At 35.3% G+C, this 63,690-nt stretch overlaps 3 protein-coding genes across 5 annotated transcripts; all 3 read right to left on the reverse strand.

The window, feature by feature from the left end:
- Positions 1-26,700: 26,700 nt before the first annotated feature.
- LOC142644540 (uncharacterized) lies at positions 26,701-29,051 on the reverse strand. The gene is made up of 2 exons (XM_075819128.1): positions 27,794-29,051; positions 26,701-27,379 (listed from the first exon to the last, which is right to left on the reverse strand). The coding sequence occupies exon 2, from the start codon at positions 27,376-27,378 to the stop codon at positions 26,701-26,703; it is 678 nt and encodes a 225-aa protein (XP_075675243.1). The 5' UTR covers position 27,379; positions 27,794-29,051.
- A 2,227-nt stretch (positions 29,052-31,278) lies between these two features.
- On the reverse strand, positions 31,279-42,458 carry LOC142642974 (serine/threonine-protein kinase STY46-like). 3 transcript variants are annotated; one of them, XR_012845781.1, is made up of 16 exons: positions 42,013-42,458; positions 41,531-41,645; positions 40,535-40,635; positions 40,234-40,353; positions 39,632-39,686; positions 38,790-38,900; positions 38,381-38,431; positions 38,027-38,202; positions 37,828-37,935; positions 35,032-35,105; positions 34,719-34,894; positions 33,926-34,021; positions 32,621-32,721; positions 32,454-32,507; positions 31,739-31,873; positions 31,279-31,651 (listed from the first exon to the last, which is right to left on the reverse strand). XR_012845781.1 is itself a non-coding variant. In XM_075817447.1 (16 exons), exons 1-16 carry the CDS (start codon positions 42,258-42,260, stop codon positions 31,571-31,573), a joined length of 1,782 nt encoding a protein of 593 aa, XP_075673562.1. In that variant the 5' UTR covers positions 42,261-42,458; the 3' UTR covers positions 31,279-31,570. The 3 variants fall into 3 exon arrangements, 2 of the variants coding, with proteins under 2 accessions (XP_075673562.1, XP_075673563.1); XM_075817447.1 differs by having other exon boundaries at positions 32,621-32,701; XM_075817448.1 differs by lacking the exon at positions 32,454-32,507 and having other exon boundaries at positions 32,621-32,701.
- A 13,713-nt stretch (positions 42,459-56,171) lies between these two features.
- Positions 56,172-60,229, reverse strand: LOC142643566 (F-box/LRR-repeat protein 10). Its single transcript, XM_075818250.1, has 4 exons — positions 59,983-60,229; positions 59,650-59,858; positions 58,457-58,550; positions 56,172-57,910 (listed from the first exon to the last, which is right to left on the reverse strand). The coding sequence occupies exons 1-4, from the start codon at positions 60,145-60,147 to the stop codon at positions 56,441-56,443; spliced, it is 1,938 nt and encodes a 645-aa protein (XP_075674365.1). The 5' UTR covers positions 60,148-60,229; the 3' UTR covers positions 56,172-56,440.
- Between the last annotated feature and the right edge of the window lie 3,461 nt (positions 60,230-63,690).

A 63,690-nucleotide genomic window follows, 5' to 3' on the forward strand; every position in this document is an offset into this window, starting at 1 on the left:
TCGTGATATTCAGGCCTTTAACTTGGCAATGCTGGCCAAACAGGCATGGAGGCTTCTCAACCATCAAAGCTCTCTGTTCTTCAAGGTTTATAAAGCTAGGTATTTTCCAAACGTTTCTTTTTTGGAAGCAGAGTTGGGGAATAGCCCATCATTTGTTTGGAGAAATCTTCTGAAAGCTAGGGAGGTTCTTCTGACAAGAGCTAGATGGAAGGTGGGTAGTGGAACTTCTATAAAGGTATCAGAACATCAATGGTTGCCACAGCCACTGTGTTTTTGCAGAGATGGAGTTGTGATGAAAGTAAGGGAGCTAGTTGACGAAGACACTGGACAGTGGGACATGTCTAAGTTGGCTTGCTGGTTTGAGCCACATACACGTGCTGACATCTTAAGTATTCCCTTGCCCAACTTGCAGTCAAAGGACGTGTTAGTTTGGAAGGAGAACAAATCCAATATTTTCACAGTTAAATCAGCGTATTATGGGGCACTGAGAATGCTGCACCCCTCGACTGGGGACTAGTCTGATGCAGTTGCTGTTAGAACACTGTGGAAGACGGTATGGTCCCTCAACACACCACCAAAAGTTCGTCCATTTTTGTGGCGATTGCTCTAATTTACTACCCACTCGAGACAACCTCCACTCGAAGAAAGTGCAGTTAGAACTGGCTTGTGCAGTAGGTAAACAGCAACACGAAACAGTTGGACACATCCTTTTGGAATGCCCGTTTGCACGCAACGTATGGGTGTTGATTAGAGGAAGGATCCAGAAGAGCCCAGCCATGATTCCCGATTTTTTTCCTATTAGCTCAGACTCTGTTGCAACGCCTGACGCGGACTGAACTGGAACAGTGGGCTATAGTATCGTGGGCCATTTGAAATGCCAGAAATAAGTACTGTTTCGAAGACACCCAGGCTTACCCTGAAAGCATTCTACATAGTGCACTATCTCTTCTGCATGAATACCAATCTTTAGTGGCCAACCAACGGATGGTTTAGTGTTTTCATGACAGCTTTTTGCCTTTTCTTTATTGTATTCTTTTGCTTTTGGCAGTTTTTAGCTTGTCTTGTCCTTATGCCCAGGCTATGATGTAGGCCTACGTGGCTCAGGCCCTTTCTTACACTTTTATACTATTTTGTTAATTTTTTAATATACAAATTCTACCTCTTTCAGTTAAAAAAAGAAGAAGAAGATATATTTGGAAGGTTATTATTAGCATTGTTTACAAATTAGGGGTTATGCTGTATATAAATTATTTTATAATATTTTTATAAATTGTTGACGTAAAAAATTTATTTTATTATGAGTTTACTACTAACGTCGTATTTATATTTATTAATAATTATTTAAAAAATATCAAAGTTATATTAGCAGTTTGTAAAAATATTGTAAAATAGTTTGTATCTGTAGCATTACTTTATAAATTAGACCATATTTTAAGAGGAATTTCAAAATATAATTTTGGAGTATAATGCAAAGTATGTAATATAATTTTTTTACTAGATGATTTGCTTTTGTATATTGATTATGGAACAACTATTGTTGGCATTTATTACTATTTAGTACTTATCTTTTTTTTTTTCTCAAAGAAAAAAAGTACTTCTTTTTCAAAATTTTATTGAAACTGTACAACTCTTTACTCCAATGTATATAGGAAGGCTTATGATTTTCTTTAGGTCACACATGGTTTTTTTTTTTTTTTTTCTTCTTCAAATGTAGGGTATTCATCACCTTTTATACCATAAAAAGTGGACTCCTCAAAACCAATTTCAAATGGATTTAATAAATGTATTTTATAATTTAGATTAATGTTGATGCTCATTTTGGAAAAGCTCAACAATATGGGCAGAAAAAAGTTAGTAAATTAAGAAAGACGACGAAAATGGGTAATTAACCATAATTCCTCAACTATATAGACTCTCTATGGATGGTCAAGTATTTATAACCTTAGCCCACCCACATGCTTTTCAACTAATCATTACAAACATACTTTTTATGCTACATTTAGAGTATGTTTTCCAATAAGATAGTTACTCTAGTAAACTGAAGCTTGGTTAACTAAGCAGCTTTTATATACTTATAACATGATAAAAAACTAAAAATTAAGAATAAGTAGCATATATATTAACCTAATCATATAATTTAGGAAATTTGACACAAAATTAGAGTATATTAACCTAATGGTATATATTGAACCTCTGTTTAAAATTGTTTAATATTGACTTAAATAATTTCTAGAAGGTTTTAAAATAAATAAATAAATTGAAGTAACATGACGTGTATGAGGTAGAGACTTACTTTAGGGACAATGGACCGCACACTGGAGGACCATAAGCACCCACTGGCGGGCCATGTTCAACTGTCAGGCACAAATTTGGGAACCTGACCCATGCCCAATACTAGACTAACAACAAGCACCCACCAATCTAATTAGGTTTCTTATCGCTTGCCCTGCATAACTCTCAGTACAACCATGCAAGGCAAGCACTTCCCCAACTGTACCTTCATGGGTTGCGAAGGTCTTCCAACTGCTGCACTCACATTAGATGCACCCTATCGTCGAATTTGTCTATGAAGATTGTGTCCCCTAGTAGCGCTAGGATGTAGCATCGTGCGTACTTATGTAGCTAATCCTCTATGGCATTAGGCGGTAATAGATTGGTAACAGCTTCCAAAAGCCGTTGGATGAGAATCCTCTGGCCATGAAGTTGCTTTCTCTGATCATTTACAGGTCGGAAGCCAAGGAATTCCTCGCACACATTATCCCAATCTTTATGTGTGCTCCCTGTAATGGCCTTGCCATCAACAGGAAGCCCGAGAAGAACCTCCACATCTTGCAATGTGATGGTGACCTCACCATGTGGCATGTGGAAGGTGTGAGTCTCCTGCCGCCATCACTCCACTAAGGCCATTGTCAATCTCTCTACCCGAGGTCCTGAGGAGTCCTTCCAAACCAAGTGCCTTAATGATGTCAATGACTCGGTCGTCCACCATTGGCTCTCGATTGAAGAACTCTTCACTACGGGTACGGCATTTAAGAGACCCTGGATCCTACACAGAACAAAACCATGGATTAATATATGATAGCAAGTGCGTGTACATTGTATGAATTAGATGCATGCACATTCGTTAAATCTTTAATGTTGTGTTTTACCTGCCCATTCCAAATAGCTTCTGACCGATGGTTGGGTTGCAACGTCAACACCGATGGGTCAATGGGGCCAGGCTGCGCATGGTCAATCTGTCCAGCATTTGCAGTAGCCATACTGCACAAGAATGATAAGCAATTACCACGTAATAGACATTATTGAAAACAAAAACAAAAACAATCTAAGAAAGATTCTCAACAAAACAAAAACAAAAACAATCTGGCAATCCCACAGTATACAACAAATTGAAACTACCAAAACTCCTCCTTATTGGACAATTGACTCATTTGGCTCTTACAGACACCTTTTTTTTGGGGGGGTGTGTGTTTCTTATTTTTAACGATATGGTGCATAACCTGCATTAGTGCTTCAAGTTAAATATAAACACTAAATGGTGAGAGAGCCCACGGAAATGCATAAACATGTCTTCCTTTAAATTTCTCTATTTCCTTAGCCACCTCCATTAGCTCTACCAAAAAGAATCTATCTCTATCTTCAATAGCAAATGCCCCAATTTAGCTAAAAGTAGACCTTTAATAAAATGTTTTCAACCCTTGCTCTTGAAAAATCTTATTTAACAGATCAACTTGCTCAATTAAGAGAGAATTTTACTAAAGAAAAACAGTGGCATCACAAGTTTGTAATGAGGCAGTGTTCAAGTTCAGGATGCAAAATAAATTATTCATGTCAAACAAAAGTGGGAAACACAAAATCGTTAACCACAAAATTAAAAAAGATGAAGAAAAAAAAAACTATCCAGAAGCACAAGAAAAGACATTAACAAAAATTTAACACACACAATTATGTTAAATCAAAAGGATAAAGTCACAACTATATCTGCCTGAAATGGTGCAAATGGAATTAGAGATTGTACTGGACATCATCTCTATCAACCATAATGGCATAACATAAATGAAAGATTGATCTAATGTTTAAATTGACATTGAACATAAGAACTAAGTACTACAAATAGGTCCAACTCAAGGATTCACACCTTTTGACAGCAAGTTGAGATCCAACTAATTTGTTAATTTTGTTTTTTGATAAGTAATTTTATTAAAAGTTCAACTAATTTATTATGTAGTTTCTTTTTTGATAAGTAATTTTATTAAAAAGTTCAACTAATTTATTATGTAGTTTCTTTTATAGGTAAGTTCTACACATGCTTCTAAAGGCCGATTGGGACACCGAAAAGAGACATGCCAATACACGATCAAGCCTCTGGCACCGTCGCCAAAAGATTCCCATGCGACTGGTGATGCAGGTAAAATTGACCAAACGGCAGCTGCTCCAAGTGTTCTGACTTAGGCTCGAGGCGCTTTGGAGAATAGGGACTCTAATGTAGCCTTCGGCCCTTGGATGGTGGTTTCACGAAAAAAGAATGATAGCAAAGGAGCTAAGTGAAATAACATAAGCCCCTTGCCTAAAAATAGAATTGGTTTTCCAAGTCACTAAGCACAGAGAGCCGTTGCAATATTTGAAGGTTGATAAGGAGCAGGCTGGGCCGAGCATTGCTAAAGTTTTGGAGGGGAAAAGGAAAGCCCACACTAATGAGTCCTCAAGCCCAACAGATGCCTCTCTTATGAAGATGACTAGCAAGCCTTTTTCATGTGGGTCAGGCTTAGGACAGAATTCACCTAAGGGAGTGGGCCGAAGAAGCATGGAGGTGACCAATCTGAAGCCCAAAGCCAATTTAGTTAAGGGTAAAAAAGACTTTGCCGAAATAGGGCAATCCTTTCTTCTTCATCTGTAGCCGTGTCACCCAAAGTTAAGCTTCCTTTGTCTTCTAATTGGTCTCATAGTATTGCAAAGCTACATTCTAATTTAAAGGGCGAGTTCAAATTTGGTGCCAACCCCAGTCGACGGGATGATGATTCCAAGAGTGACTATAGAGGAAATTCGGGCTCATCACACTTGCCTTATGGGCTGGTTCAACATCAATCGCCGACAAGCATAGAAGCTTCTCTTTCCGCTAAAGTCAACGAGAGCAGTCATGGGATTTTCTCCTCTGACAGACTTGGCATGGGGATTGATGGTAGAGCTGTGGTGGAAGCTCCACGTCAACTTACACTCGATTGCAGCTAAGAAATCGATGAGGGTTTTGGAGCATTGTATGACACTAATGCCGGGCAGAGGTCTGACGACAGAAGTTGTGTGGATGACAAGATGGAATTTGATGGGGGAGGCGAAGCTTCTGCCTCCAATTGATAAGTGTCTGAATCCTAACCACTGTTTAGTCATGAATATTATAGCGTGGAATTGTAGAGGGGCGTTAAAACCCTCCTTTCAAAATCATGTGAGAGAGCTGGTACATGAGCATGATCTAGCCATTTTGAAAGTTATGGAAACTCGCATTGGTGGTGAGCGAGCCAGAGAGATCACTGACAGACTTCCATTTGATGAGGCCATCCATACAGACACGATTGGGTTTGCTGGTGGTCTGTGGAATTCAGACAGAGTTTAGATTACTCAGCTAGCCATGTCGGAGCAGGAAATTCATATTTTGGTTAAGGTACTCTCAAATTTTGAATTCATATGTACTGCTGTATATGCTAGTCCTAGATTTCATGTAAGATGTATTTTATGGAATAATTTAAAAAATGTTGCGAACCTGCATGATAAACCTTGGATTATTGCGGGGGATTTTAACGAGGTGTTGGCAGAAGGGGATAAGTTTGGGGGAAGATGCATTAGCTCTAATAGGCCCCTCTTGTTCAAAGAATGCCTTGACCATTGTAATATGATTGATATGGGGTTTGTTGGTCCTCGGTTTACCTAGACTAATAGGAGGAATGTTAATGATCTCATCCAAGAAAGGATTGACCGGTTTTTCACCAACCCTAGGTGGTATGCGTCTCACCCAGATGCAAGAGTTACCCACCTCACTAGGTGTGTCTCCGACCATTGCCCAATTCTACTTGAGACCAATCCTACTAATGGCTTGTTTCTTCCCCGCCCCTTTAAATTCCAAAGTTTTTGGTTATTGGATTTATCCTTTCCTGGTATTGTTGTGGAAGCTTAGGGGCAAGCTAGGTCTCTCAGAGAGTCCATTGAGAATTTCTTTAGGAAAGCTTCGGATTGGAATAAGCATCATTTTGGAAATATCTTTGGTCTAAAAAAGAGAGTAATGGCCTGAATCAATGGCATCCAAAAATTCATAGCCACACACCCTTCGCACTCCCTTCTTGAATTGGAAAAAGTGCTACATAATGAGCTAAATACCCTCTTAGACCAAGAGGAGGAGTTGTGGGTGCAAAAATCCCGAATTAGTAGACTTGTTGAGGGTGACCGAAATATGGCCTTCCATCATATGTCTACTATTGTGAGGAGAAGGTGTAATAAAATTTCTTGCATTAAGAATGACATGGGGGAGTGGATTCAAAGTGAAGTTGGGGTTATGAACTACATTAGGGGGCTTTGAGAAGTTATTCACGACTAGTCTGGAGTGTGCCCCCCTATACCCCATTTGGCCTTCTAGGTGGTTAGCAACCCTATCTGAGGAAGAACCAATATGAGCACTATGGTCACAAATGCTGAAATTAAAGATGGCCTATAGGCTTTGAAAGCTTTCAAATCTCTGGGACCCGATGGGATCTATGCAGGTTTCTTTCAAAGATTTTGGCTCATTGTGGGAGATTCAGTTAAGGCAGAAGTGAAGAAAGCCTTCAGGGAATGCAAAATTCAGGAATATCTCAATCGTACTAATGTTGTGCTGATTCCAAAAATTGATGGGCCTAAGAGCTTGGGAAACTACTGCCTTATTAGCCTTTGTAATACAGTGTACAAAATTGTCACTAAAATCCTTGTGGCTAGTATTAGACCTTATCTTGACAAGCTAGTTTCCCCCCCTTCAATCAGCCTTTGTGTCGGGTAGGAGAAGTGTTGATAATGCAATTGTGGTTCAAGAGATTATCCATACATTAAGCAAGAAGAAAGGTAGAGTGGGGTACATGGCAATTAAAGTGGATCTTGAGAAAGCTTATGACAAAATTGAGTGGAGCTTTATTAGAGAAGTGCTAATTAATGCCAATTTCCCCTAAAACTTTATTAGCCTTATTATGAGTTGTGTGTCGTCGGTTTCCACTTCCATCCTTTTTAACGGAGGGAACATGGAGCCTATTCTTCCTTCAAGGGGAATTAGGCAAGGTGATCCGCTCTCACCTTACTTATTTATTCTTTACATGGAAGCCCTCGGCCATCTTATCGAAGAGAAATGCGAAGAAAAAAAGTGGAATCCTATTAAAAGCTCTAAGAATGGGGTTGCCTTCTCGCATCTTTTTTTTGCGGATGACTTTGTTCTCTTTGCAAATGCTGACCACATTAATTGTTCAACAATTTAGGATGGGCTTGATAGTTTTTATGCTAAATCTGGGCAGTCCATTAGTGAAAGTAAATCAAGGGTGTATTTTTTTCTGAATGTTGAGGTGGACACTAGGGAATCCTTGTGTGATAATCTTGGCTTTCATTCAACCCCCAACCTTGGTAAATATCTTGGATTTCCAATAAAGCATCGTGGAGCAAGCAACGAGGACCTTAGCTTCATTTTAGAGAGGGTTAAGCAAAAATTGGTTGGTTGGAAAGCGAACCTCTTGTCCTTGGCTGGTAGGGTTGTTCTCATCCAAGCATCCACCACTACTATTCCGGCATATGTTATGCAAAGCACGACGCTCCCGAAGAAGTTACTTGCCAACCTGGATAAGGTGAATAAGAGTTTCTTGTGGGGGTCAACGGATGATGCCAAGAAAGTGCATTGGGTGGGTTGGCACAAAGTCACAAAACCAAAAGCAGAAGGGGGTCTTGGTTTCCAATCTGCCAATTGTGGGAATCAAGCTTTATTGGCTAAATTAAACTGGAGGTTTCGAATGGAAAAAGATGCATTGTGGGTTAAAGTCCTAAATAGCAAATACTGCTCAAGTCGAAGGCTAAATGCTCGAAATTGTGATAGGCTGCCTTGCTCTAGAACTTGGAAGGCTATGAAGGTGGGGAGAGAAGTTTTTCAAAATGGGATTTGTTGGATTCCGGGGAGAAGCAGTAATTTGAGTCTGCGGCATGACAATTGGCTGCCCCATGGAACTTTAAGGTCACTCATTCAAGGCCCTCTCAATACCGAGGATGAATCCTTACAAGTCAAGGATGTATTTGGTATCGATGGGTGGGATTGGTCAAGTATATCTTTTCACGTTCCTAACCGTGTTCTTGTAGAGATAAATTCTATCCCTCTATCTGTGAGAACTAATCAAGGTGAGGATAGGCTGATTTGGGCAAGGGCCAACTGAGGAGATTTTGATCTTAAGCATGCTTATGCTTTAGCAATGGGAGGTGAGTTGACTGAAGAAGCCTTCAATGGGAATTGGGTTTGGAAACTAGAAACTATTCCTTGGATTAAGACTTTTATTTGGCAATGCTTACACAACAACATTGGTGTGGGAGAACGCCTCGTCAAGAGGTGCATTAGTGAGTCCGATTCCTGCCCTTTGTGTCAAAGAGAGTCCGAGTCAATCCTGCACAGACTAAGGGGCTGTGTGAAGTCAAGACAGACCTGGGAGAGGCTGGGAATTAGTCCAACAAGCTCCTTTTATGAGGGAAACCTGATACAGTGGCTGGAAAAAATTGCAAGGATAATACTTGTAGATTTCAAGAGCAGCCCCTTTAGAAAATTCTGTTCTCTTTCACCATTTGGCTACTGTGGAAGCATAGAAATGATTATGTTTTTAGGAATCAGCATATCCAATCTAATATACATAGAGATGCTCTGTTCTGTGCATTAGAGTTTATGTATTGTGGTTTAAATGGTAAGATTTCAGGTTGCAAGAAGATTGTGCAAATAAGGTGGGAGAAACCTTAAGAGGGGTGGGCTCGTTTGAACACTGATGGTGCAGCCTTAGGCAACCAAGGCCGAGCTAGGTCTGGCGGTCTCATAAGGAATTACTAGGGAGAGTGGATGGGTGGCTTCTCTAGGAGGCTCGGGTGCACTAACAACTTTATAGCAGAGATTTGGGCTCTTAGGCATGGTCTAATCCTCTGCCATGAGCTGAATTTGAATGTCGTTGAGATACACCTGGATGCTAGTGCTATTGTTCAGCTCCTATCCAACCCATCTAATGCTAATTTATGTGCTTTGCCTCTTATTGATGACTGCAAGCTGCTGATTTCACAGATAGCACAAGTCCGGATCAGTCATTGCTACCGTGAAGCAAATATGTGCTCTGACTTCTTAGGCCAATTAGGAACTAAGCAAGATAGGTCTTTTGTATTGTATAATGATCCGCCTATGGATCTTTGGGAGTTGCTAATCTCGGATAGAGATGGGCTATATTATAGCAAAACCATCATTCATCACTCCCCTCCCCCTTGATTCTTTGTTAATGTAGTTTCCAGTTTACAAAAAAAAAAAAAAAATTAGCATATTTTAACTAAAAGGCTACCAAAATTGTTTATAAAAAAAAATTTGTGATCCACAGTGGCGTTTCACCAGAAAAGTTAACAATAAGTTCTTCCTATTTTATGCTTCTAGTTTGTTATCTACAGTTCAAGACCCATAAAACTTCATCACTAGCTCTACTACCAACTGTCAAAGCTCCTCCTTATTGATTCAAGTAATTTCTGTTAATGTTAAAGTTGTCCTATAAGAAATATTGTAAATAAGATCCTATGCCCTTGTAAAATGGCTATCTATGATTCACCAATATGATATCAAAGTTTTGCCCACATCAAGTCTTGGCTAAAATGTCCTAGAAGTTTTATTTTCGAAGCAACTACTATATAAAAGTACAAACTGGTTTGGAATTTGGGAGTCTATTTCAACCAAATAGACAACAACGTGCTTCACAAAATTTTCTCATCCATTATCACCAAATAGAGTAACACACGAAAAAATTACAAACCACAAACCCACATGAAAAAGTCAATCATAATTTCGGAAAAAACCCACAAACCCACGTGAAAAATTCACACAATAAGAAAACTACCTGAGAGAACTGAGTGAGAGTGGAGAAGGTGAGTGAGAGAGAGAGAGAGAGAGAGAGAGAGAGAGAGAGAGAGAGGCGCGAGCGTAAGAGGGTGTCTGTGTGAGGGTGGAGAGGCATGAGAGTGAGAGAGGCGCGAGTGTGATAGGGTGTCTGTGTGAGGGTGAAGAGGGTAAGTGAGAGAGGCGTGAGAGTGGGTCGGTGAGTGAGAGAGGCGTGAGAGTGGGTCAGTGAGTGAGAGAGGCGTGAGATCGCTCTGGTCTATGTGAGAGTGAGAGGGTGAGCGAGAGTGGAGAGGCGTTAGAGATAGTATGTTTAATTTTGAAAAAGCCCTATTAGAAATCGAGTCTTAGAGACTCAGTTTCCAAGTGGCTTCCACGTGGATTAACCACGTTACACACAAATCAATGCTTAAAGAGTTGGCTTATAAATCGAGTCTATAAGACTTGATTTTCAGGTGGATGCCACATGAATAAAACATCAACTCAGACGCGATCAGAACATGGAAACCGAGTCTTTGAGACTCGATTTATAAGGCCAAAATCGAGTCTTTTAGACTCGAGATGTTAGTAATATATATACTTTCGTAACAGTAACTACTAACTATATAATTGGGGAATTATGGTTAATTTATCATTTTCGCCAAGAAAGACCATTAAACCCGAATGGTAGGAATGATGGATCATAGGCCCATAAAATGATAAATGGGTCTCGAAGGAAGCAATAGGGCTTAAAGGAGCCCAGAGAAGAAGTAGTAAACCCATGGGCAGTATGAAAGCAAGAATGGGCTGAGGCAGGCCCAAAGTGATGAAGTAAGTGAGTAAGGGGTTGATGGAAAGCCCAAAAACCCTAAAGGTAAAGGATATGGTAATTGGGCTGAGGAAGCCCAAAAAAGTTAGCAAATGGCCATGGTAATGCGGAGTTGAAATGGGCTAAGGATGCCCAAGGAAAGAAAGTGGGCTGAGGATGCCCAAAGAGGAAGGAATGGGCCAAGGAAGCCCATAAGTAAGGAAAATGGTCAAAAGGGCCCAGAGAAGCATAAATGTAAGTCCAATGACAATACTGGGTCACTGTAATTAATTGAAAGAAAAGTGTATAGTAGGCTCAAAAGGGGCCCAACAAGCACAAGTCGAATAACACCACAACAAGAATAACAGAGTAGCATGGCAGGAATGCTAGCAAGTTTACAGAAGGAGCAAAGGGTGGGCTAAAGGGAGAAAAGCCCACAATCAAGTAAGGCCCAGTCCTTGAAAAAAGCAAGCCACAAAAAATGAAAAATCAGAAAACAGTTTACGCCACAAAAAGTCAAGGGTGAGCGATAGAATGCACATATGAGCCTCCAGACCATGGCAAACACATGAGCAGCAGACAAGCTTTGGATGTACACGGAAGTGGAGCACGCACAAGGGTGAGCGGCAGAATGCACATATGAGCCTTCAGACCATGGCAAACACATGAGCAGCAGACAAGCTTTGGACGTACACGAAAGTGGAACACACACAAGGCTCAGGCACCACCAACTTGTACCCAGCCAATACAAGAGTGGTAGGTCATAGGTCAAAAGTAAGAGAGGGTATGGTCTAGCGGTAGGGAGAATGGGGAGCCTATTCTGGGGTTTCGCTCAAACTCTTTTGGGGGAAATGTCCTGTTAGGATGACATACCACCCAAGAAGGGGAATGATGAGTTGGAACTACTAGGTGCATGTCATGAGAGATAGTAGGAGAGAATACCCACAATGTTGCGGATAAAAATGTCACGGTGAACAAGCAAACAAAATAGTTTTCTTTGTCTGGTAATGAGAGTGGCACGACCAGCACAGGTAAGTGGTGGTGACTGGGCAGCTGATAAACCAGTGGGTGGTTTGGAAGGACACCCATACCCAGACAAAAGTGGTTAAGGGGTGAAATGGTAAAAAACTAGTCACGACAGGCAGTATATAAGGAGCCTCTGCCATGTACAAGAAGGAATCAACACAGCACCCATCATAAAGAGAGATTCACAACATTACAACAACAACAACAACAATCACCACTATAACACATGAGTAAGAACTAGAAAGAAAAGAGTGGAAAAGTAGAGCAACAAAACAAAGAAAAAGGAAAGAGAAAGTTAGGAGGAAAAAACAGAGAGAGAGAGAAGAATGGTAGGTATGCACCAATAGGCTAACCCCTTCTCTCCCTCTAAAAGCCTACCCTCTATTAGGGATTAAGAGTTTTATGGGCATAAGTTATTTAGGCCCGTTCCTTCAAAGTGGTAATTTCTACAGCAGGATCTTCCTGTGAGATTATTTACATTGAAGGAATGGCTCCCTCCTTGGTCTTAGTCCCGTAATGCAACTGAGCATGGCATGCTAACCATTCCTTCTTTACTTTTATTGATTAAGTACCTGCATTATTTCTTTATTGCCTTTGCCATTTCATTTCATGCATTTCTTGTTGTTGTGCCATGCTTTTTCTTTATTTTAATTAAGAAACCTTTACTCTTTTTTTCTAACAGCAATTATATTTATTTTATTATTGTTATGTTGTATTTGACTGTTACAACTCTTTTGTAGCCCAGCCCACAATCTCAGAAAGGCTCACCACGATTAAATATAACAAATTTAAAATTCTATTTATTTAAAATATAGATAACCTTATTTTATGTTATGTTAAAAGTATTTCTAACTTTCATTCTATGAAGTGGCTCTCTCACAACATACAAATTTTTTATGGGCTTGTGGAATTCACATGTGGCAGGAGACTAGGAAATAATTGCTGCTGTTATACATGTTTGTTGGCCAATATCATTTGTTTTCGAGTAATCTTAAAGGGAGTAGAACAAATGAAGTTTTGTAGATGTAAAATCTCATAATTTAAACTAAAATCAATCTTTTTATTGAGCCGCTAAAATTTTTAGCTTGAATTTGATATGAACATAACAGACAAGAGTCACAAGACAATGACCTGAAATTTGCGGCTAACAAAGTTGGCTAAGGGTTTTTAAAATGAGCATTGCACAAAGTTTAAATTCATACGTTGTCATTATACTTTTTTTTTTTTTTTAAATTCCCAATACTTTGTCATTATGCTACGAAATACTGAATTAAGAAAGAAAATTTGTCACTTGCAACGAAATACTAAATTAAGAAAGAAAATTTGTTACTTGCAATACTATCATTAGTTGTCATTATGCTTTTTTTTTTTCTCCCAATACTTTGTCATTATGCTACGAAATACTCAATTAGGAAATTTTGTCACTTGCAAGACAATCATTTTCCTACTTAGTTACTACTACTACCACTTTTTACTAAACCCAATTTATACGAAATATCTAATTTTAATAAATTTTAACTTGCAATTTACGAGTACTTGAGTAACTTAACTATTATGAAGACAATTATAATTTTTGTTAAATCAAGTTAACAAGCATCAAATGTTTTACTGTATTTTGTTGTTAACTAAGCGTGTGTTTGGATAACCTGCGTTTGCGTTTTGTTGAGAAATTTCAGCGTTTTTTTTTTTTTTTTTTCCTTCTGCTGCACGCTTTTCACAGGGGACAAGGCTACTGTTCATGTTACTGTGCATGAACAGTAGCCGATTTTTTTGACTTTCAGCACATTTGTGGGTCCCGTGTACTATTCACGGGACTCACAAACTTCACTTTTCAGATTTTTTAAAATTAAAAATGGGACCCACGGCACTATTTACACATTTAAAAATTATTTTGGTACGGTGTTTTCAGTTTTCAGTTTTCAGTTTTCAGTTTTCAGCAATAAGCTGTATCCAAACGGACCCTAAGTATCCTGACTAATGTCAGTTGAAACAAATCTTAAAGTGTTGTATTGCCAAACTGTTACATACATAATATAACACACATTTCACATGTTTGTGAGGCTTCACACAAAAGATGTTACATGCAAGAATCAGCAAGATGCAATCATTAAATGCATAAAAGAATATAGGCAATATTTTTTTTTTATAGAAAATTTCAACCTATAGCATCTGATGATAACTCTTTATCATCAGACCAAGACACCAATCAGTTTTTGGTGTAAGTGGAGATTGAACTCCAAATCTTTTATACAATCATCAGAAATTTTACCAGTTAAGTTAACCATATAGTTAATATTTCTTGTAAATTGTTTTTTTTTCTTTTTAAATTTTTTTGCAAGGAAAAAAATAAGTAGACAAGGGTGATATAAGTTGATGTCTTTCATCTAGACGTGATCATATTAGCACCTACTTATTGAGCTTGGACCTACAAGCAAAAATCCTAATAATGCAAAAAAAAAAAATCCTAATAATGGACATAGCTATGATGGTTTTACACGACACTACAACCTATAAACTTTTGTCTTTTGTACTCTCTTCGCGCGCAAACTCCTCTTAAAGGGAGACTCACGTGTCCCAATACGACATTAATGTCTATAAAAAGCAACGAGATCACTTTTGGATATGTTAGTCAATAGTCATACGTTCACACTTCACACAATTAACATGCATTTGTAATGCCACGTGTCAAAAGAAAGCGACCCTTATTTCTTTCCAGAACCAACCAGTAACCGCTATGTCACAATACAATAAGTGAATAATAGTATAACTACAAATCCCACGTCGGTTGGCGAACTTGGTTCTGTGCTACAGCATTTTCTGTGATTGCACACTTAGTCTCAAAGTGTTTATCTTAAAGATTTGAGGATAGACAATGGGAAACGAAGAGAAAAGTATAACTACAATCTTGGTGCTATTTGTGCTCAATGTTATTGCAAGTGTCTAGTGATGCTGAATCTATTGAAATTGTGACATGTGTCTATTTTTAGACACATGTCACCATCTCAACAGGTCCAGTACACTGAATTACTGAACCCAAACTGACCTCTTTTCTCCTTAGGTAGACTTTTTAATTAAAATATTGGTAATTTAAGTCATTTGACCACATAGAATTTTTCATAATCTTAATTTTTTATGAGTTTGACTTACTTTTAGTACTTTTTTAATTAAAATTTTATTTTATTTTAATGAGAAACTGTCACATTACCCACTAACTAAATAAAATGTAGAGATACTTATTACCACTTACTATTGTATATTTAAAATAAAAGGAGATCTCCAGTTAAAAAAATATTAAAAGTAAACCAAACTTGTTTTTTATAATAATTGTTCAAATAATATCTGTGATGACGAGAACTATGATACAAATCTACAAGTACAAGTGAAAGCTAACACTGCACAAAGTATTGGGTGCTTAAACTCCATGCAGTTTAGTATTATTGTGATTGACATGGATAGTGGAGCATACGATGCGCATTGTTTTGTTTTAATGAGAAATTGCTACATTACCCGCTAGCTAAATAAAAGATAGAGATACTCACTACCACTTGCTATTATGTATTTAAAATAAAAGAAAACCTCCAGTTAAAAAAGTAATGAAAGCGAACTAAACTTGCTTTTTTATAATAATTGTTCAAATAATATCTGTTATGATGAGAACTATGATACAAATCTATAATTACAAGTGAAAGCTAACACTGCACAAATTATTGGGTGCTTAAAGTCTATGCAATTTAATATTATTGTGATTGACATGGATAGTGGAGCATCTTAGGCATATTGTTATGAAGCCAAGTCAATCCATTTTTTCATAATAATTGTTCAAATAATATCTGTTATGACAAGTGCTATGATGCAAATCTATAAGTACAAGTTCAAGCTAACACCGCACAGATTATTGGGTGCCTAAAGCCTTAAACTCCATACAATTTAGTATTATTGTGATTGACATGTATGGTGGAGCATACCACGTGCATTGTTTTGAAGTCGAGCCAATGCAGATTTTATCACTGTCTTAGTACAAGACAAGAAAGAAAAGAAAGCATATTTGATTGCGATCTATATTACACATCAATCCCAATATAATAGCATCAACCGTTATGAAAAAGAAAAATACTACTACAAAATATTTTGTGATAAGATTAATTGATTCAAGTCAAGTTGGTAAATTTCTCCCAAAAAAAAAAAAAAAAGTCAAGTTGGTAAAGATTATCCAAAAAAAAAAAAAAAGAGGTGCTACGTCCACAACATTTTTACAACAAATCATAGGTGGTTAGTTGTTATTGGTTCAAATTTGAACCTAACACTAAGATTACTTTTTTGCCTCAATAATAACAACCAGTAACATCTTGCCACTTAGAATTTGTTGTAAAAATGTTGTGAAAATATTATGGACATATCATTTCAAAAAAAAAAAAAAAAAAGTCAACTTGGTAAAGCTAGACAACTAAGCTTGACTGAAATTGTGGGCTCAGACTCATGTTAAGTGCTTACTTATTTTATTGAGGGAAAATAAGGACAAATCCTTAGAGTTGATTCAGTCAAAGATTAATGTTTATTGGGCTTGAATATAGAGTCGAACATCTGGGCCGGACCAATCCAAGATTTGCATAATTTTAATATTTACTTAAAGCCGAGCCAAGAGGGGCGAGAGCCCACTAGACCTGACACCAGCTGATCTAACATCGAGACATGAAGCTACTAGTTCCCAGGTACCCATGCAATATTTATCGATGGTTGAGATTCAGAGTTGAATAAGAAATTTTTAATGTCTGTTTGATTGGAAGAATGAAAAAGTTCGAGAATAAAAAATGGTGAGAGGGTGAAAAAGTGACAGGATAGAAAATATTTTAATTTCTTTATTTTTTGTTTGGTTAGAAGTGAAAAAGTGGAGGGATAAAAAAAATGTGTTTATATAAATTTACTTATATACTTTTGTTAAAAAATGATGCCCTGTTAAAAAAAAAAAATGAAAAAAAAAAAAGCAATCACCCAAATCTATTAGAAAATAAAAATCATATCTAGAAAAAGAAAAAATTACGTGTAAAACAAAAACAAAAAATCACAAAAGAAAGTAAAAGAGGGAAAAAAGAAGAAGAAGAAGGAGAGCAACTGGATGAAGCCTGCTTAGGGAATCAAAAGAAAAAAAGAAAAAAAGAATAAATTAAGAGCCATCGCCCAAACCAGAAAAAGAGAGAGGGGGGGGGGGGGGAGAGGCAACGTAAAGACCAGACCAGAACAAAAAAGAGAAAAAAAGGGCAACGGATTGGATAAGCCCATGTGCAAGTGAACATGCAAATTTTCGTCATTTACTTATTAAATTTCTCCCACTTAGTTTTCTTTCCATTTTGGGTGGATAGAAAAGATTTTAATTTTCCTCATTTTTAGTTGGTTGGGAGTGGAAAAATAGAAGGATGGAAACAGTGAATTTATATAAATTTATTCATATACCCTTGTTGAAATAATGATGTTCAACTAAAACAAAAAAGTGACAAAAAAAATTGTCCAAATTTATTAAAAAATAAAAATCATATCTAAAAAAAATCACTTCAAGTTAAACAAAAAAATAGTAATAATAATAATGTAAAACACCGTTACATCATGCCCCAGGAAATAATAATAAAAAAAGACAACGTGAAGAGGAGGAGGAAGAAAAGAAAAGAAAAAGGCCAACATATTGCGTACTAGAGAAAAGCCCATGTGCAAGTGCACATGGGCATTTTGGTCAATAAATAACTCAAACTCTTCCAATAGTTTTCTCTCCATTTTGGGGAGAAAAGTTTCTGGTGGGCTCGGAGAGAAAACACCTGAGACCTACCCCCTTTTTTTTCCCCTCTTCCCTTCCAACTAAACACACTCAAAAAAGTTTTCCCTCCTCATTTTCTCTCCTTTTTTTTTTTTTTTTTTTTTTTCCATTCTCCCTAAAATCCACTCTACCAAACACACCCTTAATCTCAACCATTTAAAAAAAAAAAAGGAAAAAACACTATTTTGGTCCCTACATTTTGGGGTTATAGTCAATTTAGTCCTTTCATTTTAGTAGCAATCAATTTGGTCTCTTATATTTTCAACTTATAACCACTTTGATCCTTACCGTTAACTCACTAACGGAAATTACGTGCGTGGTAAACAGTTTACATAGTTGACATGTCTAATATTAAAATATAAAATGATACGCTGATGTGTCTAAATTTTATTAGTCACATTAGTTCTTACATAGCAAAAAAAGCCACATCAACTTTTATTTACCATTTAAAAAAAATAAAATTATAATCTTTTTAACCAAACGGAATTTCTTTTTATTTTCTCAACTCTCTCACAATCTCTGCAACTTTATTCTTATTTTCTCTCTCCCTCTCTTTTGCCTTCATTCTTCTCAGTACTCAATTCTCAACGATTGGCAAAGTCAGTCCATACACTATTGACTCTGTCCCCAAGCCTTCTTTGCAACCACTATTTGAGTTGCCTATGGCCTTCCATTTGCTGCCTCCTGTGCAACCTTCGTCGCAACAACTGGATAAGTCTCTTCAATCCACAACTTTCAATGCCTACATCATAGGCTTCATTAAGAACAAAATCCAGAATAGACGATTTTGGAGAAGAGTGACAAGAGATGAGGAATCTTTGAGTTGGGAGCGAAATCAACAACTCTAGGTTTGGTGGATTTAGTCGAAGAAAAGGATTTAAGATCAGAGATGATTCATAAGCTCGGGCTAACGCTAGTAACTAAGTCGTGGCTTTGGCTTGGAATAAGCTGGATCTGGGATTGTGGTGGTGCTGCTGCTGTAGCACTATTGGGGTTGTGGTGAATTTGAGTTTGTTGGATCGTTGTATGGAGGCGCTGGGTTTGGGGATTTGTTTGAATTTGGATTATAGTTTAAACTTAACGGCATAAGATTTGCGGTGATTGAAAGCCAAATAAAGTTAGAATCAATGTTATTTGTGTTGATACTTGATATGCCATAGTTAAAAAACTGTAACAAAAAAGCGCGTACCTAGAGGCTCTTTTATTTTTTTGATAAGGTTAATTTAAAATGTTTATTATAATTTAGAATTGCTACATTTTTCAATCACAAAAAAAAAAAAAAAAAATTAGGGGTGTGATGAAAAATTATTTCACCTGCAAACGCATAATACTCATCACACTCCTAGGTTTTTTTGTACTTGAAAAATGTAGCAATCCCAAATTATAATAAATACTCAAAATTAACCTTTACAAAAAAATAAAAATAAATAGAAGAGCCACTGTGCACATGCGTGCTCAGAGGCTAGTTTGGCAAACATTTTTTTTATGAGAGATAAAAGTTGGCTCTTAAAGTCAAATAAGTAGTTTATATGACTTGTAGATGCAAATATGCAATAGTTAATGGCATCCAATGAACATGATTGGTTGCAGTTTATCTATTATTGCTTTATGTCTATAGGAATTTGGATTGACTTAATCATATATATTTTGTATTGAAATTTAACATTGTACAGAAGCTTTATTTTATGGATTGTTGATAATTTAAAATTTAGCAACTACCAATTTTATTTACGGTAAAAGACTCAATTTTTTTATATAGTTTTTTTTTTTTTTTTTCATTTTAGTGGTGTTGTTTTTTTAACCCTATTTTTTTAGTAGTTTCTAGTATCGCCATCCACTATGAGTGGGTACTGGGTAGTCATCATATTTGATGTTTTAACTTATAACTGCTTTACTTTTTTTAGAAGTCGTTATCCGATATTCCTTGATATGAACGTGGTCTTTTTTTTTTTTGATAGGATCTGAATGTGGATTTGAGGAAATTTTTTTTCAATGGTGGGAATGTTACAATACGTGGAGGAGAGGGAGGAGATGGAAGAATTCTTTTTTGTTGTTGTTGTTGTTGTTGTTGTTGCTGCTGCTGGGAAGATGGAAGAAACTGCAGGATGCTGCATCCACGCTGTTTTCTTTGGGTGTTGCTGTTGTTGTTCTTTTTTGGTAGTTATTATTTTTTGTTTAATCCTAAAATGTAGTTTTTTAATCCTATAAATTAGCCACTTATTACACATCTATAAAAGAAGTAAATAAAAGCTTAAATTTAAAATTTTGCAACTACCTTTTTCTTTACAGTAAAAGGCTAATAGTTTAATCCAAAATTTTAGTTTTTTAATCCTAAAAGTTAGCCACTTACTATACATCCATAACAATAGTTATTAAGAGGTTAAATTTAAAATTGAATTTCACATAGAATTATACAAATGATAACTATAGTTTTTGTTACAAAAGAAACTGTTTTACAATAATTTCTTAGAAAACAATCACTTCATGTGAGGTTTAAATCATACAATAATTCTTGTAACATCTCTCACCCGAACTTATCTAATATTTCATTCCAATACCTCTTCAATGCAATCCAATAAATTTGTGCATACGACAACCTAAGAGAGATAAAAGAGTTAGGGTTAAATTTAAGGATATGGATGGAGAAGTTATAGTAGTGGTTTTATAGTAAGAGTCTCTTTTTTTTTTGCCCCCTAAAATCAAGAAGAGATTTGAAAAAAAAGAAGAAGGAAAACGTGAGATTTTTTTTTAAGAGAAGAACATGTTTTTTTTTTGGTGGTGGTGGTGTTGTTGTTGTTGTTCTTTTTTAGCAGTTATCATTTTTTGTTTAATTCTAAAATGTAGTTTTTTAAGCCTACAAATTAGCCACTTACTACACATCCATAAAAGAAGTAAATAAAAGCTTAAATTTAAAATTTTGCAACTAGTTTTTTTTAACGGTAAAAGGCTAACAATTTAATCCAAGATTTAAGGATATGGATCGATGGAGAAGTTATAGTAGTGGTTTTATAGTAGGAATCTCTCTTTTTTTCCCCCAAAATAAAAAAGAGATTTGAAAGGAAAAAAAATGTGGGAATTTTTTTTAGAGAAGAAAACGTGAGTAAGGATTGTGAATTTTTTTTTTTAAAAAAAAAAGGGATTAAAAAAAACCAAATAAAGAGAAACCAATTACATTTTTAATTTTATGAAACAAAATGAAATGTAACGTAAATTTTATGAAACAAAGAAAATGTAATGTAAATAAAATGTAACGTAAACAAAAGAAATTAATTAAGTAGCATAATTTCCTCAAAAATAAAATGTAATGTAAATTTCTATAAAAAAAAAAAAAACACCAAACCAAGTAATGTAATCCCCTTAGAAAAAGAAAAAGAAAAAAAGTAACGTATATTCGGAATAAAAAAAACCAAAAAAAAGTTTCTTTTTTTTTATTTTAATTTCCAACCAAAACAAAAAGAAATAGCCCTTACCAATATCCTTTCTCAAGTAGCCAGTTTAAGCTCAAACTCTTCTTTTTGAAATTTCGAAGTTAGCCACAGGTAATAAGCAAATGTCAAACACCGATGAATACTTGGAAGCTATGGTAGGTAAGAATTCAAAGAAAGTCAATGATAAACAAAAGAAAAAAGAAGAAAAAAAGAAGAAGAAAGAGGAACTTGCAAAAGATAAAACCTGAAAAGCCGTTGGAACCTTTGACAAAGTTCGTTTTGAAACCAAATTTGAAAGTAGAAGAAGAAGTAAGAAGAGGATGTAGAGCTAAATTGAATTTCTTCAATTTGAAGAAGAATGAGAGAAACTGGCAGTGTATGTGAGTATGTGGATCTTAAAGTGTATCGGTTTTAATTTACATATATATCCCCTTTAATTAAAAACTTGAGGACGTTTTAAAAAAAAAATTGATTTGAAGATGTGGTGGGCCTTTTTGAGGTATTAGGCTGAGTTGCCTCCAGTTGTACAGGGCCCAAATGTTTTGGATAAGAGAGTTGAGACCGATCCAATTGTAACCCACTTTAGTCCGGCTTGTGCACAAACTATGCCCCATTTACCAAAATTTTGGTCACATGCCCATGGCAAGCTTAACTGTTACAACAGAGTTATAACAAGTAGATGTAATGATGATAATAAAAGAAGCACGTCTGCTGTTGGACAGAGTAAATCAATGATCCTTGATTAAAATGGAGACCAAAACAACAAGAAACGCCTTGTGAATGGAATGGTAGAAATAAGAAGGGAAGAAATAAATTAATAAATTATTAAATGGCGAAAATGCACTTTTGGTCCCAACATTTTGGGTCAATTCCCATTTTGGTCCCAAAATTGATTTCTTTGCTAATGTCATCCCTAAAAAACGAAAATCGTTTTTAAATGGTCATTTCCGTCAGGCTAGAAACGGAATAATCCTACGTGTTTAACGGACCTCCACCTGTCAAGCCCACTCATTAAAATAATAATATGATAATCCTACGTGGACACCTCAGTCAGCCAAAACTCACATGCCACTCACGTGCGTGCCACCTCAGCTGTCCACCTCGTCTTCCCTCGTCCCAGACCCCTCATGTGACCCCACGTGACCCTACTCCTAACTGCCTCAGTCATCTACACGAAGATCCCAAAAATCCCCAAATTGCAGAGAAAACCCTAAAATTCTTACGTTGTATTCCTCATCCCGATCCCTAAAATCTCTAAATCAAACCCAGTTTTGAGTTGAACGAAACCCCTAAACAATGAAATCCCTAAAAAAATCCCCAAATCGTACACTGAAAATTGAAAAAAACAAGGGAGTTAGTCGTGGGTTGAAGCTTCAATCCAAATCTGCAGCAATTTCAAGATTTTAGCAGCGGGTTGAAGCTCGAAAAGGTAACTTTAGCTCGAAAATGTCCACTTTATCTCTTTCTCTGTGTAAGTATCTTTGTCACTCTCTCTCTCTCTCTAACTTTTTTCACACTCCAGTCCGAGGAAGGAGAATGGAAGCTAGCTGTGCATTTGCCTCTGCATCATCGGAGGGAAGCTTAAGGAGGAGAGCACCACGCATGTGCTATTGCCCCTCCCCTTAGAAGCCCGTGCTAGTGGTGTCTTGGACAGAGAACAATCCAGGGAGAAGGTTCTATGGATGTCCCAATTACTGGGTAAGTTGGTTTGTTAATTTTGTTGTCTGTTCATTTTGTTAATTTGGGTTTGTTAATTTGGTTTTGTTGTTTGGAATTTTGTTTGGAATTTGGGTTTAATTTCAGGTTGGTAAGAAATGCAAGTTCTTCCAATGGATTGATGATGAGATTTGTGAGCGTGGGAAGGTGCTAATCCCAGAAATGAGGCAGAAAATTCTCAGGCTCCAAGTGGAGGTTTCAACCTGCAAGAAGAGGGAGAAGTTTTTGACAGTCTGTTTGATATTGTCACTGATACTGTGTGGGATATGCCTTTGTGTGATTCTAGCTTTGGTGAATTAGATGGGTGGGGTATGGGGGTAGAATGTTTTGGACAATGTTTTGGCAGGGTTAGGACAATGTGGTGTTATCCTTTGTATCCAAATGATGTCAGAATGAAATATGCAATGCAATGACATAGTTCAGTGTTATCCTTTGTTAATTACCTTAATTGATTGCAATTAGATTGTTAATTTCCCAAATCTGCAATATTGGTAATCTAAATTTTGTTTTGCTGCAATGTACAACAATTTCACCAAATTTGCAATACACAACAGGTTACCAAATTTGCATTAACCTGCAGTAAATATGCAATACAAGTCATCAACAGGTTAATTACAAGTCACCAAATTTGCAGCACCAAATTGCAATACAAGTCATCAACAGGTTAATTACAAGTCACCAAATTGCAATTCCAACACAAAACAAAAGAAGCAAATCTGCACTACCAAATCTGCAGTACCAAATCTGCAGTTTGAAAGCTGCACTACCAACACAAAGACTAACTACCATACCAAATTGCCTTAATTGATACACAAAACAACCCAATTAAGTGCAATTCAAAATCTGCACTCCAAAACAACCCAATTAAGTGCAATTCAAAATCTGCACTACCAAATTGCAATTCCAACACAAAACAAAAGAAGCTCCAAAACAATACATCAAAGTTCAGGTCTGCATCAATAAGGTCATTCATAAATATCCAAAAATGCAGTACATGAGTGGTCTAAGTTCAGCCACATCAAAGACTAACTACCAACACTAGTTACAGTAACTACTAACACTGCCTATACCCAATTACAAATGTCTTCCATAATCCAGGTACTTAATTTAAACCAAAAAATAGGCCATGTCTTGCCAATTACAAAAGCTCAAAAATGTAAACCCACTGCACTCTACCAGCCTACCCCCTTGGACCATGCACAGATGCCTGGCTCTCAGCAAACCTCAGTGCCTCCCTATACCTTGATGCATTTCTTGATGCAGTTAGAGTTTCACTTGTGACAGACCCCCTCCTTCTCTTCCTTGGATTGGTACTTGCAGGGTTGCTGCTTGGTGGATGCCGCCGGCTTCTGGTTCGCTTGGTGGATGCGCTCTTGGCTTCCTGGTTGCTAATTGGTGGCTGCTGGTTGCTTCTTTGTTGCTGGTTTGATGGCATATTTGTGGCATTTGGTTCACCAGCTTGGCCATTGTAATTTGTCTACAAGCAGCAGCAAATACAACTAAGTTAGAACATTACTTGACATTTCAAAACATGCAGAATTTCAAAACATTACTTTTACCTGGTTTGGTATATTTCTCCTCTGGTTTTTGGGCACTTGAAGAATTTCCTCCAACCTCACCTTTGCAGCTTCTTTTGTTGTGGCCTATCTTTCCACAGGACTTGCACCTCTTGGCAATACCCTTGCACTTGCTGTGACCCCTCCTTAGTTCATTGGGTTCTAAGGCTCTCTTCTTCTTGGGCCTACCTGGTGGCCTTCTCTTTATGGGAGGTTGCATAGCAGGGAGACCAGTTGGGGTCCACATATTGGCACCATTGAGTGGATCAATGGAGTGCTCATAACATGCTTTGTATGTGCTGACTTGGTAGCAGTTATTAGTGTACTTCTCAGCTTGCTCTCTGTTGAAGAATATGCATGAAACTGCATGGCAACATGGGATACCAGTGATATCCCATCTCCTACAACTGCATACCCCCTTAGCCAGGTCCACAATGAAGCTCTGCAGTCCATTCTTCACCTCAAATTTGGTGTCAAAAGCCCAACAAGCTAACCACCTACCACTACCCACCTTCTCCCTATGTAGTCTTTTACATACTTTAGGGCAAAGCTCAGATTCCACCTTCAGAATACTGTGCCTGTTTTGCTGGAATCTACTCATTAGGTATAACCTTATGTCCTCAAGCTGCAAATAGGAAAAACCCACAATTCAGTGCATGCAACAGTGTATACAGGTAACCAAAATCCAAATAATAATCCAAATAATAAGCATACCATGCTAATGATGGGTTTCCCCCTGAATTTGAGTATCCTACTATTGAAACTCTCACACATGTTGTTGATTGTGTCAGTCAATGCATCAGTTCTGAACATGTGTCTAGCCCATACTGTTGTGGTATGTCCCTTCAACCAATTATATGCACCCTCTTCAACCTCCTTCATCTCATTCCTTACCCTTTCAAAGTCATGTGCATATGTGGCGTTAGCTTTCCAAAACAGCTCCTAATCGGTATGCCAGGATGCTTCTTCCTCGGATTGTTGTACAAATGTCTACAACAAATTCTATGCTCATATTGTGGCCAATTATACGCAAATGCACACTTTTGACCCTTGCTAAGAAAATCAACAGTGGTTAGCATGTATACATATTTCACTACTTGTTGAATGTACTTAAGTTAAAAAAATGAGCATGTTTTGGAGATACCTTTTGCTGGTCAGATATGAATGTCCACCTCTTCTCATCACCAATGTTTGCTAGCAGCAAATTTATAAACCAAATCCATGAGTCCTTGGTTTCAGCTTCCGCCACTGCAACTGCTAGAGGGAAATATTCTTCATTAGGGTCTCTGGCAATTGCAACCATTAGCTGGCCCCCTATCTTGGTTTTTAGGTGACAAGCATCCAACCCAATTATTGGCCTACAACCTACCCTGAACCCTTGCTTACACCCGGACAGAGATGTACGGTCTCTAAAATAAGGTAGACCACCTGTAAGTCCATCTCGGCGGCCAAGTCACCTTCATTGAATGTGTGTGTCTTCATTACAAGCATTTGTCTTGCCGGGGCTGGATCTCCTTAGTTCTGCACAATAATCCCACAGTTTATTGTACTAATCTATAAAAGACCCATCAACAAACTCCTGAGCCTTTTCCCTAGCCCTACTAGCTTTTCTTGCACTGATATTCACAACATACTTCTCATGCACAACCTCTTGAATGTCCCTTAGCTTAATATCAGGTTGCCTCTTCACCTTCTTCATCAACTTCTTTGCAAGGAACTTGGCGGAACACCTTGGGTTTTGTAGCTCCTAGTGCATGTGTGCTCCAAGTTCGAGTCCTTAGCTACCCATTTCATCTCCCTTGGTAGCTTTGCAAGGTAAGCTGAAAACTTACAGGGAGGTTGGCATTTAACTCTAACCCTAACAGCATCATTCTTCACAAACTTCACCCCCCATCCACCTTTCACAGCATACTCAGTCATAGCATCCTTGAACTGCTTAGATGAGGTAAATAACATGTACTTCTCAAATACCAAGTGTTCAGGATTGGAAACTCGATCTAAACACAAGTGGAACTTCTTCCTCCTTCGACATTCTTCACAACTCTTTCATTGACGGTAGCACCACCCTCACATCATGCCATCATCACCATCACCATGAAACTCACCATCGGATGATGACTCACTTAGGCTCAGCAACTCCTCGGTTTAACCGTGTAGTCGAGTTCATCTCCCATCCCCCATCGATCGGACATGTGCATCATTGTATCACTATCCTTGCTTGCACTATCTTCACCCACATATCTTTGGTTGGGGGTCCATTGATCTTACCCCTTCTACATCAACCGTCCCAGACTGTCATTGCTATCAGTGGTGACAGCCCCATCCTGTTGTGGTTCCTCAACAATTGGTTCCTTCCCTGGTCTCTTGCACCCAAGTGTTTCCACTTCACCATCACTGCCACCATCCCTACCATCAGCACTGCAACCAGCCCTACCATCAGCACTGCCACCATCCCTACCACTAGCACTGCCACCATCATCCCAGTCATCATCATTCTCAGAATTAGAACCATCGTAATAACCATCAAAAGGATGATCAGGTTCACTAGAGCTGAAATTCTCAGAATCACTAACAAACAAAGGGTCATTATAATCAGCCTGTACAACAACATCCAGAGGCAAACCATTACCACCATTAATAAGTATAGGGTCATGTACTGGATGCTCTACATATACATGAATCTCTCCATGACCCCTCACTAACTCAGTCATTAACATTGCATCATTATCATTCTTAATCAGCTCGAACACCCCATTATCCCCAGGCCTTGTGTACCACAGCCTACTCACATGTGTATACCCAAAATCTCTACAGATGGCCTCAATTTCTACCTTAGACCACTTATCAGGATCACAGTTATCTACTACTCCTACCTCACCCCCCACATACTTCAGAGGATTTTCATCAAAATGGCCACCATGGTGCACATGCAAAGTAAAGAACTCGTTCATTCTGCATGCATGAGATATATAGTCAACATTATTTAATCCATTACTTAGAAAACCAAACCAAACAGTCAAACATGCACTGACACTATAACAATCCTAAACAAACAACACTATTTCTCAAACACAAAGCAATATAAAACTATATCTAAATGCTAACAGGGAACACATGGACCAACTTGCTCCCTTAAAGGCCAAACACAAATCACCCACCAAATAGACAACACCCACCAAACAGACAACACTATCGAAATAAAGGCATAAACTGAAATAGTGGTCCCTACGCATATTGACAGTGTGTGAAAAAAGTTAGAGAGAGACATATACGGTGTGTGCAAAAGATAGAGAGAGAGAGAGAGAGAGAGAGAGAGAGACATACACAGAGAAAGAGATAAAGTGGACATTTTCGAGCTAAAGTTACCTTTTCGAGCTTCAACCCACTGCTAAAATCTTGAAACTGCTGCAGATTTGGATTGAAGCTTCAACCCACGACTTACTCCCTTGTTTTTTTCAATTTTCAGTGTGCGATTTGGGGATTTTTTTAGGGATTTCGTTGTTTAGGGGTTTCGTTCAACTCAAAACTGGGTTTGATTTAGAGATTTTAGGGATCGGGATGAGGAATACAACGTAAGAATTTTAGGGTTTTCTCTGCAATTTGGGATTTTTGGGATCTTCGTGTAGATGATTGAGGCAGTTGAGGAGTAGGGTCACGTGGGGTCACATGAGGGGTCTGGGACGAGGGAAGACGAGGTGGACAGCTGAGGTGGCACGCACGTGAGGGGCATGTGAGTTTTGGTTGACTGGGGTGTCCACGTAGGATTATCATATTATTATTTTAATGAGTGGGCTTGACAGGTGGAGGTCCGTTAAACACGTAGGATTATTCCGTTTCTAGCCTGACGGAAAAGACCATTTTAAAAACGATTTTCGTTTTTTAGGGATGACATTAGCAAAGAAATCAATTTTGGGACCAAAATGGGAATTGACCCAAAATGTTGGGACCAAAAGTGCATTTTCGCCTTATTAAATCAAAGAAGGAAAAGATCAGTCTGTCATGCTAGGTTATGTCACGGGATTAAGGCCAAGGAGGGATCTATTTCCTTAATGCGAATAATCTCTCAGGAAGATCCTGCCGTAGAAATTAATCATTTTGAGGGAACGGGCTTGAATGGCTTATGCCCAAGCAAATTCTTTATACTCAATAGAGAGTAGGCTTTTAGAGGGAGAGAAGGGATTAGCCTATTGGTGCATGTCTACCATTCCACCCCCTCTGTTTTTTCTTCCCGATTTTTCCATCTTTCTTCTTTGTTTTTTTCACTTTGATTCTTTCCCCTCCCACTCTTTTTTTTTCTCCCTTTCTCAGTGCCTACCCCTGTAGTATATAGTGATGTCGTGATTCTCTCCTAGTGATTCCTATTGCCATTATGATGATACTGTGTACGGCAAGGGTCATTTATATACTGCCTGCAGTGACTAGTTTTTACCATTTTAGCTTTTAACTACTTTTGTCTGGTCTGGGTATCCTTGCCGACCACCACTGGTTTGTTAGCTGTCCAGCTACCACCAATTACTTGTGTTGGCTATGCCACTCTCCATCACCAAACAAAGAAGATTATTTTGTTTGCTTGCTCACCGTGGCATTCTTATCCACCACCATGTGAGTGTTCTCTCTTGCTATCCCTCATAGCATGCACCTAGTAATTCTAGCTCATTCTCGCTTCTTTTGGGTGGTATGTCATCCCAGCAGGACATTTCTCCCAAAAAAACCTGAGCAGAAACCCCATAATAGGCTTTCCCTTCTCCCTACCGCCAGACCATACCCTCTCTTACTTCTGACCTATGACCCACCACTCATGTATTGGCTGGGTACAAGCTGGTGGTGTCTGGGCTTTGTGCATGTTCCACTTCTGTCCAAAATTTGTCTGTTGTTCATGCGTTTGCCATGGTCTGGAGACTTGTCCGTGCATTCTGCTCTCATCCTTGACCTCTTATAGCGTGACCTATTTTCCGATTTCCCATTCTTTATGGCTCGCTCCCTTTAAGGACTGGGCCTTGCTTGATAGTGGGCTTTTCTTCTCTCAGCCTACTCTTTTGCTCCTTCCATAGTCTTGCCACCATTCCTGCCATGCCACTCTGTCATTCCTGTTGCGGTGTCATTTGACCCAAGCTTGCTGGGCCTATTTTAGGTCTGCTGCGTGTTCCTCTCTCAATTGACTATAATGACCCGATATGGTCATTGGACTTACACTCATGCAACATTGGGCTTTCTTGACCCATTACATTGCTTGTGGGCTCCTTTGTCCCATTTATTTCTTCTTGGGCATCCTTGGTTTGTTTGCTTTCATTGGACATCCTCGGCTTATTTTCTAATTCTGCATTCCCATAGGCTTTTACTAACTCTTTTGGGCTTTCCCTAGCTTAATTACCTTACCCTTCATCTTTAGGACTCATGAGTTTTTCATCAACCCCTTACTTTCTTACTTTCTTACTTTATTATTTCGGGTTTGTTGTGGCCCATTATCACTTTTCTACATCACATAATGCCCATGAGTTTACTATTTTTTTCTCCCGGCTCCTTTAGGCTCATTTGCTTTCCTCAAGGCCCATTTATTTACTCTATTGGCCTATGATCCATTATTCCTGTCATTCGGGCTTAATAGTTTTTTTCTATCAGTCCACTAACTCTTCCCTGCCCATATTGTTGGGCTTCTTTCTGCTACTAGACTTCCAAAATGAGCATCAACAGAAGATAACGTGAGGATGATTTTTTATAAAAGGAAAAATAAATAAAAATAACAACAAACATATAATTGCTTTGAAGAAGTGGGTTAGTAGAAGAGTGATTCTATTTTGTAAGAAATGTTTTATGTGAGAGTTAGAGATATATTTTTATTGTGTTATCCTTAAGTTTTGTCCCAACTTAAACGTAAGTTGTGTGGATATTTTGAAAAAAAAAAAAAAATCTGGTCCAAACAAGAATAACTCCTTAAATAGTAGTATAAAAAAACAAAAAAATGGTAAAAAAAAGACTAGTATTTTGAAAAGCTAATGTGGCCTTCTTTTGCTATGTAAGAACTAATGTGGCCAATAAAATTTATACACATCAGCATGTCATTTTATATTTTATTATTAGACATGCTAACTATGTAAACCATTGACTGTAAGGAATCAAGTTGAAAATATAAGGAATCAAATGGATTGTAACCTCAAAAATGTAGAGACCAATATAGTGTTTCCGCCTAAAAAAAAAATAGAAAGAAAAGTAAAAGGGTAAAGGTTAAAAAGTAAAAATGTGAGAATATTTTGCGAGGGAAATGAGATATTGCATCAGGTTGCAATACCCTGATCTCAGTCCCAGGTTCTCAACCCACAAACCACAAGTGTTTACATGAACTAGTAGACCCACCAGTAAAGCAGAAAAGAATGGGACAAGTTTGTTGTATTGTCTGTTAAAGTAGCTACCAAAAAATTGGACCTCCAATGGCTGCATGGCATAGAGAATCCTGGCCAGCCATAAAACATGGGTTCATCCTTATCTCTTTGCACTGTCCCTACATCCATATCGACCATAGAGACCTTTCTTTATGCCATTGTCTCTAGGCAGCTTAATAAGTACATCTAGTGAGAGCCACCAAAAAGAAGTTACTAGGGGGCTGTACATGCACCAGGGGACATGTCCAAATTTCTTTGTTCTCGTTTCCGCAATGAATATTTGGGTAAATCGTACTAGAACCCCCTGAACTTTTCCCCCCCTTATATAAGCCCCCCGTCTGTCATGCTCCATACAAATTAGTAGTGAAAAAAAAAGGGTACAGAAAATCATAGTGCATTAGCATGAAAGTTCAGGAGGTGTTAATGCAATTTACCGTTGAACACACCATATCACTCGTGAAAGTCAAGAACTGGTGAAAGAAAAATTCCCATCAGTAATTTCTTATTATAAAGCCGCAGAAGATCTGTAAACGTTTACAACTACTCTCCTCCAAACCATTACCCCTGCTTATAAATTGATACATGGTATAACAATATCCATAAGGGAATGGCCGGTTAATAGAAAGGATAGAGGTAAACATATCAGAAAGGATCAGAAAAAGATGATCATTTGAACAATATACTGTACATACTGATGTAAAGAGTGACAAATGGTCTGCATGATAAATCCTACGGTCCATGTTAACTGAATTATTATCTGTCTTCATTAGTGATGACCCCTTCTAAGAACAGACAGGAACCCTCCAGATGACTTCTCCTTGTGCCTTCCCTCTCCTTCGTCTCCAACCTGTTCCGTAAACATACCAAATTTAAGCTACAATTGAATGAGATAAATGCTCGAAAGCATTGTCATGCATTCATAACAAGAACTTACCTCCTTCGCCGTTTGTTGCAGGATCTCTATAATTTCAGAGAAGTCTGGTCTTAATGCTGGATCTTGCTGCCAGCATTTCTCAAGCAGCTCAGCAAGCTTTGGATGAGTGTGCTTTGGGATAATAGGCCGTAGACCCTGAAAAGCATAGCAAAAAAAAATGTAATTTATGTTTACACGACCAGATATATTCACTTTGGTAACTGGTCCAGATGTAATTTATGTCTAAGCCAGTTTGGTAACTGGTCTCAAAGCTTGAGCTTTGATCAATATAATTTAAATATAGTTCAAATGTGACATCATTGGCTAATGGTAAATACACTTTTTCTTTTTATTTTTTATTTTTATATAAGATAGAATTTTTACTCTAGTTTAATCTAAGTATATATGTGTGTGAATATAGTTCAAACGTAACATCATTGGCTAATGGTAAATACACTTTTTTTTTTTTTTTTTGATATAAGATAGAATTTCTACTCTAGTCTAATCTAAGTATATATGTGTGTGAATATAGTTCAAACGTGACATCATTGGCTAATGGTAAATACACTTATTTTTATTTATTTTTTATTTATATAAGATAGAATTTCTACTCTAGTCTAATCTAAGTATATATGTGTGTGAAGCTCTCTCCTGGAGACTTGAACCCCGGCCCTTGTCCCCCACACCCCAGAAACACTAATACTTATTCAACAATGATATTCAGAAAATATTATACCTTCTGAACCACCCCTACAGCTGCTTGCAATGGGGTTAAGTATTCATATGGAAGCTGGCAAGAAAAACAAGAGATACTTTATTGATTAATTGAAGGGGCCAAATGCAAGAAACAAGATATCTTACTAATATTAAGAAGGAAAAAAAAATGCTACTACCAAGCAATACCTTTCCAGTTAGTAGCTCCCATAACACAATTGCAAAGCTAAAAACATCAGCCTTGTGATCGTAAGGCTTATGTTCTATAACCTTCAATGCAAAAAACGACTCTGGTAAGAAAATGACAAAATGATCACTCTCCTAGTAGAAGATGAAAAACACTCCTAATAGAAGATGGAAAACTATTGCCGCCAAGCAAATAATTAATGATATAATGTATAAACCCATTCATAATAAGAAAAAGCAAAACTCGTATGGCAAGAAATTTAGATGGCTATTAGCTGTTTTCTTGTATGCCACTTTTCATCTAATCTGTTTTTTCTTTTCTTTCCAATTCTTTTTTCCTCGATACTCTTTTACGACAAGAAAAAAAGAAATACATCATATCTAACAAAAAGTCATGCACGACAGAGGGATGAGCAATCCTTTCCAGCACCAAAGAAAAGTTTTCACAGAAAAACCGGGAATGTCCTGGATAAAATATTCAGGATTTCAAAGACAAATTTTCTCCCTTGACTGATCCACAAGGCTTATTTTGGGAACATAGTCTTGTATTACAGCCACTGGCCTGATACCAAATTCATTATCAATATTATAAATTAAGTCTAAGAAGTTGATTGCCTTGAGAATCAGTATCATGTAAGACCAAGAAGCCCAAAACAATGTTTGTATTTGTAATTTAAATTTCTGATGTAACTGTCATATGCCTTTTTAAAGGGCAGAACGTATTAATGAAAGAAGCAGAAAAAATTATCCTAAATTCTCTTTCTTATTCCCCATTCAGGGGAGTGGTTATCTCGAATACAACCAACAACCCTTCATTTAACTCTATAAACATCAGGTTTTAACACAATGTTCTGCATGTTGCGAATTTTAATGCAAGCCCATCCAATATGATCACGTGGCCTAGCAACTGTAGCAGACCATTATCCCACCATTTCAAATGGATTCCTTTTCTACCAGTTGGTCAACCTCAACACAACAACTTACTACTCTACTGTCACCCACATTCCACTTGAAATTGATAATATAAGCAGAAATCGAAAGAAAATGTTTGTAACTTCATACCCAATGAAAGTAGCCACATAACATATTAAATTCAAGAATGGCTATATAATCCCATGGTTATTGAAAATTGTAATAAGCTATTCCATACTGTTTTCACAACAAGAAGCATCACATAAAATTTCATAAAAAACAAATATAATTAGAAAATATGTAGGTTTTGGAAAGGCAGATGTCAGTATACATTGGAACACTTTCAAACTTCTTATAATCAGAGGCTCCCTGATTTAATATAAAATAAATTAATACCTCAGGAGCCATCCACCGATATGTTCCAGTTTCTGCAGTCATAACTCCAGATTGAGTTTTTACTCTAGCAACACCAAAATCAGCAACCTTAACAACCTGAAAGGCAAAGCATATTATAAAAACTTCTTTAAACAAGCATGCAGAACAATAACAGTCATGGAATGAGAGTGAAAGCTTCATCAAAATTAATCCAAACGCCTTAATAATGTAAAACCACTGAGAGAAACAAAAAAGGTTGTTACAAATGAATTATGTATATGTAGGTACTGAGGTACACAAGATTTCAGAAGCGCTAGATATAGCTGGAGTAGTTCTGGGTTTAAAAGTAAAGCAAATATAGATAGAAAACAAGGTAGAGTAACTGTTTTAGGGATGTAAAATAATTTCAGTCTACCCATAACAAACTTAAGCCCAAGTAAAAATCTAAAACAAATAAGTTGTGGTATCTTTCTTTATCATCTACTTGGTAGACAAGAAACTACCATTACTATGTAAATACAAATAAGGTCTTGTACATGCTGGAATTTATAAAAATCAAACAGACCATTCTATGAGGGAAAGACTACTGATTTTACCAAGTATGAGATGGTCAAAACCTTTTGAAATATTAAACCATCAAAATATTAAACCAACAGAGATCCTTATCAAGAAAAAGAGATTATGAGGATATCTGCACTGTTACTATATATTGTGGATTTCTAAAATACACTGCATAAAAATAATACGCCAAAAAAAATATGAACAAGATAAATAAAACTACATTGATAAGTATACAAGTTTGAATGCCTTTTACCTCATTTTCATCCATCAAAAGATTAGCAGCCTTCAAATCTCTGTGGATTATGTTATTTTTGTGCAAGTAGTCCATTCCCTTGGAAACATCAATTGCTACTCTGATCAAGGATGGAAGCTTGAAAACTCCCTTTTGTTTATGTAAAAAGTCATACACACTTCCACCGGACATATATTCTGAAGTATTAAAGATAAAAACAAATCTTTGAAATGGAGATGACATTAATAAAGAAACTCTAAAAGAACAAGGTACCAAAATAATAATTTATTTTTATTAAAAAACAAATAAATACTGCAAATGCATTGGAATTCACCTGTTATAATGCACAAGCTTGGAGGCTTGGTGCATGCACCTATGAATTGTACAACATTCTTATGTCGAACTTTTCTGTAATGTTCAAAAGAAGTTTGTTAAAGTATGTTAAAGAGTCAAGCATTCCATAGAGAAGTTACTGTAGATCCAGCCACCCAGGGAGGGGAGGGGGAAGGGGTGTTTCAAAAGAAAACAGCAAAGTTAAGAACCAACATCATAAATGCAAACATTTAAAGAAGTAAAAAATACAATGTTGACAAAGACATCAAAATCCAATTGATGCTTTTCATGTGATTAGTTCTGCAATATACACTTCTTGTCTATTTGTTATTAAATAATATAATTAACCCAGTTCTCCAGTTAAGTGTAAGAAAAATACATATATACATCCTTCACAAATCTTTCAAATGTAGAGATCTCCTTCACTTTTGTGTCTGAATTTAAATCAACTTCTCATTGGGTTTCATTGGATAGTGCCACAAGCAGAAAGTGGCAAATGACCATCATAAACTATATACATTACATCAATTGGTGCATATTATATGTTACATGATCAAAATCAAAGCCTACACTTCCATTTTCTAGAAGAGGGGTCTTAATAAAGAATTAAAGATAATGCTTTTTTTTTATAGGTGAGTTTACATGGGTCAACGAAAATGAAGATGCTATGTGGGAGAGTGGGTTTGGGATTGGTTAAATGGGGATGGTTTTTGGTTCACTCAGCTATAATTTTGAATGGTACAATAATTAATTTATCGATTAAGGCAGGGAAAATGGAGGTTATGGTGATGGGAAATTGAGGTTTTGGTGATGGAGCAACTCGGAGCACAAAGGTCAGGAGGGTGGTGGTGTTTTATTATCAGTAATAAGAGTAATATTATTGAGAAAGAAAGGAAGGGAAAATACAAGGTGTTCATAATGATGAACAAAGAAAAGCAGAAAGAGCAAACAAATAGAAAAGAAATCAAGGGGCAATTCTAAGAGAAGAATTTATACAAGTTAATCAGGCAGGTGGTAGTGTTAATGACAATTTCAAAGGTTGATACAAGATAATGTGTAAGGAAAATTTGAGGTAGGGTAAAAGGAGAGCTTAAAGGGTTTTCCAATTTCACATTTTGGATTTAGTTGGATCAAAACTTAATTTACATTCAACTCATAAAAAGAAGTTTGCTAGATTATCAAACTACTTCATCTTAACCATGTTTGGATGGGGGAAACCCAAAAGGGATGGTGGTTTATTATATGTCATTTGGGAGGGAATGGAATGGGTAGCATTTCATTTCATTCCACTCGACTCCATTTTGGGTTCAACGCCCACTTTGGGCAGAATCAAAGGAAATGTAGTACCATTTTTTAATGGAGAGTTACACATGCGACCCACAATCTCACCCTCCCCATAGAACTTGTGAGGGGAGGAGGTGTCAGTTGAGCTAGGGTTTATTGGTAAGAGAATGTAAAGCAGTTAAAAAAAGCTTTCCTTTTGAAATTACCTTCCTTGGACTCTAAATAAAAGCAAGAACAATCAACTTTTTTAACAAGTTCCCTTCCATTTCTTCTTAAAATTCCATTCCTTTCCATAGAAACATCCAAACAATATATACAGGAATTAAATAACCTTTTCAATTTATTATCAGCATCAATTCAGTTTTCTTTCCATTCTAATATAAACTCCAAAATAGACAGATAAAGAAAAGAAAGGATTTGATTGTACAATATCTAAGATTAATTTAGTTTATAAATACAAGGCCTCCGGAAAGAAAATTTAAGAACATTTTGTTGAGAATTTGATCTCCATATGCTTGAATCAAATACATTTTGCTTGTTTTCGGCAGATGATTTAATGGTCTCATTTTTAACTTCATTGTGATATGCAACAAAATCATTTCTAAACCTAATCAACTACAATAATTAAATTGTATGTGAGATCGTTCACCAATGTGCTCTAGGCTCTAGCTCAACTAGCACCTCCACCCGTATAAGTTCTAGGGTGAGGTTGTGGGTTCAAGAGCCATTGGGTTTGTGAGAGAGAGAGAGAGAAAAATGTTAATAAGTGGTCTGAAGTATGAATCACATCATAGTTACTTACATAAGCTAATCGGTATAACTCAAGGGAACAAAACAAGAATTAAAGTAAATTTCAGATCATGAAATAAGCAGAGCTCATTAAAGTCATTGACAAAGAGTTGAAAGTAAGGGTAAATAATGCTGTCATCAAGTCATCCATTTTTTTTTAAGATAAACAAATTTTGGCCCCAAGGAAAGAGGAACATAAGTGACCTCCACTTCATGAGGCAAAGGTCCCCAACCGATTATGCTGCTCCCTTGGGGTTGTTATTAAATCATCCATGTAGTTTCAAAAAAGTGAGTATTCAAGGTTGTCAGTAAAAAATCACAGAATTTCCTATAGTATTCCCAAAAAACGAAGCTAACCCAATATTAGTAAAAGTGCATGTGCAAAAACAAAATGAGCACTATAGTTGAACTCAAAACCCACCTACGTCACAACTAGACTATTCTCTACCATGGTTGAAATATATTATTTGTGTTTTTAAAATTTGAATTTTGACGTTGATCAACAGTGAAAAAATATAATTAAAACAAAACTTTAGTTCACTGCCAATCACTGCTATGTTTCCTTTATTGTACTGCATGTTTTTCCACAAAATTAAGTCTTCATAACTAACTCTAATGCCCACAAATAATTATATTAAGCCTAGTTACACAACCTCGACAAACAAGATATGAAGAACATATATGCCAGGGTAAAAATTTAGGCAAATAACACAGTTCAACAGACCTCATTATAAAGACCTCCTGCGCAAACTCTCTCTGCATATCTGAATTTACACGCTCAGGCTTGAGGACTTTAATAGCTACTTCCTGACTACAATATGTACCTTTGTAGCTGATTCCATTAAACAAGTTAGTTAACTAAACACAAAAAATTTAGTGTATGCCTAACCAAAAATAAGAAGAGTATGTATGTGTGAACTTACAGGTCACCATATGACCCAGATGCAATTTTGTTTCCAAACGTCAGATGATTAGGATCAATTTCCCATACATCAGTCCCATCATTAGGTATTGTCAAGTGATCAGGTTCACATTTGATCTTTGCTAGATCAAGCTTGCCTACAGGAGGTAATGGTTGAGGATTTGGCCAAGCCTGCCTCTGAATAGCAACGCCAAATTCCAAACTGATTATGGATGCATTGTTCATAATATAATTGACAAGGGGAAGGAGAATAAAGAATAAAGAGGAAAATATAGATGGTCAGTTGACACAGTAAAAAGTAGTGCTTATTGACAGCTATCATACTTGAAAGCAGAAATAAATTGCAAGAAATTACCTCAAGTTTTAAAACCTCCCTTTCCAATGCAGTTTTGAGCTGCTCCGTGTCCTGTTTTCAGCCCAACCAAACTCTATTAAGCAATGCTTGAGGGGGAAAAAGAATTCCTTTCGTATTGAAATTTAGAACTCAAACTAATTAAAACTTCCCAAGGTGGAATAGCATCTGGGGCCAAGGCCCTTTTCTTGTTTTGGACTCCAATTAAGCCCAAAATACATTTACCTTCTCAATTGTACTATAATAAAATTTGGAAAGACAAAAAAAATAAAAAGCACAAAATTATGGCAAAAAAAGGAAACATTGTTGTGGCAGACCAGCTGGTCTTGTCTTAATGCCATATAACAAACGTTGAATTTATTGTATAGAAGATCTACACTTTCCAGGTAGATAACTAAGTCGTTAAAAGTACCTCATAAGGCCAACCCTCAACAACAAAGACATCTAAAGAGAAACCATCTACTGTTGAAAAAGCATGTGCTTCTTGGATGTTTAATCCCATCTCAGCAAGCAAAGAAGTTAACTGCAAATTTAGCATAACATCAGTGAACATGAAGAATGATAATGCTACCATATCATTGGAGATAAATCTTCACAAAAATTAAAAAATAAAAACAAAAAAAAAATTTCACGTATTTATGTTCAAAAAATTTGAACTAAGGGCCGGTTGAATTGAGTTGAGCACTCCAAAGATAATTTCATATATGGTTCATTTGGAGGGAAGTATTTCACAATAAGTACTTGGATTTCAGTTCTTTATTTAAATGGCTTGAATAAAGTACAAGAATAAAATTTTATTTCTAACAATAAAATTCATGTATGGAATTATTAAGCTTTATTAATTTGTGGATTTGAAATGATAAGATGTAAGATGTTATTTCAAATCTTAACATTACACGTGTTTTTGTTGAAATAAGTTCCTCAAATCTCAAATTGATCATTTGTTGTTAAAAATCATATAAAAAAATCATTTATACCAGCCTTTTTTTTTACTTTATATATGCAATTGTTCTTCAAAACTCTTGATTCTAAATTCTCAAATTCAAATTCAACCATAGCTCATACTTACTAGCTCAAAACATGTTACTTCCAATCAGTGTGGCATGTATGCATATGTAAATGCATGTGCACACAGGCAATGTGAAGGCACAAGGACACATGCACACAAGCAGATACATCCGTAGTTTGCAAATTAATGAACATAATAAAAATATAATAATTGATCTGCTTAAATATGATAATCTTATCAAATACCTGACTAAGAAGTTTGGGCTTGTCATCTGAAGAGAATGTGATTTCATGCATGGGCCTACATCATTGTCAATAAGAAAGATACACTTTATCACAATCTCCCTTTGGAAGTATATCAGTTATGTAATATATTAGGGATACAAAAGTTGAAGTTAAGTTAAAGCATCAAGAATGACCATATTTTGGCAATATATCATTTAGATGATGGTGATCTTATCAAGCATGTCAAAAACTTCGTTCATTAAATCAAACCTTATTAATTAAGTATATGGAGTTCTAAATGCTCCTTCATATCCTCAAAGCACTAAATTGAGAGAGAGAGGGAGAGAGAGAGTGCACTATCACTAAGCTTTGGTAGAAAAGGAATTTGAAAGAAAGGTAATAATATAAAAAATTAATGAAAAAGGATTTATGATATCACAATCTTTAACATGCTTAAAACTAATATGATTTATTCTGTACATAATGTATTTTGATAAATCGAAGTTCAAAATATGAGCAAAATAATCTTGACCAGACAAGTACTGTAAAATTTTCCAACTCTAGTCCTTTTTTTTTTTTTTGCTAAATAGTCCAATCATATAATTTGAGATGCAAGTGTTTACTGATAAAACTGTGCACTGGCATGAACAGAATGTTCCTCATCTGGATCATGATTTTTTTCTGCTTCAAGTGCAAGGGCTTCAAGGTTTGGAGATGAACCGAAGGCAGGTGGTGGGTGTATGCTGAAAATTTAAAAGCCAGCTAGAGAAGTCAGAATTGTTAGTGGCTAACATCAAGGAGCAAATTGAAAGAATTAAATAACTTTCTTCTGCGAACTATCAAAGTAAGAATTATGGGAAATGATTTTAAAAATCTAACTAGATTGTTACTAGAATTTAGGAAATAATTGGGGTGGGAAGAGACCTGTGTCTGCTAGAGTAGTTTATAGCATTATGGGCAGCTTCTCCACCAGGAAAATCTGAATGCGCAGAAGCAGCTGAATTCCCATCAGAAGTTGAATGAACCTGCAAAGTGTATGATTCCAAAATATAATATGTAAACGGAATTTTTTTCCGAAAAAAAAAAAAAAAGACAGTAGAATAGAGCATAAAATGAACATAAACAGAATGAAAAGATTAGAATACAAATTGCAACGATGACACCAACTCAGCTACATAGTTGATATGCCAATGATAAATTGCGGGTTTCATTGTATGCATGCATGGTTACAAAATGAGCTTAAAAAAGGCATTTTCTAAATTCATTAAGCATCTCACAGAGTTTGAAAGTATAATTTGATCTCATCAACATTGTTCCAAAAGGCGTCTGTCAATTTAAATGACATGAAGATTAACCTGTGAATCATTCACATTTCATTACTCCCAATAAGGAGAAACCTCTTTTATGAATTTTGCAAATACCAATCCAGCTCCAAACTCCCAACTCTAATGAGACTGACATTTTTGGCTCGTTACTCAACTTAGTTAGCATTTCACATGCATCAAGAAATATCTCACTTGACAGTATAGAATATGGTACCAATGTTCATAAAAATAATTTGTCCCAAACACGGCTTTCTCAAACGTCTCGACACTTCCTTGAGTGTGACATATAAAAGACTGTCCTCCATGTCTTAAAGGAAAATGGTTCATGACATGCGGGACCTGATTGAATCCAATTCCAAAAGCTAATCAAGAAAGGGGAGTACACCTCATTAGTCATGATAATAACCGTTCACCAACACAAAGAAAGTGACACAAAATAGTACTCTTTCAGCTACATTTTATCTAAAATACTAACTACTACTAATTAACACACAATTAATTAAGAAATCGCAACGCTCTAACACCGCGAAAACATCAACAAACACAATAATTCTATGAATTAAACAACAGGTTTCAATTAATCAAATCATCGAACCTGAACGAGACGAACTTCAATCGCAGGCCTGTGAACCGGATCGAAAGCCAAATGCAGCAATCTTTTGTGCATTAGCACATCTTCTGGCCTCTGTACATTCACATCAAGCGCATATCTGCAAATCAAACGGCTCAAAATTCATTCAATCATTTCAACACCTTTCTCATCTTTTTTTTTTCCTTTAATTTCAAAAGCACTAAAAACTTTACCAATAAGCTCAGCACAAAACCTATGAAATCCATAATCACAACAATAAACTAAATCGTAAAACGCTAATATAGCCATATTAAAGCTCTAACAATCCAAACAAAGATCAAAACAATGTGTATGTGCTTTTGTGTGTGTATACGTACAATATCGCAAGCGAAACAAAACCAAAGCATCGATCAGTGTAATACACAAGAGTTAAACTTAAACATACATTTACGAAAGCGTGTACATGTGTGTGTATGTGTGAAGGTTTAGGGCAAAAAGTGTGGTACCGAGTGGGGAGACGATTGAAGTGAGTCCAGAGCTGGTCGTCGAAGCCAGGTTGAAGAGCTTCGTCGTTGTTCGAATCCCTGAGGCGGCGGAGAACCTCATTGTAGACCTCGAGTTTCTGGCGCTGCTGCCGTGTCTGAGACTGCAACGACGGCGACGGCGAATACGACGACGGCAACGCCAACGACAACGACAACGACGACGCGTCGTTCGGCCTGCTCCCGCAGCTCTCGTTGTCTTCCATCACCATTTGGAAAAGAAAAGAAAAAAGCAAAAGCAACGAAACGAAACAAAAATAACCGAAACGAAACGGAGCGAAACGACAAAATGTGAGAGACTGTGTGTGTGTGTGTGTGTGTGTGTGTGAGAGAGAGAGAGAGAGAGAGAGTTGTTACGTGACAGTGGTGGTTGATTTTTGGAGAGACAAAGAAACCACGAGCTGGCTTTATATATGGAAAAAAAAAAAAACGCAGATTTGAGAGAACAAAAGTTTAAAACTAGATTTAATTTTTTTTAATTTTTATATAATAATATAATATTAACAATAAAGATTTTTTTTTTTGTGTGTTTTTTTATTTGTATGGAGGAAAGAGAGGCTCATTTCTGGGTTTTTTTTTTCTCTGCGGGTGTGTTTGTTACTTTGTTTGGTGGAATGCTTAAGTGTTAAACAATAAACATTGCTAATTATATTGTTTTTTTTTCTTGTTTTTATAATAATAATAGAGAAGATGTTATGTTGTGAGGTAAGCTCCCATAAACTTTCATGGATACTTGGCAAAAGACTCAAGAGTGTATCTTGTGTCATATTATATATATATATATACACACACATAGTTTTTCTCAAATTATGTCTCTTTTTTCATATATATGTAAATTCCAAAAAGATAATTATTAGATTTACACAGTCATAAGATAATTGTTGCATTAACAGCTTATTAGACTATGGTTTTTAGTTTAAAATTTTTGTCGATCACATATTGAAATTTTATAGTATCTAAAAATAAAATAAAAATGCTAACGGATGTTTTTAGGGTAATGGTTAATAATCCATCTAAATAAAATTTTTATGAGAAAAGAAAAAAAACAATTAGTATTTTGATAGTTTCTTCCATTTTTCATAATAACAGTGTCAAAATTTTTCTAAAATGGATTGTTAATTATTGCCCTAGGAGCACCCGTTAGCATGATCCAAAAACAAATAGAGTATTGCAATGGACCATTTCACTTTTGTATTTAAATGGTAAGAGCATCATATTAGGGATTTCATTGAACCATTAATAGGTTAGGGATTTTGTTTTAAAGAAAAATTAAAGGGATAATATCAAAGTTTGTTACTTCCTCAACTTCCCTATTATATTTTACTGATTATTTGGTAGGTAGTCAAATTAATAAGAAATTGAGACGTGTATATTGAAGTCTATCTCCTCTTCAAAAACAAAAAAAAAAGTCTATCTCTTTCTTTTGTTTAAGTATCCTATTAAGTGTATAATTTTTTAAATTATGCGTACTTTGTATCGATCCCTTTGTTGTATTGTACTACATATATCAATACAACGTGGAGAAAGCCCATAAGGAATGATATTCGCATGGTGTTGGATCATAATTTTAGTCTTAATTTATAGTGTGGTTGATGATTAACAAATCTTTTTGGAATAATCCTCTATGAGTATGAATCCATGATATGCCCAAAAACCCACCATCTCTGTTTGGCCAATGGAGCATCTCTATTTCTCGCACTATAACTCAAAAAAGAAACTCAAGTGGCATATTCTGGGCGCCCACTGATTTGAGTGATTTCGGATAAGCTCATAGTGAACTTGAAAGGACAATTATGTCCTCACCTATCATCACTTTTTAACTTTGCAAATTTTAACTTGGGTTATTTATGGGTTATTTACTACATGCTTTTTCATAAAGTTTATGCTAGGTGGTGAATTTATTATTTTTACTTGTTACGTAAATAAAACTAAAAAGTAGTTGAAATTGTATAGTGGGACTCATGAATAGTATCAAAGTACAATAAGACTCATAAATAATAACAAATATAAGTTAAATGGTAAAAAAACTATTTTTTAAGCTAATGCTAAATGCACACGTAGTATGATATTTGTGACAAAGGTATGGTAAAAAAAATTGTGGTGCTATATTTTCTCTTTTTGACAGCTTTTTTTCTTTACATTTTTATTTTTTTTATTTCACAAGTTTTTTAAGTGATGAGTTTTTTTTTTTTTTTGAGAAAGTTTTGAAGTGATTAGTTGTAATTATAACCATACCACTTTTACATGGTTCATAATTAATATCATTTTTATTATTTTTTTGGTTGAAAATGAGTTACTTCTTCATTAAAAAAGAAAAGAAAAGAGAAGAAGATTAAGGAATAATAAATTTGTTACAAGTATGCTCAATTTTGTTAAGAGCCAACAAATTCTTCATTACAAGCGGTGGTTCATCAAAAGAAACAAAAGAGCTGGGTAGACTAGATCCAAACCTAACAAAAGTATTTTTGTAGAGAAATGCTAACGAATGCCCTTAAGATAATGATTAATAATTCATTTTAAAAAAGTTTTTATGAGAAAAAAATATTTAATATTTTGACAGTTTTATCTATTTTTTATAAAATAGTGTTAAAATTTGTTTAAAATAAATTGTTAACTATTATTTTAAGGACACTTCTTAGTATAACTCTTTTTTAAAATATATCAATCACAACAGATCAAATTAATCCTTGTAAAAAAAATTATAAAAAATGTTGATTCCTAAATTTAAAGGGCTAATTGCTAGTACACGTTATACACACAACACAGAAATTATTTTTTGAATTTATCTGAAATCGTATCTTGTAGTCACAAACGATATTACGCGGGCTTTGTGTGTGGTAGGGTAACATTATTATCATATTATGTACCTGCTTTTTGGTGCTAAACCCCAAAAAATGAGCTGGCACCGACCTTACATACTCATTCAGATAGATTCCTTGTTAAAGAGGTGGGCAAAGTCAAATAAACTTGTGGCTCCTAAATGCTTGGAGCAATGGTCAATAAGGTCATAGGATTAGGACCCATATCTGCAATTGCAGAGATAGTACCTTGTGTGAATCTTTGGTTTACCATGAAAAAGGTGTCCCATTGCTAATGCCGTGGCTATGATTCTACTAGCTAGGTGAGACAGCATTGGTTTTTTTTTTATGACTTGAGTTCATGATATAAATGTGAAATTTAGGCAAAGAGAAACAGTGAAAAGCTGTGACTCTGTGCTTGAGAGAGACAGAGAGAGAGATAGTGCGTAATTGCCCATTTTGTTTGTTGATGTAAGCGTGAATGGTGTGGAATGAATGTGAGTGAATAGATAAGACGTGACACCCCACAATCAATTACGTGATACTCAGTTACTCACCGGTGTTTGGAAACTTGAATATCAATGCCCCCTAAAGAAAGTAAGTAAGTAACTAGTCTAACGACAAATTTTTTTTTCTAACACTTGAAGTTGACCATTTAGAAAGTTGTGTGAAAATATTATAGTACACGCATAGCAGAAAAAGTTGTGATAAGAGAATTATTGGCCTATTCGAAATTTGCTTATTTTATTAAAATTATTTTTTTTATTAAAAGTACTGTAAATAAAAATAAAAATTAGTTGAAATAGTACAATAAAACTCATAAATAATATCAAAAAGTACAATAAGACTCATAAATAATAATAAAAATAAACTAAATAATAAAATAAATTAGCAAAATTAATCATACCAAATAAATACTATGACTAAGAATAAAGTTATGCACACGACATTTTCATAAGTGAACTTAAGTAATAATAGCTTTTTGTGACTTAAGTTTTGTTAGAAAATTATTGCAAAATTGTCGTGCCCGACATTACTCTATGGTTAAAAACAATCTCAAGAATCTCAATCAACATCATTCAATTGTTACTTTTAGGGTCATTTTTTTGCCACTTGCGCTATTCTTGTTTGCATATTCATCTTCCTTCAATGCCCTACATGGCCCATCCCACCAGACTTTCTTAGGGTTCGTTCAGATACAACTAAAAACTAAAAACTGAAAATACTATAACAAAATAATTTTTAAATGTATGAATAGTGCTGCGAGAACCATTTTTAATTTTTAATGAAAAAAAATTGTTGAACAGTGCGTGAACAGTGTCGTTAGTGGGTGAACAGTAACTTTTGTTCCCTTAAAAGTTGAAACGCTGCAGCAAGAAAAAAAAAAAAAAAACGAAAAGGCTAAAATGCAATTTCACAAAACGTGGACGCGTTAAACCTTATCCAAACATTACATTAGTTTCTTTCACAATGCATGAAGAGCACCCCATAAGTGAAACCAAATGGCTCAATATAACTACAAGATCCTGTAGATAATCGCAAATACTTATGGTAAAATTGTTAATCATAACAAATATTAATATTCATAACTTGCACATAGGTAATAACCAATGTGTCGTACAGTACAAAGTTTAAAAACATAGTTCTCGTTCTCACCAAAATAAAATTTAAAAGCACCGTGCGCCGTGCATGTTATTGCTATATTAGTGCAACTCGGCAATTTAGAACCCCACAATTTTTTGAAATTAGATCCTCACAAATATTTTTTGCTGAGATAGAACCCACAATTTAAACATGCAAATCTTGGCCACCTTATATAAACTACGCACTAATCATTCAAACGAAGAGAATAAACAAAAACTTAAACTAATGCGTTTTGATTAGTATAAACGTAAACGTGCTAATCATGATGAATATATGGTTCCATAACCAAAAGTGGAGTATCATTTGTTTGTTTATTCTTTCCAAAATCAGGTTATATTTCATTTTCAAGTCATATAAACAAAGCCAACAACCCTAGGTCCAAATTCACGGGGTGTGGGAAAACTATAAAAAAAAAATTGTTAATCTAAATCATAAACTAAAACGATTAATATTTAAGAATCCTAAGGTCGAGGAAAACCAGACATGAGTAATCTGCCGACGTGCATGAGCGCACCCAGTATCCGCATCTAGAGGAGGAATAAACTACAAGTAATATATTTTTAAATAAGATAGAATTTAAAATCTATGTATCTTCTCTATAATAATAATTTTTTTTATCAAGTCAAAATACCAATTAATTTTTGTGTAGGTGGGGTTTGAATCCTAACAACTTGCTTGAAAGAAGGTAAAAATTGATATGGAATGGAATGGAATGGAATGAAAATAATAATTTTAGAATATTCATTTCATTCCTTTGTTTGAGAGTTTTGATGGAGAGAATAAAAATCGATCTCAAAATTTCATTCCCTCAAAAATTAGAAGGAATTGGAGGGGGATAGAATTAGATTTAATAATTTTTTTTACTAAAACTCTTAAAATACTCATACATATTCAATTATTTATTTTAAAATAAAGGTATAGTAATATTGTCATAAAATAATTTCATTCATTTCTCACTATGTTATTGTCAAATAAGATTACTTACTTTCCATTCCTTTATTTCAAAATATCTATATAAGATTATTTCATTTCATTTCATTCATCTCCCTCACTTAATTACATTCTTTTATGATCATTCAATTTCTTTCTATTCCATTTCTTTATGAACTCCCAAACAAAGACAAATCTCTTGATCAACAATAATAGATTTTACCATTTCCATTTGAACTAAGAAACCCACAAACTACAAGTGATATTAGAAAAAAAAAAATTACTTGTTCAAATAGCAAGATGCTAGTTTTATTATACACTAATCAAAATATGTCATCTTAATCAATACAGAGAATCCGAGGCTCAAATCCTTATCTACTCTAAAAATCAATTAATATATTAGTCAAATAATAAATATTATCGCATCTTCAGAAGGGAGGAAAAAAAAATGGTGGACTTTTGTGTCATTGGCCCTTGTTGCTATAGTGTGCATTAAACATGACTACTTGGAAAACACGTGGAGGGCATGAATTGATCGAGGTCCTAAAGTGACCCTTGGAGGTTATGAAGAGCCAATTGATTTTGAAAAAAGGAAGGTGGCGACTAGTGTAGATGAGCATGAGCAAAATTTGCCAGCGAAGCGGCGAGTGGTCGCCGCATGAAAAGCCGGTCGGAACAAGTAATGAGCTCTTCATCCCATGATAATGGAAAGAAAATATAATTAATAATCTTATCCAAAACAAAGCAATGTTTGGTACATGTTTTTTCTAGTCAAAGTTTTGTGAGGAAAAGGGGTTGTATGTGTAAACCTTGCCTACGTGAGTGAGTGGTGGATAAAGATAAATGAGTCATACACTGACACCATGATATTATCTTTATGCTACATTTATAATATATTTTCGCAACAAAAAGAAAGTTTTTGATTTATAACAAGAAAATAAAGTGTCTCAAAATTTCACCAAATAAAGAAAGGCCTTTTTCTAATTAACCAACAAGTAGTTGTTTGGTAAGAAGTTATTGCCTTTTTTGACTCTTTGAGCCACAAACTACTAGATGGTAAATTATAAAAACTTAAGTTGGATAATTTTATCCAATGTATTTTTTAAACAAAATAAATCAACAAAAATAACTTCTTTCAAAGTTTGAACACAACCAAAGTATCAATCAGTCTAAAGCCAATTTTTACAAGATATTTCAGTAGTCACAACTATCAAGATGACAAGATATAGATGATAGACGATGAAATGTTGTTAGTATCGACAATGATGAGAACTAGCAAAAATCTATCAACTCAACTGTTGTGGTAAAAAAATTATTGTGTACATAAACTTGAATAAGTAAAAAAATGAAACCAACGATGTCTCATAGTACCTAAGACTATCCTTTATCACACCCAGAGAGATGACTTAGTGGTAAGAAACCATTGCATGTAATTTATCACACTTCAAGTTTGAAAATTATGGGCTTGAGTATTGGCAAATCTCATTTGTATCCGAGTGATCCCATACCATAACGCAATGTGAGGATTTAAATGATGCAGGACAATAACCATAGTTGGGAGCCACTTTTTTTTTGTCTTAATTGTTTTTTTAAAAGACCATCCTTTATACCACACCCTTGGTGCGATGGTCACTCCACAAGTATAAGTGTTTGTGGAGTGTGGGTAGTAAGGGCCGGGATTCAAGTCTCCAGGAAGGAACTTAACACACATATACACTTATATTAGGCTAAAATAGAATTTCATCTTGTAAAAAAAAAGAAAAAAAAAAAGACCATCCTCTATAATGGGAAAAAGCCAAACTAGAAATTGAAACCTGTGCTGTCCCATAATATCTAAGACTATTTATGGTCTTCTGTCATTGGTAAAACCTGGTCACCTGTAAGTGTAACACAGTCCATGTTACTGATTGAACCAGTGATTTTGAAATGCTTGCGAATAAAAGTGTGGAATCTATCACTTGTAGATTGCTGACATCTCTATAGTTACCTAGCTATAAATTTAAGTTATTATTCTGATCTAACTATAATTTCAATTAGTAATGTGCCAACACTATCCATTAAATAAAATCAAAACCCCTTCTCTGCTTCCTCCAATGAAACTGGTAAAAAGAATAAAGCAATTTTAAACTATGAATATTAATATGGCGCTTTTGAGCTGAGATGAGAATCTTATAAAGTGGGAAATGGTTCGTTTTGTCACTCAAATCTACATGAATTAGTTTAATCTGAACCATTGTGCAAAGATGAAATCATAAAATCCCTTGTATGTTGTTCGTTGCTTTTGACTTTTTGGAGTCTGAAAAAAGAAAGGAGTAGGGATTAAGAAACATGAAGAGGCTTTTCTACGTACGTATGAGGTTTTTATTGCTTGCATGAACAGATTGCACTAAGTTAGACCTTTCCACTTGCATTCTTCCATCGAGATTGTAACCAATATATACCTTCCCAAGGTAATTCACCTATCGGAACCAAGTACAAGATGACAACAAAATTACTATATATGCATACATATAAATTAAAAAGAGGCATCGGTAAGATTACCTTTTGCTCTTTGTAAAGTACTTATAACATATTATTAAGATCTTATCCTTCCTACTTCCTATATTAAGCAGAAAGCCACCTTCTCTGTGTTTGGTTTGATATGTTTTACTTTTATTAACCTATTTTGCTTAAAAAATAAGTTGGACAAGATTACATTTATATATATTTAAAATAAAAAGTACATAAACAACATAAATTGAGAAAAGAGAACAAAACTTATAAATAGTTCCTTAGGTTTAATTAGTTGAATTTTAGGTTTCTCATTTGAATTCCATTGTATAGTTGTATATTAACCAATATAACAAAAAAGTGTTATTTTTAAAGGATAATTAAATTTAATTATATTGTTCACTAGTCAATAAAATTACATGTTTGAATTTAATAAAGAAATATAAGTTACAACACTTGAGAAATAGTATATATAAGTTTTACTTGGAAAAAAAAAAAAGAAAAGAAGGGAAAGAATGGCATTGTGTTTTTATGTCCTATAAGGAAAGATTTTTTAATGGCTAATCTCCATGCATTTGCATGTAGAATATGGAGTAATGCTTGTATATATTATATATGGAGGTTTTATTATATTTATTTATTTTTAGAAATAGTTTCAATCTATGACGTCCGTCTGATAATTATCTTTTACCATCAAGTTAAGACACTAAGAAGTACGAAATTATATGGTTATACCCTTAATTCTTACCATGAATTATCTGCAACATTATTTTGTTTTAAGGATCTCATAAATGGATGCTCCATTTCTTGTCACTAACTAGTTGTTCAACAACAATTGTCATGACACTGGCATTTATTTTATTCAGCATTAAAAAAGAGAGGAGAAATGAAATGAAACAAAACATCTTGAGTGTTTTGCCATTTTATTTAATCAATGGCCACAAATGGAAATTTTGAACATGTCCTTAAGTTTAGAGGTTGCAACGACAGACATGTTCATTGAATCTAGACAATTTTGATCCATTGAATGTGGACATATTGCCTATTGTCCTGAACGATATTTTCATAGTATATAGTACGATCTATTAAGTTTTTTAAACAAGTCTCATCAGTCATCTTTATCAAATAACATGACTTTTGAAAAAAACAAAATATAAGTCGTATGATAAAAAAAAATATAACGACAGTTATTTGCGGGGGCGGCGACACTTGAAGGTCAGGGTGGTTCTGACAAAATATGTCATATGATAAAAAATATATATTGACGGTTATTTGTAGGGGCGGCTGCACTTGAAGGCCAGGGTGGTCACACGACCACCCTGACCTGAAATTTTTTATATATATATATAATAATGTAAAATTTATATTTGTTTACCCTTCAAAAAAAAAATTTGGGAACACCCTCAATTTTTTTATACCAATACAATTAAACTTTGCTCTATAATTTGTTCTATTTAACAATATATTGGGGCTTTTAAGCAAAAAGAAGCCCCAAAAAAAAATTGAACTAAAATTTGAAAAAGAAAAAAGAAAAAAGCAAGCCCAAATGCCCAATAGACCCTAGGAAAAAAGCCCAAGATCAATCTCTTTTATTAGATTGTATGATTTATGCTTCTTAAAAAACACCCTGAGAAAATTTCCTGGAGTCGCCACTGGTTATTTGAGTTATTACTTAGTTGGTTGGAAAAATTTTCTAGATAATATTTGGTCATGGTAGTAATTTGAAACTAAGTTAATGGGTTAAGTAGATTTTTCCTTTTGTGTTATTTTCTTTTGAGTGTGTAACAAAAATATATTTTGTGATTTATTTGAGTTCTTGAACCAAGTTTTTAAATTCTTGCAAATAGCATCTTAATTTTGATCTTATTTTCGCTTGTTTTAGTGTTTTTTTTTTTTGGAGGAGAGAGACATAAAAGAGAAGCAAAATACCTATTTACTCCCGTTTTTAACAGATGTGGGCTCTGGGAGACCAACAGAACTTACCTCATGTAGGTAAAGTGACACTTTTCAAACCACATGTAGGCAAAGTGATTTTGAGTCAAACCACAGGTGGGTTTATTGTATTTACTTCTAAAATTAACTATCCTTTATTTCTGTTTCTCTAGGAAAAAAACACACATGCAATGCACATGTACATACGTACTCAAACACTTATAATAATTAAAAAAAAAAAAAAAGTAAAATGGACAGTATTATGTAGGACCAAAGGTAACAAGTAAAAGGTAATTAGGAAAAAAAACTAAGAAGGGTTGCTTTACAAAGAAAAAATAAAGGAAAAGAAAAAGAAAAAGAGCCACATTCAAAGGAATCCCTTTTAGAAAATTTCCTAGTAAAAAATTACTGGGTTTTTAATATAGGTTGCTACGTACCATTGACAAATTTTCTTGACAAATGCTTGTAATTATAATTGTTATTGAGATAGTGCTTTGAGTCAAATCACAGATGCCAATACCTATCTCATTTCTTTAATCTAAATTGCATAGATCCTACCGGTTGCAATTTTTAACTCTTATATTTAGGAACCAAAATATGCTATGGTGATCTTACTCCATATCCCACAGAGGAGATAAAGCAATCACATGAATTTTTTGGCCCAACAAAATAAATAAGGGGAAAAGAAGTTCAACTTGGTTTGCAATACCTTGTACTCTCAGCAGACAATTTTGGAACCATTTTCTTATAGAGCATTGAGACCAAATGTAGACTATGTAGTAGTTATCATATTTTAAGTATATTCTTTTGTGCCATCATAAAAATACCCAACCATCCATATTAAAATTTAGAAGATAAATGCTTTCCATGAGTCCATGTGACTTGGTGAAAGAAGTGACTCACTCCAAGCTCATTTGCATATCTTGATAATTTAATATACATGATACTCTTACTTTCCAAGTTTTAGGATTGACTTCTCAAAGAATTATCCTATTTTTATCCCCATTTTCTCATTTAAATAGTCAACAGAAATCATACCAAACATACAATACCCCATCTTTAGTTTCTCCCTGTCCCAAATAAGAACTAAAATAGAAGGATAATGCCCTTGATTTTGTTGATTATGCTCTTATGGTTAAGGATAATGCCCTTGATTATGCTGGTTATACTCCTATTGTTAATGATTGCAGGAACATCATGAATGAACTCCCCTCTTTGAAAATTCAACACTACTTTAGTGAAGCCAATAATTGTAGAGATGTCTCATCTTTTGCTTCATGACATTTCTGGTCTGTATTGTCATTGTATTTGCAATGATATAGCTCTTGTGGATGTTTTTTTGTTTTCGTTAGTATAATACCCTATTACCTTTAATAATAAAAAAGTATGAAAAAGATAGCATTAGGTAAGTAGGAAATAGAAAAGGATGGTATGAATGAGGATCGAGGACGAATTGGAATATTATCAAAATCTAATATACAAAGTTACAAACTACATAATGAGACAACGAGTCATAAAACATTTTTCTCATTATTAAACAAGTTTAGTCGGCCGGTCCCTTAGATCATTTTGTATGCCAATATCAAACATGTCATGCTCAAATGTTCTCCAAGCATATTGATTGAAAGATTCTCGAACCGTGGAAAAATGGATCAATCCAAAACCCGATCTTTGAAAAACGGGTCAATACAGAGTTGTTATAAAGTCATTTAACTTGAATGGTTTTAAGTTGTATTAAATTTTGTATAAGAATACCTACTAATAGGCATGTTTTTATATATGCATAATTGTTAGCATCGTACTACATATATGATATTAAAATTTCAGAAAAAAAAAAAAAGATATTGAGATTTTTTATATATAAAAAAAATGCATATCGGTATGCTCATGTATCGTACATATATTGTATAAATTGTATTGGCACACTATATTGGTGTGTACCATATGATTAAGAAAGAAATGGATTTATTTTAAACTAATATAATATAACATTGGATTGGATTTTCCCATCCAAAAAAAAAAAAAACAAACAAACAAACATTGGATTGGATTTTGTTGAACCCAACAACAAAAGAATATAGATTTTTTTTAAAAGAACGGTAAACAATCAAATTTTGATGTATATTCCTAAATTGAAATTGAGTGACAATTATAAAATTTTGATGGTGAACAAGCACATTGCATCTAAAATTAAACACAATTATTAGATTATTTTTTAAAATTGTAAATTTCATATCTATTTTTATTTTTTGTCAAATTAGTTACCCAATAGGGCATTTATAATTCAGTTATTTGTGGGATGTTGATATTATGTGAAAGTGACACTTGTGTGTTTGTTTTAATTAGATTTTCAAGTGGCAGATTAGACTCCTTTGTGTTTATGCTGTTTTATTTTTATGATAAAATACAGGTCGACCTATCTAATCTGTATCTTGATTGACCTAACAAGTTTCTAGCCTGTTTAAAATGATTCGTTTTAAATCTGAACTTAATTGACCCAAACCATTTGCGAAGTCTACAAGGCTCATAGGAAACACTCACTCTCCTTGTAGCCCTTCCCCTTACTCTCTCGTTTCTCTTTTTCTCTCGTTTCTCTTACTCTCATCAATGATAGCCCCGCTTGAATAGAGATACCAAAATGACTTCACCCTAATCTAGACCTCTCTCATGTCCTACTCCTAGGTGAGTGAGTTTGCACACTCCCAAGAGGGGTCTAGTCATCGATAATGGCCCATTTTCTGACATTGCTTCAGAGCGACTGACTCAAGCTCGGCCCACTCATACTTGGTCTAATTTCGGGCCCACATTAAATTACTGATCAAAATGTAGTACAGAATTCATCGGCCTTTTCTCAGTACATCATGTGCCTTGTAAGTTGTCAAGTTGTATTGCAAATATAGCCAATGTATATCAATTTGATGAGTCAGGCTTATGTTGGTGACTGTCATGTATTGGGTGAACCACGAATGAAGCAATCTTTTATTTTAGGATCCCATAGAGTATTCTAAGTATTTGTAGGACCAAACATAGTCTAACTTGTAGAACCAAACAAAGTGTAACAACTAACATGTTGAATTCTTTTCCTTAACCAAAATAAAAAATAGATTAATGTTACGTACACAACATTTTCACAACAAATTATAAGTGCTAATCAATTATTGGTTTTAATTTGGACTTATCATTAAATCACTTTTTTATTTACCGGTAACAACTTGCCACTTATAATTTATTGTCAAAATATTGTGGACGAAGCATTACTTAAAAAAAAAAATTTGGAAGATGGGATATGGGGGAGACCCCAATCCCCATGTGCCCGTCTAAATTTAACCCTTAATTTGAGTTATAATGGAATTGGATACAAAATTTATGATAACCTAGTGGATAAGATGACCTATAATAATGAACTACATGCATGACACATGTCCTTATGATGCTGTGTTTCCTGACTTTTCCATGAGTCCAGCATTTTCAATTCAATCATTCATAATTTGACATCATTATAGATGGGGAACTATTATTGGCATTTTGTAGCAAACAAAACCCTCCAGGATATTCTAGTGATCATTGACATCACATGAAAAGCTAGGCAACACTACTATTGGGTCCACCCTGAGGCAAAAGATAATCAAAACAATGTTTTACCCAGAATATTATGAAGAAAAGAGAATCCACAATTATTCTTTCCTAGAGGTGAAGGATTAGCAACAAAAGTTGGTGGGGACAAGATGTCAAGAATCATGGATCATTAGGCATGTACTGATAAACATGCTTCTTGGACATTGAGCTCATTAAACAAAGTTCATCGGCCAACATTATTATCAACCTGAAAAGTTTTCATGAAAGCCTCAGCCACAAAGGGAATGGACCTTCTTTGCATGATGGCACATCATGTAATAAGTATCCTTGGGACTTGGGAGAAGAATGAAATGGGTGATTTGCTTGGCTTTTGTAAGTAGCATCAACAAAATTCTCCACCCCTTCAAATTTCTAATTGTCACTGTTTTTTCTTTTTGGACAAACCCAAAGGACATAGATTAATCATCAACCATGTGCATTTGGAATTTGGATTAGCTCTTTTTGCTGAAATCCTAGCAAAAATTGTACCTAAGATATGAAGTTTTGAAAAGCTGAACATGAAAAAAAAAAAAAACCAGCTAATCCAAACCCGACCTTTATATTGAAGAGTGCTCTTAGGCAATCAAAGCATTTAGAATACATAAACTTTACCAAACCCTTTCTGTGACAACTTTTCCAATTTTAATTCAGGGTTTGAATTCTTGACCAGAGTTTTGTACTGTAGATCAAACAATTAACAAAATAAAATTCGAATTTCTGTGCAAATAATTTTTACTTCCATCATATATGTTTGATACACTCCAAAAATCATCGAAGATTACAATTTATTTCCATCTTACACTAAGAAAATTCAGAAAGAACCATTTCTAGAGAACACTGATTGATGTAGTCACGTTAGGAAATTGAATTTTCTAAACTAACCACAAGTTCATGATAAATTATTTACATCTGTACATATGAACACTTGCTAAAGATAATATCCGAAGCATGAATGAATAGACAGAAATATCTTATCAAGCATATTACTCCCCTACTTCGGCATTATTTTCAGCATCTCCCATCTCTTCATCATCATGGTCAATCTCACCTTCTAGAAGCCACTGCTCGAGTTCATCATCTGCCTCATCATAGTCGTGCACCTCATCATAGTCATGCACGTATGCACTATCGGAGCAATCCCATTGATCAGACCTCAGCTCATCACCACGGTATTGCACATGCAGAAATGGTCTACTCCTAGCTAAAGCATCTACCAAATCTCTATTCACACTTCCTGTAACTCCTAACCATCTCAACCTTGGAAAGTATGGCTTCTTGAACCAACGGAATGAAAGTGCTGTGATACCACCACATCCATATAGATCCAACAACCTTAAGCTACTGCCGTGCCATCTATCCTTATCAATCTGCATAGAGGCTAATGCCATGACAGCAGTGTCACCTATGTGTTGACAATTCCGCATTCGGAGCTCAAAAAGTGGAACCTGGCTTTTTGCCAGTAACAGAACTGCATTATCAGAAAGATTAGGATTCTCTGATAGGTCCAATTCTCGCAACTCCATCTTACTAGGACCATCAAATAAAGCAGAAATGCATTTATCCGTAAGTCTCTTGCAACCTCTAACAGACAATGTAACAAGTGAACCTATAAGCCCCCGTCTTGAGTATAACAATCCCATATCACTTACATCAGAGCCATCCAACAGTAAAACCTTCAATTTAGGAAGAGTACTGATGGCTTGAAGTGCTTCATCCCCAAGGTTTTTGCAATTTCTTAGGTCGAGAACTCTTAGATCCTTGTTGGATACCAAATTTATGACTGCATGATTGGTTAGAAGATTACAAAATCTCAAGCTAACATGTGTTAATGTAAGGGAAGTTGCAGAGATGTCGTGAAAAACCAGATCAGTTAACTGGGTCCCCTGAGATACCCTAAGCTGGTATAATCTAGAGCATGAATGCAACATTGTTTTGAAACCTGTGTCTGTAACACGGCAAAAGCCACTGAGATATATGCTCTCCATGTTTGCACATTTATCAGCCATCAAGAGGATTCCAAGATCATTTACTCGTCTAAAATAGGTAATACAGAAGTCCTGGCAACGGACCAATGAGAGATGTTTCAATTTCCCGTACTGATTCATTTGTTGAAGGCCAGCGTTCGTTAAGTCAAATGTGAGTACTGGTTCAATGAGGGGTGCATCACGAAGATCCAAATGGGTTAAGGAGGTGAGGCCTTTAGATATCATACCAACCATGGCATCGGTTATATAGTCTACTGATAGGCACAATTTCTGAATGCCTGATAATATAGATGGACGGATACAATTTGGTGACTGAGGGGCTCCCAAATTTGGGCTCAGCATCTCAGTCACTGTTACTGAAGAAATGTAGCCGATCTCAAGAGAAGTGAGTTTTTCAGAAGCCAAGGCCCAAACTTGAGCAAAATTACGATGAAGAAATAACGAAACATCAAACATCAGGACCAGTGCCTACCAAAAAGATTGCACAACATATCAGATGATATGCAAAAAAAAAAAACAATTATAACATGACACAAAACATGCATGCATGAATTGTAAAAAATTGGAATAATAGAAGAGGATTCTTTCGCTTAGCTCAAAAACCCAAACAGGGTCCACAGCAGCATATGGCATTTTCTTAAATTTGCTGAAATACATGTTGATCTGAGCTATAATTTAATCATTAACTCTCTCTCTCTCTCTCTCTCTCACATTCAAACCTCAGACCTCCCTAACAAAATGACTACCACGCTTGCCAACAATTGGGATACCTGACATTGTTCACCATCTTACTACTTTTCTTTCTTTATAGAGATACTTCAAACTATTACTCATATCACGCTAGCATTTTTGGGAAGAATATTGCATTTGATTCTTTTCTTTTCTCCAATGACTAATCTTTATCAACCACAGGTATCTAATAAAAATGTAACTCATATTAGACTTATTAATTTCAGTTTAATTTTAGTCATTAACTAATTTTCTTTATCAATCACTCTTGCAGTTAAGCCTTACTTCTAGTTGAGTGCAACCACTTAGCAACTCCTCCAATTCAGAAATATGAACTGACCGCCCTCTTTTTCCGGCCACAGAACCCAAGCAGAGAGACCTGAACAAAAGTCAAACACCAAAATCTAATAACCCCACAACTAACTAACAGATAAAATATCAAAACCATGTCATTGCAAAATCAAACCATTAACATTATTGTCTTTTAGCAAGGTGCATCGTAGCTTAAATTAACAAACAAATATCAAAACCACAACATTGCAAAATCAAAACATTAACATTATTGTCTTTTAGCAATATGCATTATAGCTTAAATCAACAAGGAGAAAATATACAATTGATCCCTAAATTTTGGGTCAGGTTCTATTTAAGTCCATGAAGTTTGTAAAATATTTTTTTTAGTCCTAAAAAAGTTAATATACTTACCATGTTAGTCATTCCATGACTTTGTTGAATTTTTCCATCTAAAGCTACAAAATTACTAGTTCTGTGAGGACTAAAATTAACATTACTGTCTCTTAGCATTATTGTGCACTATAGCTTAAATTAACACACTGATATCAAGTGGGTTCCAGTTAGCTGAACTGGTATCATAACCACACCATACCAAAATCAAAACATTAAAATTTATTTGTCTTTTAGCAATGTGCATCAATATCAAAGCTTAAATTAACAAGGTGAAAATATACAATTGATCTCTAAATTCTGGGTCAGGTTCAATTTTAGTCCATGAAATTTGAAAAAAAAAAGGATATTTTTTAGTCCAAAAACATTTATAAACTTACCAAGTTAGTCATTCCAATATTCCATAGCCTTGCAATTACTAATATTGTGAGGACTAAAAAGGGTCTTTTTCAAATGGATCCGATTAACCAGCACCAAAGTACATTGATTAAAGTTGACTTATTTATTGCAATCGATTAGCCTTTTTTTGTGAAATCGAGCACCCGTTAACAAATGGGCCTTTTTCAAATTCAAGAGACTAGTCATTCACATTACGCCGCCGCATTGTTGAATTATGCAATGTAAGCAGAAATTACAACTCAACATGGCTAATTTTGTGAAGACTAAAAAAAAAAAATCCTTGTCAAATTTCACATAAATTGTTACCAATCAAACAAATAACACTAATATTGACTTTTTTGCTATCAATGAACGTGCGTATTATGTAGCTTAAATCAATGGCAGCGAAACCGAACCTGAGATCGGGGCAGCGAGTGCCGATCTCGGAGAGCAATTTGCCGTTGAAATCGGCGCAGTTGTAGAGACAAAGCTCGCGCAGCGAAGGACAAAGCAAGATCTCGATCGCCGAGTCGTTGAGCCGATCGCAATCGACTTTCAAGCTCGTCAAATGAGGGTTTTGTCGCAACAACAAAGGACGCAGCAAATCCACTGAAACCGCAATATCCTGTAATAAAAAAAATTAAAAAACAAAAAAGTAAATTTTTGAAATTGGGTTTTGATTTTTGAAAATAAAAATGGAAACTTTGGATGAGAGAGAGAGGGAGAGAGTTAGTTATTTAGTTAGTTACGAGGAGGTGGAAGGTGGGGAGGAAGGAGAGGAGGTGAGAGGCGGAGGAGCGGAGGGTTGTGCAGGTGGAGGCGGCGGAGCGGACGGAGGAGACGTCGAGCTTGGTCATGATGGTGGCGATGAGCGCCGGCGGTAGTGAATCAAGGCTCCTCGATCCTGTCGTCATTTTTTTTGTTTTAATGTAAATCTGAGGATTCAGAGATTGGGTTTGGAGGTGGAAAGAAAGAAAGAAGAGTTTAACGTGTAAGGAATCTGTAGTTCTGATTTTTTTTTTCTTTTTTTTGTTCACTCTTTACCACGTGGCGGAGTTTAATTGGTTATCGGGAGAACCGAACGTGTTTTTAGTTGAAGTAGTTGACACCTTTCTTTTCTTTTCTTTTTTTTTTTCTTTTTTTTTTTTTAATTTTTGGATAGAACAGATCTGGCTTATGTGATGCCAACTCTGAAACCCATATAAAAATGAGTTTTGTTTGTTTGGCTAAAAACTAAATGTTATCTTGATGCCATGATAAATAATTATTATTAAGAATGAACGTCAAAAGTTAAAATTAAAAAAAAAAAAAAATGTGCTCATCCTTACTCAGTAGGCTTATTAGTGTAACACATGACATTATTTCTATGGGCAATGAGTGATCATCTTTTTTCATATTATGTCCACATTCTTTTACATTATATGCAAAAATATAGATATTTGAGGTAAAAGTGTGGATATTGTGTGAAACATTTCACAGCGAGAATGTGAAACAATAATTAGCTTATAAAATTGATATTCATCCAATCAAATTTGTCACCTTACAGATTGCCCAAAAAAAAAAAGTGTCTTAGCAATTAACATTGTGTTTGTGAAAAAATAAAATAAGGTCGTGTTAATACTTGATAGTAGTATCAATTGTATTACAAAAAGCTTATAAAATGATGTGGTAATTTAAGTGATCAGTAACCATGTCTATGTACAAGAAAAGATTTAATTAAGAAAAAAAAGGTAAAAAAAAAATTAGAACAAAAATATCAAGAGCTAATTCAAGGCTTTGGGCTATTCACACGCATTGTCTATAAGTGTTTGTTGAAAGCATCAAAACTTACCCAAAAAAAAAAAGTCGATACAAATAAATTTCAAAAAAAGAAGAACATATAAATAAAATGTTTATTTATTTATTTTATATAGAAAACTTTGCATCAATTTATTATTTGGAAGAATTTGGAGTTAATGGCAATGATAATGTGGACAATATGGCATAGAAGAAATCAGATCAGAGTGAGTTCACGTGATTTCCCTATCTCGCAAGTGCTTCCCCAAGCCATGCAAGCCATGAATGATTTCAAGCACCTCAACAATCTGCTACTAGAAACCCACAAGCTCGCTCACATTGGTCTCCCCCACCAAGCGACTGTTTCAAGATTAATTTTGATGGGGCTACTACATTCCCTGATCTAGGCAAAGCAGGTCTGGGTATAGTGGTCAGAGATTGCAATGGTAGTGTGGTGGCATCCCTATCAGAACAGGCCCCTCTTCCGTTCTCATCTGAAATTGTGGAAGCCATGGCTGCAGACAGAGCAATCCGGTTTGCCCAGGAGCTTGGTATCAGTCCATATATCCTTGAGGGAGATGCAGAGGTTGTGATCAACACCCTCAAGTCTGATGAAGAATCCCTCTCTTCGTTTGGGCATATTATTTCTTTGGCCAAATCTTCTTTAGTTACCAACGGTTGTATTTCTTTCTCTCATGTACATAGGGTTGGTAATAAAATTGCTCATAACCTAGCTAAACATGCTAGACCTATTAGAGATTTGTCAGTATGGTAGGAAAATATTCCTCCACACCTTTATTCTATTTTCTTCGCCAATTTTGACTAATAAATTTTGACAATCTTCTTTCTAAATATATATATATATATATATATATATATATATATATATATATATATATATATATATATTATTTAGTGCAATAAAATGTGTAATATCCCCACTATTACTTTTTCCCCACTCTCCCAAAAGCAAAAAAGGAACTTGCTGAGAGATGACAAACCCAAGGGCCCAAGGGGCAAACCATTTGGTTTTGGTTTTGGGCCTTTTTCTTTTATAGTCTTTTCTTTAAATAAACTTCATAAAACAATTTGGTTAAGAGAGGCCTGAGTTCCGTTTGGATGTTGAGCCTAATTTGATCCTACCCAATGAAGGGATTCAGTTTAAATGCATAAGAAACATTGCTTCAATTCCTCCGTGGTCCTAGCAGGCTAGCACCGAAAAGTAAAACAAATCCTTAAGGTCCATTGGGACATAGAAAAAGTACAGCCCATTGTTTTCTTGAGCTATTCAATGCCAATAGGCTCAATTTGAGCCTGCTCAGATCGAATTAATTGACATAGACATGTGCTGGAAGCTATATATATATAAGGCTCTTTTGCATTTGTAAGAGCACTAGCATTGGGATGTAAACTCCCCCTGTTGCTATTTTACAACTTAAAAAAAGTAAAAATTCACTCCATCCAAGTTTGTATACTTACAAAAATTTGTAACCTATGAATAGTAAGGTTGCATAAACAACTTTACTACTCATAGGTTGTAAAAAAAAAAATCAATCTAATGGTTGTGTGTGAAGCGAAAAAGATACTGGGAGGAAAGAGAGAAAAAATAATACTTTTTTATTATTTTATTAGATAGTTTATATTATTTTAATAGGTTGTATGTAAAAATAAAAATTGAGAAGTGGAGTGAGTTTTAAAATGAGTTGGTAAAATAGATAAAGTAGTGTTTGAGAGTGCAAAATATGATTTTTTTTTTTTTTGCATCCCTAGATGCTAGTGCTCTAACATAAGATTGACCACAATCTAGTTTCGCAGCAAAGCGGGATTAGCTTGCCTCTAATATCTTTTTTAAAGAATATCTTTTTGTTTTAATGAGAGCTGGGGCGGCTTTACCTTAAGGTTAGGGGGTTGCAATCTAGTACTCACAATAAAGCGGGTTTGACTTGCTTCCAGTATCTATTTAAAAGGAATTTCTTTTTATTTTAATGAGAGCATGGACGGCTTTACCTTAAGGCCAGGGGATTCAAATAAGCCCCCTAACCTGGCCATAAATTATATATATATATATATATATATATATATATATACACATAATTTGTAATAAAATTTTTTTATCCCCTAAAATAAAATTTTGAACCCCTTGACCCTAAATTTTCTTTCAAACCCAGTTGATATAAGTTTGAATATGATCATCTTAATTCCACTTTCACAATATTTTCACAATAATTTAACAATAAAGGTTAAGTAGCAAGTTGTAACTGGTTTTTATCAGGACCCACAACTAACATAACTTTTTCCCCACTTTTAACAACTTGCCACCTAGGTTTTGTTGTAAAAGTGTTGTGTCAATAGCACTACTCTTAAAATATTTAATTTTATAAGAAAAAAAAAGTTTCAAATATTCGCTCATTCATAAAAAATAAAAAAATAAAAAAATAAAACTTTTTTCCAAGACTTTGGCCTACTTTTCCATTGACTGTAGAGTAAAGTTGTTTTTTTCTGCACTTTTCTTTTTCATCAACAAAAAGTATACCACTGTTACAACCAATAGATCTGTATCTATATTTGTGATTCTTTCCTTATTTTCTCTATCTTTCCTTTTCCTTTCTATGTTTTCTTAGTTTTTCTCTTTATTTGATCAAGTAGTTTGATAAATGCTCTATAGATTTCCAAATCCAAAA

This window comes from Castanea sativa, chromosome 7 (genome assembly GCF_040712315.1).
Source record: "Castanea sativa cultivar Marrone di Chiusa Pesio chromosome 7, ASM4071231v1".
NCBI classification, from domain to species: Eukaryota; Viridiplantae; Streptophyta; class Magnoliopsida; order Fagales; family Fagaceae; genus Castanea; species Castanea sativa.

Bases quoted from the DNA above. Each gene is read 5' to 3' on its own strand.
- LOC142644540 (XM_075819128.1), bottom strand. From the start codon at position 27,378: ATGAACGAGTTCTTTACTTTGCATGTGCACCATGGTGGCCATTTTGAT.
- LOC142642974 (XM_075817447.1), bottom strand. From the start codon at position 42,260: ATGGTGATGGAAGACAACGAGAGCTGCGGGAGCAGGCCGAACGACGCG. The intron at 37,936-38,026 runs GTAAGTTCACAC...TAATGGAATCAG, and splicing joins TCTGGGTCATATGGTGACCT to CTACAAAGGTACATATTGTA. The intron at 34,895-35,031 runs GTGAATTCCAAT...TTAATACTTCAG, and splicing joins AAGCTTGTGCATTATAACAG to AATATATGTCCGGTGGAAGT.
- LOC142643566 (XM_075818250.1), bottom strand. From the start codon at position 60,147: ATGACGACAGGATCGAGGAGCCTTGATTCACTACCGCCGGCGCTCATC. The intron at 59,859-59,982 runs GTAACTAACTAA...TTTTTATTACAG, and splicing joins TCCCCACCTTCCACCTCCTC to GATATTGCGGTTTCAGTGGA. The intron at 57,911-58,456 runs GTAAGGCTTAAC...TCTTTTTGGTAG, and splicing joins GTGGTTGCACTCAACTAGAA to GCACTGGTCCTGATGTTTGA.